Consider the following 72,089-nt stretch of genomic DNA (forward strand, 5'->3'; position numbering starts at 1 on the left):
GTTATACACATCTGCATGCACAAACACCCTATCCCATACAGCTGTTTTCATGTTCTCAATGGGTGAAATTTCAAAGGCGAAAATAAAATTGTACCTAGTTTATTTATTTATTTAATGACATTGCCTAATACTGACATGCTGTTTAAAGGCACATGCTTCCACTCCTTCAGTGTGGGACTGAAGAACAAGAAGAGAGGGGAAGAAAAAGATGAAACAAACAAACAATAAAATGCATGTGAGTGTTAGCACTTCCTCCCTGACCCACCTGACCCTGCTAACCTGCAAATGAGGCAAAGAAGGCTTTGGTTTTAACCTGAACAGCAAGCTGTGCTGCTGAAAATAAGATACTGTAAGTGCAGGCACTGAGCTCTGGAAAGCATCTCTGTTTACCCATGGGCTCTTTGCAATGACCTTCTGAGCTAACAACAGTGATGGGAGTAGAAACAATAATTGTGATTTTTATAGCACAGGCTTTGATAATTTCTTTCAGTTCATTCCTAAAAACTCCTAGACCACAGAAGAGAAAAACAAAATCACGAAAACAAAGCTGAATAGGTTAATGAAATGACAATAGAAGAGTGTCCTTAATGGGGATACAATTGCTGCCTGAAATATTTATTACTTACATTTATTTAGATCCCTCACAAAAAAATGTGTCTGTTTTCCTATACTTTGATTTTTGCTCTGAAGTTTTGAGGAGTTTTTGTGCTTTTTCATCTAATATTCCTCCTCTAACTCTCCTAACATGATTCATTTCTTTAAGATCTTGTTTTATTTTTAAGTCATCAATTACTCAAACTTTGTTGGCCTATCTATTCTCTGCCATCTGGACCCCATACCTTATTTTAAAGCATGTTCAAATAATGACAACCTTCTTTTCTCAATTAATTTATGGGCTGTGGGGACCATTTTTCATTTGTTATCATGCACTTCCATTTGATCTCTCATATCTTTCTTCTGCATCTGCAACTATAGTGTATAAATCTTCCTCTCAAGCATTGTCATGGTGCCCAAGATATATAGGTGTAACTCCCTATTAGTTCCACAAAACTGACCTTAATTTCTAAAAATGGTATCAGATGCGAATAAAGTTTGGTAAGATGATTTGTTTTGATTTACTTTGTACTACTTATCTTGGAGTTTTCTTCCTACTTTTCTTTTATCTAATTTAGACAGTATAGTCTTGCAAGCCCAGTTACATGTTTATCCATTACCTTGCTGCCAATGCTGCTCCTTAGAGAGATGGTGCTGTAAGATTTTGGATGCTAAGAATAATAAAATGGCATTTTTCAGTAACCTGTAGTAAGTACACAATTTCTTTTTGCATTTAAAAATGGTAATTTTCCTTCCAGTAAAATACAGGGATTTTGTAGGTCTGATTGAGGTGACATTAGTCTGGTAAAATGAACAGAAACAGACAAATCCAAATAGCTTTCATTTTATTCTGCCGTGTTGACAAATTATAAGACTTAAAAATCCAATTCTTCCACAGAGTGCTTAAAAGGAGCTGGTTTGGACTGCTGAAGGGCTGTGGCTCAGAAAACAATCCCCCCCCCCCTCTTTTTAGTATTGTTACGAAGAGGAAGAGCATGCATGCGTGTGTGTGTGTGTGTATACGTGTGTTTTGTTTTACACAAAAAACCTTCAGACCAAACTAAGGATTGCTAATTAAGCAAAAACCATGACCAGATGTTTATTAACACCTCTCAGGTTCATGGGATTTGGATTGTGTGCAGTTTTCATGGACTAATTTGAGAAGGGAAAAACCTTTATTGGAATAATGGCCAATTATAATTGCCTACTTTGCCTATTTTTCTTTTATCTGGTGTACAGGGGGGAAAAAATAAGCCCAGCTGATCATCCTAGCACTGTTGATATTAATTCTGCACAGTATTAGGTACTTATTATTAATAATAAATACATAATAATGTACAGATGAAAAATTCCTAAGCCGTTTACTTTATGACAAGTTTTTGTGTGTGGTGTTATTAGTTTATCACATGCCACCATTGTTAACCTATTTATATGCAGCCTACCACGAGGTTTGCCTCTGCCAAAACAGCAATGCGTCACTTGGATGTCAAAAAGCACTGAAACAGGAAGAGTTGCTGTTGGGTCCCAGCATGGTGACTTCATCACAGGCCTCCGCTTCAAACTGTGGAGCAATAAAACTGAATAGCACAATATAAAACTCCATGTTTCATAAGACAAATATTGCTTTACGCATTCATGTCCCTTGCACTATGTTAACTGTAGGAAGAAATGGAATACAGTTTTAGTGACCCCCTGGGACCTATAAAGGCTATTTCTGAGTCTGAATCTTGCTGTTTAATTTAATCATTTATTATATTAATATTCAAATGGGCTGCATCTTATTAGCTACTGCAAAGATGTTAGTATGTCTGAAATAAATACCTAATTATGCTTTTGAAGAGAGAGATTCTAAAGACTTTTGTACATTTGTGCTAATAGAACAGTTCATTTGCAGGTTTTTTTTTTTTTTTTTTTTTTTTTTTCTGCAGAAATCAGCAGTCTGAGCATTTTGTTTTTTTTCCCCTCCTTACTTTGAATAAAATATGAACACAGATCAAATATACCATTGTGATGCCTAAACAGCACATATGAGTTCTCCCCTTTGTACTGTTAGACTTCATTCTCTGAGCGAGTGAGTTATACAGTAACAAACTGACCAGTGCCCTCAGATTCTAGCTCAATAACACATTAATAAAAATAACTGCTTTAACCAAATGACCATGAAATTAAGTATGTTCTTATTCAAATTAAACAAATGGATATGCTTTTGAAAAACATTTTTGAGCCTGACATGGTCGTGTTTAAAACACATTGACATTTTATTGTTTTAAAAGCCCATTACTATTTTTTCCATTGAGTACAAACCAGAAAAGATGAGGACTTTGAAATTCACATTTTCAAACAATGGACAGCAGTTTTTTGCAAAACACATATCACGATAGTGCAGCAAACAGGCAGCAGGATACAGGGACATGAAAGACACACTGTCAGTGGATGTCTTGTGCCAGCTTCTCTGCAGGATCTCTAGGAAAAAAATGTTTTACTAGGTCTGCAAGAGGATGAATTGAACTGCAAATACTATGCATGTAAATGGCACTAAAATTTTAAAATAAACGCACACAGTGTGTTTAGAGCAGTGCAGAAAATTAGCAATAAATGCAAAAGTTACAGTCTAAAAAACTAGGAATTACAAGTTACTATCTTTCAAAAGATCACCACAACCAAACTTGGAATACTCTTCTTTTTAAGTCTCTAAATCCGCAGTTCCTCCTAATACAAAATTACTTCTTTCATAACTGTTTGCTGAATAAATTATGGTGTTAATAATAGGTTAACGGACAGAGACTGCTGGAAGCTGAAGTCCTCATCTTATCTGCCAGCAGCCATGTTAGCAAGCTGCAGGATGAGGTCCTTTGGCCAACCTGCAAAGGGGCTTGCCCTCTCTCAGTGGCAGTGGTGTGGAAACCTCGCCAGAACCTCTTCCACTGGAGAGGAAGACAGGGATCACAGCTGTTATCATTGTGCAGATTATCATCCCTCGTGCACCCAAGGAACAAGTTCCTCCTGCTGCTGTCAAAGGGAGCATTGCCCGTGGGTGCTGAGACAGGTGAACCCCACAGAACTGTAAAGTTGTACCTTGTCTCATCCAGCCCCACAGCTCTTCCCCTGTCTCAAAGGTACCCTTAGATTTGGAAGAACAACAGTCAGTCACACCCCACCATTTGCAGGAGACCCTCATGACAATTATTTGTTTACCCAAAATAACTGCAGGACTGTAAGGAGGATCGCCGTATGTTATGCTATGCAATGCATGATGTTTTAGAACCACTGCTATTCTTAATGACCAACTGACATAATTAACAAAGGTCACCTGAACTATCCTATATAGAAAACAATAGCCTGGACAGTTTTCTAATTAATGGAAACAACATATGAGTAGGTGATGCATTTCCCTGTTGGAAGATACTTAAAAATATACATTGTCACTCGGCTTTGCCATCATTTTTCCTGCAGAGTACTTAAAGATTAGATTTTCACCATTGGTTTAATGAGTGAAAGAAAAGCAAGGGCATAAATAGTTAACCTTATATTACCTCTGCTGCACAGACACAGTATCATTGTAGGGGTTTAACTACCATACCACTAAAAACACATATTCCTGCAGTTTCAGACCAGCTGTAAGAATGCTGTGTATATGTTTTCCTCATTATTTGGATGTGCTGTTTGAATGTTGTGATCAGTGATTCAGAGCACATGATTCATCAGGAAGACATTTGCTAGGCAGACATGTGAGGAGCTGTCTGCCTCTTCAATCTCACTGACAGGGCAAAAATGCTGATTTATAGTAAATCATTAAAATCTGCTTATTATTGCACTGCTTGTTCCTCTTCTCCACTTCAAGCCAGCATCTTGATCTGCATCATGTCTCTTACAATTTTATACTACAGCAAGCAGTTATTTAAACAAGAGAGAAATGATCCTTAGTCTTTATTAGTGCATATGAAAGGATATTTTGTTTAAAGAAGACTAATTAAGAAAGCAGACTCTATTTTCTTGCTCAGTTTAGGGAAAAATAAAGATTTAAAACATCTAAGTGCAAAGAATTGTTGCAAAAAAAAAATATCAACAGTGTTTTAAAATGATTATTGAATAGTTTGTTGTTGTTGTTAAAATCATAAAGAATCAGCTCAAATTCTACCAAATATATTTGGAAGAGAAGAGAGGTTGGATGGTTATTCAGCTTGTAATAGACTTCAGAGAAGACACAGCTAAATATTATGTGATTTTTGGTGAATCCCCCCACCTCTGAAACCAGCACTTGGTGCCACCTGGGTACAGTAACTATGGGAATAGTCTTTTAAAATAATTTTCAAGAAGGAGGGGAAAAAGTTTTGTTTACTTTGAAAGAGATGGTTTTGTGAAATCATACAGTATGTAAATATGCTGTCTGATAGAAAAACAAAGAAACAATACAAAGAGGTCCATATTGTGTATGTGTTACTTACAGTAAAAATTTTAATTTGATGCCTGGGGACAGAAATCCTTGCCACTGAATTACAAAGTGAATAAACTGACTCAGAATTAATCCATACAGATCTGTCCCCTTAATAATACTAATTCCAGAGAACAAAGCAGTGCATAATGCATTTTAAATTAACTTGGAAAATGCATAATTTATATTTGTTTTATTTCTTAATATTTGAACACAGGTACATTTTAGAATGCTAAGGACAAGAAAGGAGAGGACAGATTTTGTCCATATGTTGCTGAATTAAAAAAAAATAAAACCAGACAAAATTTTCTAAGCGCTCTTAGAAAAGGACTTCAGCTGTGAAATATTACAGAGAAAGGGTAAACACTGTTAGGGGAGGGAAAATGATTTTTAACATGCTGTGAAATGAATATGTTTGGTTAAAATATAAAAAGGGTCCTAATTCCTAATAAAACATTCTGAAATAGATAATTACATATTAGTTTGGATCAAAAATAATGTCCTTACTCATGATAAGCAATTGAGGGATACCCCATAGGGTGCCCTGTCGGGCATGGCAGGCAGAGAATAATGGATGTGAAGGGCAGGGTAAGCAGAGCCAGGCAGTGCTCTGCTCCACGAGGAACACACCGTGCATACGGCAAACGTCGGGGTTCCCTTCTGCTTCATTATGAACGCTCTACAACTACAGACATGATGTTGTCACCTGCCTTTTATAGATCGTATCATTTCATGTGTGGATGGGCAAGGAGAAAAACAGATGTCCTGTGAGTAATCCAGAAAAGCCATGCCTGTGATGCTCAGATGCATTTATCCACAGCCTACAGGGTAGCTCAGCAAGTTAGTGTTCTCCTTTCCAATCCAAAGAGCAAACCTTCAGTTACGCATTCTCCACATCACCACACATAAGAGGCAAATAGTGTCATGTAGTGGTATGGCAGTATTCTTCCAAGCTGTTGCCTGGGGTATAGACTTGTAGGTGCCACACTGCACTGTGTCTGTTCTGCTGGGTTTGGAAGGTTATTATAGGTTATTATTATGGCTGGATAGCCGGGCCCAAAGAGTCGTGGTAAATGGAGTCAAGTCCAGTTGGAGGCCAGTCACTAGTGGCGTTCCCCAGGGCTCGGTGCTGGGGCCGGTCCTCTTTAATGAGGCCAGGTGAGCGCCTTTAGCACGGCCATATATGCAGGGATGGGGAGTGCCTATGTCAGATGGGGGCTGTCGCATTCCCCCTCCAGGGCACCATTCTGGGGAGCTCCTAAGAAGAAAGCCAAGCTTTCTTAAAGTCAAGAAATCCTACAAGCATTTCCTTTCTTGTGTCAAAGTTATGGTGCTGAGTGAGGATAGTAACCAGAGTGAAAATTGAGTAATTGGTCTTGGTTGACTATGTTTACTTGGGGGAATATCAACTCACCCAGTATTTAAATCAGTGGCGGTACATTTGTAACTGCTAATCAGCAACAATTTAGAATAATTTGCTTGGTGTAGATTTCAGTTAATACAACCAACTGTTAACACTCTTGGAGTAGCTGTCATAGGAGCACACGAAGGGTAAAGAGTATACATGTATTTCATGGAGATTTTTCTAAATAAACTTTATGATGTTCAAAAGAGGTTAAATTTGCCTGAGAACAGACTTGCTTACAACACAGAAATTTAGCCCCCAGTTGCTAAGTTATAAATCTTTCTGCCAGATTGGGTAGAACATCACATTACCTTGAACTAAATTTGTAAAGAATGACCACTGTCCTCACAGCTGTAAGAGAAGAATATAGAACTTGTCCCAAACCATGGGCTTTAATAGGCTGTTCACATGAAACTAGAAGGTGAGGAGATAAAATGCAGCCAGCTCAAATTTATCCAGACTGATTACTTCCACCATGACAAAATATAATATAAATAAGGACTTTACTAGAAAACTAAATTGATTACATTTTGCACACTTTTAGTATTTTAACTACCTGGAAAAAAATATCAGCTTATGTGTATAGGAAAACATTCCTAGTTAATTCCTTCCTTGGTGCTATGGTTGCGAGTTATTTTCAATAACTTAATTTACAAGCTAGCCTTATCGTGGGCTAATGCAAATTAATGCTGTGAGTCATAAGTGTTTCCCTTGGAAACAGTAATTTCAAGTTAATGTCTCTTGATGTGAAATGGAGTGCAGTGTCACAAGCTCTCTCTCACCAACCTACAAATTAACTTTGGTTCCCTCTGTACAAGAAATATGGATGGCATCCTGCTTCACTTCCCTTAAAAAGTTATATACATGGGCATGTGTGTGTGTCTCTCTCTCAGCTCACTCTCTAATGACGTGGTTATCTTGGATTTTCACTAGTGCAAACAAAACTAAGTGAAACCACTGTATGCTGCCAATGGAAATAAAAGAGAAACACTGAGATTTACTGAACATTTACACAATGATGATTCATGAAGGCTCACTGTTGTTCCCCAAACAGGGTCTGCTAGGGCAGGTTGGTTTGGTTTGTTCCTAGGACTGTAATACAGAATTCGCAGCTAGTAACTGTGAGAAGCAAGTAACAGAACTGAAGTAAGAAAGAAAACAAGGAAAGAAAATAGTGTGTTGAGGAAGAAAACGTGTTTGTTCATTGTATTAATGACTCTTTAAATTATATTAAAATTAAAATTAAATTGTATTAAAATGTGTGACATATTTTAAATGAATCAACAGTTGATAAAGTCTCCAGTATACTGCATATATAATCAATTTTGTATTTTCAGTCCAGTATTTTTAATGCAGCCAGCAGAACTCCAGCAATTGGGTATTACACAGACAGAAACCAGAGCATTTCTTCCCATCCTTGCAGCACTGTGTGCATGGATGCCTTTCTTGTAGTTGGGTGAGACTAAGACCAGAGTTGTCTGAACTGTGAATGTAAAATTTGGTTACTGTTGAGTCAAAGTAGACTTGTTCTCCTGGCTGTGCTCTTGACAGTGCTTTTCCTGAGAGCTGTTGTGTTCTGGAAGGCACCTGTAGTTTGGGCTGTTGGCTGTTTCTTCTTCTTGCCAAAATTCCAAATTCCTTTTCTCTTTTCCTTCTTATTAGTCCTGAATTCAGACCTCTGGTTTTATTTGCACCTATCTTCTGGAATTTATTTAAAGCATAAAAAATAATAAAAATCCCTTTTCCACTTGCCCTTGCATAAGATAGTGCTAAGCTACACCAAACAAACTTTGAAAACAGAGAAACAGCAGAATCCCATTGTACAATATAGAACATTTTCTACTTTTGCATATTCCTAAACACCTTTTGGAGATGCTCAGAGCCCTGTCCCATCATGGACACTATTTGTGGTCTGCTACTCTTTGACCTTCACAAAATCCCACAGCATTCAGCAGACTTGGATGTAATACTATTTAGTTTATCTTAGGAAAAGGAACTATTCTCCAGACTCTTAGGGAATAAAAACAAGTCATGTAAAGCCAAAAAGAAGAAGAAAAAAAAAGGTAAATAGCTGTTAATATAGCTCAGTGTCCACTGAGCATCAGACAGGACAGTCCCAACACTCCTCTGAGAGCACACAGCTCAGCAAGCTTCAGGACAGCTACTGGAAATTATGTGGTGCTGCCTGACAGCATCTTGCTCCTGAGAGAAGCATCTCTGCATCCTTGGGAAATACCTTCCCTCATCCTGAATACAGGTGAGAGGAATGGAAGTAGCAGTGCCCATCAGCAGCCAACAGCAGATGTGGCATTTCAGCAAATGGCGAATCCAGGGCAATAATAAGATCTGAGGGAGAGAACAAGGGAGATTCCTGGAAAATGAAATGGAAGAAAGAAGAAGCAAGACTGCAATAAAAGGAATGGAGGACAGTGCATTCTTAAACCAAGATGAACAAATAAGATGGTAAAAACTACGGAAAAAAAGGAGGAGCATGACTGCTCTTTAAAAACAAAAGTGCTAATGTCTGTAAGAGGAAGAAAGCAATAAAAAGACTGGTGGAAAAAGAGGAAATAAAGACAACTGAGTCTGGTAGAAATAGCAGAGACAAAGAAAATGAGGAAACAACAGTAAGAATGAAGAGCACAAATTCCTTTGGGAGGAGGCAAAAGAGAGTATGGTGATGTGGTCTGGACAGAAAGGGATTGCTTTGTATGGAGAAAGCACTGGCAAAAGACAACAGTTGCTATCTTTTCACATGGATTGTTAAATCGTTCCTTTTATATAAGGTTTGGAGCCACTTATGGGACTCAGGATGCTAAACAAGGATGAAGAAGAGAGAAAATATTTAGTTTAGGTTATTCAGGTGAGCACAATGTATAGTTTTCTGACTGTCCTGAAATAGTACATATTGAATAAAATTGCAGAATGTATAATAGCCTGTTTACAAGATCAAGGCACAGAAGCAAATCGAATGAAAGGTTAATAAGATCAGAGTTCATAAATTAGGGTTTAAATTCTCTTTTTCTTAAAGAGAAAGATTTAGATGAAAAATCATGCAATATATTTTAATTGTAAGAATAATTAGACGTATAGAAGAACAGAAGGGCTAATACAGTAATCAGTGAAAGGACCTGGTCTTCTTGACCAAGGAAATGCCCTTCCAGGCAAAGTCAAAAACATCACATATTCAGGAATCAGTACATCTCTCTCTAGTTGAAAAAGTTGCTTATTGTTCACTTTGATTCATGTCATCCAACTTTAAATGGTTTTACTTCATCTAAACAAGTAAAATTCTATTATTATTATCATTATTGCTATTATTATTGCACAGATAATTCTTTCTGACTAAGAAGCTAAGAGTCAGATCCATGCAACCAGACCAGACAGACTACTGGGGAAGACTCCATTAGTACTTTGATTTAAGAGACGTGAAAACATCTGAAAAAATATTTTAAAATATATTTCCAACACAAATAGCTTCATGTTTACAATTTTATTTGCAATCAAATTCTTAAGTCCAGAGATATCACTTTAATGTAGAAGCATAACTTTTCTCTTCTGGAGATTTGTCTAGCGGTACATTACTGAAAAAAGTGCAGAAAAATGTACTGCAGATTCAGCACTTAAGAGAAATGATAATCGCGTTTAAGTTATAATATTGCATTACATTGCAACACCTTGGTTTTCTTACAGCTCATGGTAATTCCCTGAGGACCATCACTCTTTAGAGAAAATAAGAGATTTCATCAGTAACAATGCCAAGAGAATTCTTGCACTTTGGAAGGGTTTTTATAAGATATTTTACACACAAGAATATGGCTGCAGATGTGATAATTGGGGCTCACTGCACAAAAATGCTTTTTATTTTCACAGTTGCTCCTTTTAGACCTCATTCTGTGGAAGGGCGAAACATAAGTCCTGCCAACAGCCGCATAGTAGAAGAAGGCAGGCTGCCATATGGAGGGCTGTGCTGGGCAGAGGCATCAGAGGGTCCTGCCTTAGGTCACCTTGCCTGTGCCAGAAGAATCATAGAATCGTAGAATATCTCCAGTTGGAAGGGACCCATAAGAATCATCAAGACCAACTCCTGGCACCGCACAGGTCTACCCAAAATTTTAGACCATGTGACTACATGTAAGTGCATAGTCCAATCACTTTTTTAAATTCAGACAGGCTTGGTGCAGTGACTACATCCCTGGGGAGCCTGTTCCAGTGTGCAACCGCCCACTCGGTGAAGAACCTCTTCCTGATGTCCAGCCTAAACTTCCCCTGCCTCAGCTTAACACTGTTCCCGTGGGTCCTATCACTGGTGTTTACAGAGAATAGGTCACCTGCCTCTCCACTCCCCCTTGTGAGGAAGTTGTAGACCGCAATGAGGTCCCCCCTCAGCCTCCTCGTCTCCAGGCTGAACAGGCCCAGTGCCCTCAGCCACTCCTCATACATGTATGTCTTCCCCTCTAGGCCCTTCACCATCTTCGTCACCGTCCTCTGAACACTCTCCAACAGTTTAATGTCCTTCTTGTACTGTGGTGCCCAGAACTGCACACAGTACTCAAGGTGAGGCCACACCAGCACAGAGTAGAGTGGGACAATCACATCCCTCGACTGACTAGTGATGCTGTGCTTGATGCACCCCAGGATACAGTTGGCCCTCCTGGCTGCCAGGGCACCCTGCTGGCTCATATTCTACTTGCTGTCAACCACAACCCGCAGATCCCTCTCTGAGGACCTGCTCTCCAGCGTCTCGTCGCCCAGTCTGTACATATAGCCACGGTTGCCCCGTCCCAGGTGCAGCACTTGCTCTTGTTAAACTTCATGTGGTTGGTGATTGCCCAGCTCTCCAATCTGTCCAGGTACCCTCATCAGAGTCTACAACTCCTCCAAGTTTGGTGTCATTGGCAAATTTGCTCAGAACACCTTCTAGTCCTAAATCCAAATCATTTATAAAGACATTGAAGAGGACTGGCCCTAAAATGGAGCCTTGAGGGACCCCACTAGTGACCATATGCCAGCCAGATGTGGCCCCATTTACCACAATCCTTTGAGCCCTGCCCATCAGCCAATTGCTCACCCATAATATGATGTTTTTGTTAAGTTGTATGCTGGACACTTTGTCCAGTAGGATCCTATGGGAAACCATGGCAAAAGCCTTGCTGAAGTCCAAAAAGATCACATCAGCTGGTTTCCCTTGACTGACTAGAGGGGTGATCTTATCATAAAAGGAAATCAAATTTGTTAGGCAGGACCTACCCCTCATGAACCCATGTTGGCTGGGACCAATGACAGCATTGTCCCCCAGGTGTGCCTCAATAACTTCAAGAATCATCTTCTCCATAATTCTACCAGGCACTGACATGAGACTGACAGGCCTGTAATTGCTAGGGTCTTCTTTCTTACCCTGCTTGAAAGTTAGCACAACGTTTGCCAGCTTCTAGTCTACTGGGACCTCTCCAGATTCCCAAGATCGTTGAAAAATAATTGCGAGAGGTCCCGCGATGACATCAGCCAGCTCTTTAAGCACCCTGGGATGAATCCCGTCCGGACCCATGGACTTATATGGATCCAGGTGGAGCAGCAAATCCTGCACATGTTCAGGGTCGGTTGGAAGTTTGTCATTCCCACTGTCATGGTCCTCCTGCTCAGGGCACCCTGGGTCCCAAAGCCCATCATCAGCGTTGAACGCAGAGGTGAAGAAGGCATTAAACATCTCTGCCTTGCTTATGTCATCGTCTATTGAGGAGACCTTCCCCATCAAGTAGTGGACCTATGTTTTCTTTGGTCCTCCTTTTTCCATTCATATATCTAAAAAACATTTTTTATTGTCTCCCACAGACATGGTCAGCTTCAACTCTAGTTGGGTTTTGGCCACATGAATTTTCTCCCTACAAACACGAACAGCATCCCTGTATTCCTTCCTCGTCGCCTGACCCTCCTTCCATCACCTGTACACTTTCTTTTTTCACTTAAGCTCCAGTAGAAGATCCCTGGTCAGCCAGGCCTGCCTTCTGCCCCACCTGCCTGACTTCCAATATTTTGGAATTGCCTGATCTTGTGCTTTTAGGTGTGCTTTTAGTGCTTAAAGATTGACCATCACTGATGGACACCAATGCCTTCAAAAGCAGTTTCCCAGGGGACCTTGCTGACTCGTTCCCTGAGCAACCTGAAGTCTGCTTTCCCCATATCCAGGGCTGAAGTTTTGGTGGCTGTTTTCCTTCCATCATCATAAATTCTAAACTCAACCACTTCATGGTCACTATGACCAAGATGGCTGCCAATTGACATGTCTCCCACAAGACCCTTTCTGTTCTCCAGCAACAGATCTAGGAGGCACCTTTCCTAGTTAGCTCCCTTAGCACCTGCACCAAGAAGTTATCATCTAGGTGCTTTATGAACCTCCTGGACTTGCTCGTGTCAGCCGTGTGGTGATCCCATTTGACATCTGGCAAGTTGAAATCCCCCATAAGGACAATGGGAGTTGATCTCGAGGCATCTCTTAGTTCTGCAAAGAATAATTCATCAGCATTGTTATCCTTGCTGGGTGGTCTGTAATAAACTCCCACTACGGCATCCCCTTTATTTGTTCATCCATTAATCCTTACCCAGAGGCTCTCAACTTTGCCATCGCCAACTTGAAGTTCCACGCAGTCCAGCCCATGCTTCACATACATCAGCACCCTGCCACCTTGCCTACCCTGCCTGTCCCTCCTGAAGAGCCTGTAACCATCTATTGCAGCACACAAGCCACAGTACTCATCCCACCAGGTTTTGCGTATGCCGATGATGTTGTAGCTGTGGGACTGGGCCAAGACTTCTAGCTCGTCCATTTTATTCCTCATACTGCGTGTGGTTGTGTAAAAGCACTTCAAACGCGCCTCCCTACATGCAGCACCTTGTGGAGCTGACCGAAGGACCACACTGGCACATAGTCCCTCTGATTCTGGGGCACCATCCCTTAGCTCATCATTGGCATGCCTGGTTTTATCCTCTTCCCCCTTCAACTCTAGTTTAAAGACCTATCTATCGGCCCTGCCAACTCCTGAGCAAAAATCCTTACCCCACTCTGAGAGAGGCGCATCCCATCTGGTGACAGCAGGCCCAGTGTTATGTAGACCTTCCTGTGATCAAAGAACCCAAAGTTCTGCCGGCTGCACCAGTCCCAAAGCCACTCTCACAAGCATCTTCTCCTCCTTGAGCTGCTTTCCCCATAGCTTGCGTGGCTCCTGAGCATCCAGCAAAGCCTTTCAGGTCCGAATGATTCAGACATCCATCTGCATAGCCTCCAAAAAGAATGAAAAGCAGAAATGTAAGCAAAAATGAGCCTGAAAGACTAATCTGTGTTGCAGCAGGTGGTGGACTGCTGAAGAGGCCAGCAGCACTCACTATTGCAGGTGGGACAGATCAGGCACCTGCACATCCTCTGCCATGGACTAACACATCACCTCAAGGGGCCAGGAGCAACATCAGTAGGGACCGTTGCCTCCTTCCTTGTTAATGAAACAGCTCGTTTCAGGGATTTTGTTTTGGAAGAGAACAAACAGAAATGATCATCAAATGTTACTTTGCATGTGTGTATATCACTGGAGTGCTCGAGCTGCTCTAATGTGATCTCATACATCAGAGTCAAGAGGGATTAACAGCTCTGTCAAATGCCATCAGTGAGAACTGTGTATGTACAGTCAGCTCCTTTGGAAACACTTCTGAGCAGACCAAGTTTAATTCAAATAGTTTTAAAAAACATCCCCAATTGTTATAAATAGGAGAGTCCCTGGAGAAGCAGATGTTAGTCCTACCAAATGCAGTAAAACATATTAAGAAAAAAATCATAAATACGGGTAAAGTTTACTTAGAATATTTAGAATAGAATATTTGCTAGAGAAAGACTGAAAAATTAACTGTGGATGTCATTTGGTGCTTTAAAATACTATCATGTGTGTCATTAAAAAAGAAATATTCTCCTAAATGTCTGTTATTTAGTTTTGAAATGAAAAATATCAAATAGTTAAACTTTATTATGTGTAAAATTGTTTTTAGATTATGATGTAAACGTTACATACAAAAAAGCAAACTTTAAAAGCAAGGATAAGCAGCTTGCTTCAGAAATATTAAGAACACCAAAACCAAACATGTTTTTAAGCTGATCTGAATGCAGCAAGGACCATATGCCATTGCCCTTGAGGAGGGACGCCAAGATCACTGGGGCTACAAGCCCTGCTTCTACTGTGAAGAACCATGTGGATCTTTGAAATTCCCTGGGTATAATGCAAAGGGGCCTTCTGCCTGGTGCGGCTCCCACGTAGCAAGAAGTCCTGGTTTAACCTGCTGAAGAACAGTTAAGGGGACACAGCTCTGCTTCGCTCCCAAGCAGCAACTCGTGCTCAAGGAGCTTAAAGAAATACAGCAGAGTATATGGCAGTGGAAAGTCCACTACCTTTTCCTGCCATGCAGATTCCAGCAAAGGCTTGCACCCCATATATAATAAAATAAAATTTCCTGAAAAGGGAAAGAGTTTTGTTTAAAATGCTGGTCATGCCTCTTCATGTCTCAAAGGAGTCTAGCACCAAGCTTACTCTAGTTAAAGTTGTGTTAAAAGTAGTACATTTGCTTGCTAAATGTAATCCTTCAAAATAAACCAAGTTCTAGAGATACAATGGTAAAAGAGCAATATCCCATGACAAATTTTGTATCTTCCTGGGCTGATTTTTTATGCTATCCTTCTGGAAATGACTGAGATGAGCTATGTTCGTGTAACAGTATGTGCACACTGACCTCCAAATGCTGATTATGGTGTCATTAAACCAAAAGAACAGTTCATCAGGTAATCAGGTCTTGATTACTTGCAGCAACATCACTGTAGAGGTGACTGGTCCCTTGCTGACCAGCTAAATCCCTTGCTTTCTTTATGTTTTCTGTAGGCCTTGGTAGCTGATCTATTGCTTTTATAGACTCATACTTACAATCTGTCATTCACATAGCTATCACAAAAGAGCACTACAGCACCCGTAACTTTTTGGCAAGTAGGCCACCAAAGACAACATTAACTAACCAGAAAGCAGAGGTATTAATGGCATGTAAGCAGTGTCAAAACAGTTGAGGTTACATGGCATATTATCAAAGCATGAATAAATCTTTAGTGTTCTTTAATTTTGCTAAGATTTTTTTTACTTCAGAACTCTTATGTGCCAAATGGAACATACAATTACTCTATCTAAATAGTGACAACCTAGACCAGTAAACTGCACTGTTACATGAATGAGGGATTAACTGTTGCAAATGTGTGGTGGCATGAAGGTAGCCATGAGGAGTCAGCGATCCTAAAGAAGAATATTATTCCAAATTGACCTTGCTTGTTCCTTTGCAGGTAGCCAGTACTGTTCACATCACATTACAACAGGATGCTTATGAGCTCATCAAGAGAAGACTGCAGTAGGTCATGTGCCTTGTAAAACAGATGCTTCAGTGCAAACATACAAAGGATATGCCTGGTCTGAAGAGTTGCTGAGAACGTCACAGAGTCCTGCTGTGGCTTGTGGCCCGTTTACTGTCCATGGATTCATGCACCCACTCATCCCTCCAGCCACCTGTCTTGCAACATTTTGATGTATGTACCCAGAAACTGCTGGTAGGATGGCAGCCATCAGCTTCCAAAGCCAGGTATTATTATTATTATTATTATTATTATTATTATTATTATTATTATTATTATTATTATCATCATCATCATCATCATCATCATCATCATCATCATCATTATTATCATTATCATTATTATTATTATCATTATTATTTCCTTTTAACAGGAAAATTGTATGTTCTATCCACTCTACAGTCTAAATCAAACTGCAGGATGCTAATAAAAGAAGTCATGACTAACAGATTAAATTTCTTCTGTATTAGCCTTAAACTTGGTGGTGAGATTTATCAGAGCCTCAGATTCTTAGCTTTAAACAGAAAAAGTATTCCAGATCAAATTTTGATAACAGATCTACTGTTGTTCAACAGCATAAGAAAAGCCCCGAAGTGCAAGAAACTTGAATCACCTGGCCCTGAACTTTGCTTATACCATGCCAAAATATTGTTATCTATCATATTTGGCACCTTTCTTTATCTGACAGTTCACAATTAATTCAGCTGCAAGGCTTTTTCTAATATCCTGTATTCTACTGGAGTTTAAAAAGTCAATGTCTATGCTTTTATTAAGGTTCAAAGACTTTAATTACTATTTATGACCTTAAAATAGTATTGAAATTTTAGCTTTCCGAACATTAATTATACAATGCATAATTAAACCCCAGGAGTGCTTTTAAGTGACATTTGTTGGGTGTTATGAATCAGACCTTGTGGCTGCAGGGATCTGAGGACAGCAGCAGGCTTCAGCAGGACAAACAGGGAGAGCCACCGGTCCCATGGCACGTAGCTGGATGGCAGCAGGAAGACTGCACAGATCCACCATGGAGGGGATGCATGCGAGTCAATTTCCATTTATATTCAACTACATTGTGGAAAAGACTTTGTGTGTGAATGTCTCCATGATACCACTCACTAAGGCAGACATAAACATAATTATTTTCCTTAGAACCCAGATATATACGGTCAGAACGGTGCTAAAGGGTTTCCTTAGCCAGGGGAGACAGGCTCTCTAAATCATCTTTGTTTTACAGCATCATGTGTTATTTCAACTATTAATGAAAATACACTGGTTAATGTTATTTAAAATGCATTTAGTATAAAGGCTGCATATGAAACAATGTCAAAAGGAAAACAAAAATCAAAATAATCATAAAAGCCAGCTTTCTTGGAGAAATATTGCATTGGATTTATGAAAGAAAGGCAGGCTTGATATGTTTAGAGGATTTTAATGAATAAATGCTATTCCTATTTATTATTTACTACTTTCAAAATTTAATGAATAGTCCTGGTGATAATTTCTTTATTTCTGTATTTATAGAAATACAGCAGTTCATACATACTGAACTGTGTTATTATCTACACATGTTCCACCTTTCTGTAAATACAGAAATTTGGTGTTTGCCAGCAGAACTATTCATTACAATTTGAAAGTGGATAAATAATGAATAGCAATGCCATTTCTTCATTAAAATTCTACAAAAGGAAAATATATATTCGTTATTCCTTTCATGAATTTGGCCCATTGAAGGTTCATAAATAATTGTGCTTCACAATTGTGTCTAATTAGCAGAGAACTTAATCCACGGCATCCAAAAGCCTGAAGCAAAGAGAGGGATTTTTTGTTGTTGTTTTATTTCTCATTCTCGGTGGCAACTGTCTAATTTTCTGAATGCACCTTTGCTGATAACACAAAATGACTCATCTTCAAAGATCAGTTACGTGTATACTTTTTTGCCCCAGATCCGCTCTTTTAAGTACCGCGTTCATAACCACTGTCCTCATCACATTTAAGACAAGCTCAACAGGAAATCAGCAGTACAGTAGTGAATAAAAAATCTTAAAAATACTTCTCAAAATACTCAGAGAGGCTTGTTCTCAAATGTGAGCTTTCCTGAGTGCCATGTCACTGTAGGAATGTCTCTCCAACAAATAGCACGTATGTCCTGGAGTAAGCTCAAGCAGCAGCAGCAGCTGTGGTGAAAACCTTGTGCCCAAGGTAGGCTCTTCCCAGGCAGCCTGGTAGAGTACCATCACACAGGCAGTACCGCAGCCCATGTTCTTTCCCTGCACTGGCTTCAACATCAATATACAAAATAAACTGACCATATTGTTAATGAGCATTTCCCCAACAATGCACCCTGAAGAGCCGTTAGAGAATGATTTATATTTAGCTGTCCCCCTTTGCTGTATAGTCTATTTTACTAGAGACTGGATGATGTAAAATAGAGACAGACATATTAAATGTTGCATATTGTTCGGCTTTTGGTATCCCTAGTTTCTGTGGTGCTTATCACATGCCTATATAGCTGCTCCCACTGAGATTCCTAGGCAGGTTTGATAAAAATCCTAAATGCATTGGTTGTTTTTGTCTCTTTTCAAACTAGTTAGTTGCCAGTAATGCTGTTAGCTTTGTTCTTTGTACATTTTCAGCAGTGCTTAAGCCCATACTTTAACTGATTTGATGTTATCTGATTCCTAAACCATTGCCAGCTATGAAACATCTAAGTCTGTTATGAATAGTCGTTTAAACAACCAGTACTTCTTTATGAGACGCCAGCAGGTTATTTGATTATATTACAATCACATGCCTTGCAGTTGAACTTTACTGTTGCCAATGAAAAGCAGAGGAGGGGGAGAAGGAAAGGGAAATGAATCTTTGCTTTTCTTGGTGTCCTTTGTAACTCATACAACTCATACAGTAAGGACACTAGACAATGTCCTCATTGAATTTATGCCATCAAACTATTTAACACAAAGCATGATATATTTTTAACTGGCCTTGTCTTAGAAAACAAAGACAGACTCCAACAGATTTCTTAAGTGAAAGCCTCTTGTATCACAGCTTCAATAAAATAAACATCTCTCTTGTTTTTCCTCTTTATCCTTTACAAAGACCAAAGGAAAGACTAAAGACAGGCTCCCTGATGGAACAAATTTAACTAAAATAACCATAGCCTGGTTTTAGAAATATATCAACTCCTTCCAAATGTAGAAAATAGCAAAATAAATGCTGTTTTGTCATCATAATTCAACCCTGAGAAATTCATGTCCTCATACAAAAAAAAAAACACAACAACCCTATGAATTAAAATGATCAGATCTTTCAACATAAGTGCTAGAGAAAGTTATGTAGGGAAAGGTCAGGTATTAAATACAGAGGCAGGTTTCCATTCCCAGTGCTGCCACAGACATCCAGAACGACACCAGGCAAGTCGGGGATTTTTTAGTTACCTGCTCCCCCCTAACAAAATCTATAGCCATGAGTTAAATCCTGATGGCTTATAAAATGCATCCAGAGAGTCAGGCACAGAGAATAATAAGTGAAAAGCTGCCTAATATAACATAAATCTAAAAAATGCAGTCACCCTTGGGCATAATAAAATGGGCATAATAGTATTCTCCTACCTCACAGAGTTCTATCAGCATATATTTACAAATGCATAGGTTCATAAAGACTACAGAAACAGTTTTGGAGACCCTTGTGTTATGTCACTGTCACTGAACAAATCCTGGCATTGCCTGTCCCTGGCACGAGTAGTGAGCTTAGGATGTGCCAGGAAAAGTGCTTATAATTTACTGCTCTCCCAACTTACTGTTTAAACGTTGTTTTTTTTTTTTGTTTTGTTTTGTTTTGTTTTTTTTTTTTTTTTGTTTTGTTTTGTTTTGTTTTTGCCTTTTTTTTTTTTTTTTTTTTAACTCAGCACTATTAGTCCATCCATAAGAGTGCAAGAATCATATCTTGGGATCTGGTTGGCAAGAAAACCATAGTGTTTCCTCATGTTTTTTCCATGGTCCTCACACTGCAGCATTCTCTAAGTTTGGGAGTTATCTGTAGTACCTTAGAAACCTGAATTCAGCAACATGGATTTGGTGTTTTTCTTTCTGTCAGGCCTCTGAACAAAAAAAAACAACGTCTAAATGCTTGGCATTGTCTAAATTCTCAGAGCACAAATTCATATGTCTTCACTTATATGTCCTTTGTGTCCACAGACATTTGCAAAGTGGTAAAATATCTGCAAAAGTGATTTCCCATCTGAACACGCTGTGACCTGGATGCACATGTAGGTATATTGCTATAATTTTTGCAACCTAGGTGCAGAGAGTTGAAAATATGCCCCTGGTGACCAGTCATTAACGAAACTGAAATGAGGACAGCTTCATGTAAGAGGCTTTCTGAATGCCTTGAAATATACTCAGCATATTTTAAATGGCTTTAATTCTACAGTACTTTTAATATAACCCTTTAAACATGAGGGAACACAAAGGGAAGGTTAATTGGAATGGCTAATTAAACATAGTGAAGTTAAAGAACTGGAACACTGGGATTTTGTTTTGATATTTAGCAACATCTTATAACCCTAAGGACATTGATTTAGCCTAAGGTCTGGTATCTTTATAAATTGCAACATAGCCTGGAGCCCCAAAGGAGAGAGAAAAAGGGTCAAGTGCTTGTAACAACAGATTCCCAAAGGAGCCCTGATAACAATTATAACCAACATGATTATTTGTGTTACTTAAAAAATAAATCCATCTCTCAGGTTTTAGTCATTTTCTACTGATTAACTAGGACATGAAAACAGTGAGACAAAATCTGCAACAAAAGCACATCAGATCCCAGGATCCAAAGGACACAAATCCATATGTCAAGACTACCCTGCGTGGCTCTGCAGCCACGAACTACATTTTGCCCTGGATAATCCCAGTACAGTCTAAAACATTCCCCAGATGTGTCAACTACTAATAAAAAATAATGCTTCTCTGGACTTCCTCAGTGGTCTTAGAAGAACTTTCAGACAGTCCGGGAAGTGTAGTTACACTTTTTGTATAGCAGGGAAGATGAACAACACCATACCCAAGTCATAGCTGGCAGAGAGAAATATGAAAGAAGTGATGATGTCCAGATCTGTTCCTCACTGTTGAAGTGCCTGTGCCTTGTGTTCTGCTGTGGTTTTTATGTCAGCATCACAGACAGCAGAGCAGAAACTACCAGAGAGCACTACCAGGTTAGAAATGGTGGCGCCATACCAGTGGGATCATCTGCCTTACAGTTTTTCTGGCTTTGGGACCAGCTTCACTTCCATACAAAGCACAGTGCAGGAATCTGTGCTGGACAACAGCCTGGTTGCCATGTCTCCTGTTATTAAACCAGGAGCACAAATCAAAGTTGCTGAAGCTCTGTTAGCTTTGTTCAGTGAGCTCCACTGCTGTGAGAGTTGTCCTTACTACACAAAATAAAAGTTTGCTTTAACAAAGTTGTCTTGATGGCCTGCCTAGACATAGCTATAGGCTGCTGAATGCTAAAAACAAATGGAAGGAGTTGTTTCTATATGTTTTCTTTCATTTTAGCTCACTGAGAATTTCCTACAACAGAGCACAGTTCACTCAGTTCACATTTACCTTACCCGTTTCTGTATCACCAAAAGTGAGATCCTAACCATACTTACACTACCCTGTGTACCCAGTGTGAAAAAGAGTTAGTATCTGTTACCATTATTCACGTGGCTGATGCAAAAGTGTATAATCTTTTTAGGAATGCTGACTTCTATTAATTTACAGATACAGTGATCAGATTACTGGATTATTAATGGCATGAGCATGGAAGAGTAATGAGCTATATGAGCATGTTGTTTTAGTTTAGTAGTCGGACGGGAAAAAACAGGAATGTGAAGGATACATATAAAACCTCCTGTACCCAAGCATCAGTGATTACCTTCCTCATGCTACATCCAGGCCCCACCAACGTGATGCATATATTTTGCCCAGACTGGGAAAAGACTAGTAGGTTTGAGCCAATGATCTGGACAGGACAAAAAGAAACCTGACAAAATGAAGCCCTTCCTGGACTACTATGGCAAGATAAGTGGTGGTGCTCTGTGCTCTGCACGTATAAGAGAATTTTATGATGTTAATCAACCTTAAAACCAGCATCATTCTGCTGAGTTCCTGTTCTGATGGTCTGTTTCTACCTTTGTGAAGTCATTAAGCCATGCCAGGGTGGATTGGACCATGTGTGCTCTTCTGTTGGGAAGAATTAGGTTAAGTATTTGCCTCAGATATCTCCAAATCTTGCAAGTGTCAGATTATGGCTCTTACCCTGCTTTTATCCTGAAACTGTTTTAGGAGATCTTGGCCAACAAGTTCCTTTCCCACTCCTACATGAGTCGCACCTAGTACACCCTGCTTATGAAAGATCAGCACCAAAACAAAGAATGGCAAAGCATGGCCTGGCATTCTCACACATCTAATCCTCAGCAGCATCCTCTGGTTTCATTGGAAGACTGCTGGAGTCAGCCTCACAGTGAAAGCAGAAAAGCAGGTCTTTGTGCTTCCTTGAACTCTGAACATTTGGATTTGGGTCAGCTCTGTGAGGCCCGCCACCATCTCTGCAAGGAAGATTTGCTGACAATCTACCTACATTTAGATCCATAATTCCAGTTTCATGAATATAGAGGCAACATTAAATGATTGTATGAAGTTGCAATCCAGTGCTAAAATAGTTTGCAACAAAAGGTATTCAGGCACCAGATACATCTATGAATTCACTGCTTTCATTAATACTTGCAGAATGCTTGAGAGTAGAGAAGGCCTTTATGCACTATATGAAATATTTAAATGGAAACATATTGCCAATAATCAAATATTATGCTCCGAGAAACCTAAATGTAGTCTAAAAATTGAGAACTTACTGCTGAGATGGCAAATAGCTTGTTCTTTATTTCTTGCAAAGTTTTGTCATAGCTTTGCAAAAATACCTGTGAGAAATGTGAAACCTGCCTGCAAAATTCAGCAGGAAAGGGCCACTTCCCAGCTGTCTTTGTTGTCCATTTAGGGGGAAAAAAAATGGTTTTGCAATGATTACTTTCACTTTTTTCCTTTTTTAATTTCAGAGGAGAAGATTCTGCCCTTAAAAGGGTGGTGCAAGTCCAGAACTGCTCTGCTGACTTCACAGAGGTGTAAATGAGAACAAAACAAAGACAATTACTTTTAAATGTATTAATCAGAGCAAGTTAAAAAATAAGAAGAAAATTCTGTTCCCATTTTATACTCAGGTCAGAAATTGGGGGTTTGTTCTCCTTGTTTGCCAGTGCTTCAGAAATAGGAAATAATATCTGAGAATTCTTTTTTCTTTCTTGACAAAGAGCGCTAGTCAAAAATTGGGAACCAGATGGCTGCTTATATATTTCTTTTTTTTTTTTTTTTTATTTACTGCAATACTAAAGCCACCATAAAAAAAGCAAAGTTGAACAGACAGAGCTAATAATATAATCATTCAAAACACCTGCAAACAGTGCAGATGGGCAATTTCTGTCTGCAAAATCATCAGTGAAAGACCGCCTTCCCATATGGGCAAATCTAGCTGCCTTAGAGCTTCCTAAGCTCTGTCCCTTACCTTAAGAAAACCTGCATTGAGCATATGCAGTTTTTTTATAGCAGAGCAGAAGTGTCTGTATCTGCCTGTTTATTTTAGTTAAACACAACTTACCACACTGATAGCCTTCTATCAGTGTATTTGATTTGCCCATCATATGTCCCAAAAGTGCAGAGACCCTGAAGCAGTAAGGCAAACAGCTTTTATTCAGGCAGAACATTTGCAATTGTTAATGTATATTAACAAACCACCAGCACACAAGTTTTATTCCTTTATGTAAGCAAACAGCTACAGGATCAGGGCTGCTGTTGCTGGGGTGTGTGACCACGTGTCTATCTTACATGTGCGTGAGTTTAATATTGGGCGACAAAATTATTTTCCCCCTTATTAAAAGAAATAAATCCTCCTTCTGCCATCTGTTTGGCATGTCACCCCCAATGCTAACACGGACTGAGAGGTGAGAAAGAACCAGGCCCAGGGTGTCCTGGAGACGATGCCACCCATCCCCGGTGAGGCTGGGCTGGTCGTGTAATGCAAGATCCATTTCACTCATGATCAGGCGTCACAGCAACTCCAGTCCTCAGCCAGCAGGAGCCCCCAGCCACAGAACTGAGTTGGAGCGGCGGCAGGAATGTGGATGGCTTTGCACTGAGCGTATTCCACCATCAGCCCCTGGGACCCCCACCTCCCCACGCCATCCCTGCCCATGTAGGTGAAATGTTCAACTCTGATACCGGTATTACATTTGAGTCTGCATTGTTAAGAAGCCTTCACACTTAAACTTCAGTGTTTTACATGAAAGTCTTATACATAAATTTGATTTTCCTCCAGGATATATGATGTTTAAAAAAAGATAAAAAAGTGTAATTAAACACTGCAAAAATGAAATTAGCAAGGATGTTCCAAGCCAAGCAGATCATCTGTAGTACTACTTTATTCAATGAATTCACCCTCTGTTGTGTCTTTGCTCTCTACGCAATATAAAGAAAGCACAGATCTAACACTTTTTTATTTTAATACTAGCTGTGTACAAAAATAGAAGGCTTAACTACATTTTTACATTGCTGTTCTTGTTAGGTGTGGGTTCCCACACAAACTGCTAAATAAAAAAAAATGATTCTTGTTCCAGAATATCTATGAGATTACTTTGAAATGCCTGTTGTTGGTTATAAGTATTGGTTTTTTTTGTTTGTTTGTTTTTTTTTTAATCCAGAATGGTCACAAAAGCAAGCTCTACTGAAGCACAACTGGTGGGGGAATCCTAACATTTTTATTTTATTTTATTTTATTTTTTTTCCCCTCCTCTTTAAAAAAACAACCAAAAACTTAAAATAACTGTATCGGCACAAGTCTTCAGCCAGGACATCACAGCGGGCTGTAAGCTTGGATCTGGCTGAGGCAGGGACCTTCTGCCCCTCTGTGCGCAAGGTCTTTCTGGCAGGAGCTCATTGCCATGGCAGGGCCTTAGATTTCATTTTCTTCAAATATGTGCACTACTTGGAAATTTGCTTTGTGTAAATACTTTATGGCAGTGAAATGCAACTTCTTAAATAGCCAGTGACAGAAAGTGAAGGGAACAGAAACCATGCTACAAGGAATGCAACCATTCACAGAAAACACTGCACATTATGTACCTAGTTCTGGGGAACATCATCATTAGGACACCTCACCGGGATGTATGGCATTAGTAGCTCACGTCAATGGTTTAAAATAACTATTTAAAAGATAATAATATGTCATAGGAAGGGAAGGAGTGGGGAGTCCAGGTACAGAAGGACCCAATATCTGCATTATATATCAATACCATCCTGCAGATAAGCCAAGTCTGCTCTCTTAGCAAGAGCTTGGGAGACTGCAGCATTTACTATGCCAGCTCATGTAGGAGGAAAAAGAGATGTAAAGCCTTTGCCAGGGCTTCCTATAGAGCAGTAGGTCCATTATTATCATTAAGCATCTTCCTTTCAAAGTTTCCTGGATTTCCTAAATGTAACATTAATTTTAATAATTGCAAAACCAAGAATACTGCTTCCATGATCGACTGTGTTCCCTGTTTTCCTCCAAGCTAAAACTCTGCTTTCATGTAATACATAAAAGAGCAATATTGCTCTGATGAACTGAGACACATGAAGTATCTAATTAACATTAAAATATTGTCTCTTGTCATTAGCTTCATTTGCACTTTAAGTGTCAGTTCTTGAGAGAGAGGTTCAGAAGCAATGACCTGGCCCTTGCATAAAAAAACACAAGACAGAAAAAAGGAAAAATTCCACTGCAACGTACCATGTTACAGATAAACAGAGCTGTGTTCATTTGTACCAACACTCAAAACAGGGCTCTGTAAAGAGGAAAAGTCCTTCCTTTCGTTCTCTTGGACCCCCAGCTACTCTCCCTGCCCTGGGCCAACAGACAACAATTCAGCCACCAGAGGGGCAGGGTTGCTGGGTGAGGCAAGGCCCAGCTCCTTGCCCTCACCATGCCCTGGTGGATAGTGCCCTTGGGGACAAGACCAACCCAAGAAGCTGCTGCCAGTTGACAAAAACCTGTGCCCTCGACCGCAGGTCCCCCTGCTCCAGCGCCAGGGCTCCCTGAAAACCTGGGGACAGCTGAGCTGGGGGAGAGGTGCAGGCTGGGAGCCACACACAGGAGCTGTGTGTGAAAGGCAAAAATCAGCCCAGAAGGTTAAGAGCAGCGTGGTTGGCTTCTACTTGCTTGGCAAATAAGCCAGCTTGTTGGATCTAATTGATTTATGAAAACAGATAACCTTTTGCAATCATCCTGATGGGAGCAGGAAGGCAAAGGAAGATCATTATTTTCATTTTAAACTGACCAGTTTGTTAATCAGGTTTTGATTATTTATGTTGCTAGGAGGTTTGTGCCAAATGAGAACAGAATTTATTTGTTTATTTGCCTGTTTGTTTGTTTTGTACCACGCACTGAAGTACTCCAGACCCGTCCCCAACTTCTCTTCAGCACATGGGGGTGTGGGCCTCAAAAAGCTGTGTGGAGGGGAGGTGGCCATTTTCCAGCACAACAAGGCGAGGTGGGCTGCATTGGCGTGCTGGGACCTGGGCTTCTGGGCTCTCAGGGTGCTGGGAAGTTGGTCACATTGGAGGGGGGAGCTGAGCCAAGATGCTGAGAGCAGGCGCTCACCGCCAGCCTCCAGCAACCCACACGTGTTCACGCCAGGCTGTGTGTTTCTGGCCTGTCTCTGGTAACACCCTTTAACGTTCAAATATCAGGGCTCTAGGCAAAGAGAGAAATTTTATGGTGAAAAGAAGGGTGCATATTAATTATACAATAAACACCTACCCCATAAACAAAATAAACTTTCATCCCACCATCCCTTTAAAAACACCTGCAAGTTAATTTGGGGTGTTGCTGCCTTCTCTTTATGCTCGGCCTGTTTTACAGGATATTTTTGCAGTTGCTTCTATTTTTGGTGATCCCTGATATCGGAAGGTGGGAGTTTCAAGATGAGACACTGCTCTGTCCCTGTTCCCTTGGCCAGGGAAGGTCTCATCTGCTGCTTGTCCCCAGGGCTGGAGCGAGTCACATTTTGGGGTAGGCAGCCCCATGCTTCTCACCCATGGCTGGAGTGAAGGTACTGGTGCTGCAACAGGCAGGGGAGAGCAGGAGACAATCTGCACATCGTCAGAACCTCATTGCCTGCTGTTACCTGTGATTTCCATGTGCTGAGGCCTCTTTTGCCTAGACATCAGGATTAAATGCCGAAACATGTAAAACTAATTGTATCACCACAATTCCCTTAGTCAGCACACCTCTTGGTTGCATTGCTGTTACTCCTTGCCATTTGTAGGTCAGGATCTAATGGATGAGCTTTACAGGCCTGCATATTTCTTTTTGGAGTTCATTAAAGCCTGAAGCAATTGCACCTTAACATTTCCATGCAATTGCAAATTTGACCTCTGGCAACGGGCCTTGCAAATCGATTCATTTCAAAACCCGTTATGATTTGTTGTCATTGAAAACTTTTGGCGGGGGGAGCGCCCATCTGGGCACCCTGCACAAATCAGCCAGCGGCCGTGAGAGCCTGGAGCAGGGCACAAGGACCAGTAGAAATCTGAAGACGGTTTTGACATTGCTTAAAAGTAGTTAATTATTTAAGAGTCATCAAGTGGTTTTTTATGTGTTAAAAATTGATGGCAAAACAACCAAATGTATCCTATGTTTGGTTAACACCTAAAACTTGACTTTGACCCTCTGGTACTGAGGCAAAGAAATTCACAGTTAAAAAAAATAACATGTCTTTGCAATGCTCTGTGCTTAACTCACACTGTTTTTAAGAGGTCTGTGCACAGTTTTAAGTGCCATATGTCCAGGGTAAGAAAGAAAAACAACAACGAAAATATCTGCTTTTTTTTTTTTTTTTTTTTTTTTAAATACTGAAATTTAAATCTTGTAGAATAAATGTAGAATAATGTAATTCTATCTGTAATTCTATCTGGTTATTGGTTTTCATTTTTTATTTTTTATTTTTTATTTTTTTTAAATCTGTTAAAATGTTTAAAGTTTGTGCAGTGCAGACTCCTAAAGCAATGCTGATGGCACAGCGAAGGTGCAACTTGCACATTAAGGAATTTCATTGGTTACAAATAATAATATATTTAACTGCAAAAGTTTATAAGTGCAAACGTAAACCAAACAGGAAATTACATTTATTTTTGGGTGTAGCAGATCTGAAAATCTGCCTTAACCACAGAGCAGACTGGGAACAACTACAAAGTTTGGAAAGAGTCTTGATCTTAAAAGTTTTATTACTTCTCTGAATTTGTGAAGTTTCAGCTTTTAGCCACAGGGATTTATAACACTTTTGTCAGCTGGACCTACAGGGACCTTTAACACAAGTTTATATTCCCTGCATTGGCACTTACAAAGGTGGTCATCTCAGGTAACTTCAGCTAGCGCTGTATCGGAGAGACTTTCCAACATGCATACGTAATTTCATTAAGATTTTATTATTTAAAATGAACGCTGTAGCACCATCCAGAAGGCAGTCAGCTGCACACACATCATTCACTTTACTGCCAAAGCCCTTGGAGAAGTTCTCTGCCCCTCACTGTTCACAGTAATCAATGACTGTACATCATTGCCTTCCTTGGCACATATTACACAGAGCCCTGTGTTCAGTTTCTCAGCTCTGAAAGTATAATAGCACAAGCAGCTTCCAAAGACTTTGAGATGAATAACAGATAACAACTTAATAAACTTATATACATATTTCTAAAACATTTGCTATGTCTGCATTTTGCCTACCAAAGAAGCTTCCCAAATGAAGTTTTTGCACTTTTTATGTTTGGTCCAGGAGAATAAATTGAGATTCATATGACTGAGTAAAATAGTTTATCAAGAGAAACTTTCTTTAATGTGCAGCTATGACAGCATTACAATTTAGTTGAAAATGATAAAGGCAAGCCTTGGTCCATGTCAGTGAAACCAGAGAGATCTGTCCTCCCTGATCCACGGGAAATTTATCAGCACTGTGGCTTTTGTTAAGTCTTTTCAAGCAAGATGTCATGTTTCAGGAATGTAACAGTACTTATCTTGTAGTGAATGCAAACAGAGTTATGAAGTCTACAAATTAAAGTAAAGATGAATATCCTGTTCTTTGGCTAATGTAATGTACAACTTTCTTACTTCCATATCAAAATTTCATGTATTTTAATATACAATAATTATACCAGATAGGATTTCCATCTCAGACTGTGACAAATGTCTGATTACTGTACAATACGGCACCTCCTTGGTCCCCATTGCTGCTCAACAAGGAGGAGGAAATGAACCTTTCTGGCTTCTGGGACCTGGCGGTTCAAAGGTCATCTCTCTGTGGCTTTTAAATGATTGTAAGGCAACTCAGAAGTGTAAAATTGCTGCACAGGAGAGGCTTCCAGCTTGACTGTAAAGCATTGCCAACTCTCAACAGTTCCAGCCTGGTTTGCGTTTGATTTTCCTGCTGTCCCAATGATTTTTTTCTGATTGTGCTGAATGGGGAGCTCGTGAGGAGAGCTGCAGAAATGTAGGACCGGATCATTCAGAGTGTGCACCCTTCCCGTGCACACATTGTGCTGGTGCTGTTGGTAGCTCCTGGCTGCAGATCAGCGGAGATTTGGGTGCATCCGCAGAGCACAATACACTGCTGCAAAGTCCTGGCACTGATGTCCCTGAAGCCCTGGAAGCAGCACAGCCATCTCAGCATGGCAATCCACTTTGGCTAGCTTCCTGGATGCTGCACTGATGCTGCAGATGCTGCTCTAACTTACTAGAAGAACCTGCTTGTTCAGAGCTATCCTGTGATCCTTGCACAATGTTGTCAGGGACTTCTACTGGGTGTATTTTGCAAAAACAAAATCGCCGTATTTTGCAAACTCTCATCTGTGGACATTTTGTAGAGAGAAAACTCAATTATTTGATAATGGCAGTGAGTGGGAAAAAAAAAAAAAAAAAAAAAAAATAGAGAGAGAGACCACCATTCAAATTCCTGCAGTCCTTTTTCAACCTTTTTTGACTTAACGTGTATCCTTTGGTCAGTGGCTTAACTTCAGTGCCTCACTCATTTATCATTTGTAAAATGGATATATTTGTTTCAACTCCATTGGAGGCAACATGAGGGGCAGCACAGGGATTTAGAGTCACTTAATAACTGCAAAATGGTGAATATAGAGGCAAGGTGCTTGGAAAGAGAAAAATATCTCTTTGGCAGGTGAATAATTTGTTACCTGAAGCCAATGAAAGCTGGAACTGACCTCTTGTGTCAGCTTAGCTATCTGTGTCCATTTGGCTCTAACTAATGTGTGAATATATAAAGATGTGACAGCTAGAGTCCTTTTGAATTTCAGAAAATTCTCTTTCCTGTGGAAGTGAGTTCCACAGTTCAATCACAACATGAGGGAAAGGAACACCTTTTTTACCAGTTTGATACCTGATTAGCATGACTAATGACTAATGACATTTAGAGACCACACGCAGAACCAGCAACCACTTAAATCATATTTTAAGTACGTCCAGTGCATTTTCTCATTCTCTTCCTCTGAAGTACGAACCCTTCAATGGTCTGCATTGGAAGTGCTCAGTCTGAAGGCACCGTGAAGGCTATCCACAATGCAGAACGTGGCTGTGACATTGGTCCCCTAGGAGAAGCGAAGCCACATTGCTTCTCCTGCCTCTGACAGGAATAGCTAACTCGCTCTCATGTCACTAGCTAGAACTGCAGGGACTCTGATTTGAGGGGTGAATTTCTGAGCACTTTCCCTCACCAGAATTCAGTATTTCTGTCTTTCTTTTTTATTAACAGCAACTAAATGAACCTCAAAAATTATCTGAACTGAACGATAACAAAACAAACTAAAATTAGTAACAGCAAACTCATTGCCTAGGGCAACGCTGAACTGATGGCTGACATGATGGTGACAGACAAATCCTTATTCTCATTCTAAATTCTGTCTACTAAATAAATAAACAATGCCATCAATAGCATTTCCAACATTTCATTCACCTCCTGCAACTTTTACACCATTATTGTATTGCCTTTGACTACCTCTATGGCACTGTTCAGTACCAGGGCTGACTCAGAAGTTGTACAGTAGCCAGTGAACTGATGATGGGAGATTGGCTCAGATGGTGTGAAGTACTTGATGGCCAATACCTTATACCAGTTCTTAGCAGAGACCCAGTGCTTGCCCTGTCTTTTATTCTATACCAACCTTTTGCAGTGTCAAAACATTTTTTGTGTAGGTGTTTCCTTGCTCCTCTCCTGTTTTTATTACATCTGCTCTGATTAAAAAAAAAAAAAAAAAAAAAAAAAAAAAGTGTTGGAATAGTGACCTATCTCTATAGAAAGACACACAACAAGAAAATTGAAATAGATCACATCAGAAATAGCTAAAAGACCTCAAAAAAGGATGTCTAAATCTAGACAAAGTTACCTGAACCTTTCCAGCTTTTTAGACTGATAAAATGAGCTCTCTTATTTGGATATCTTTGTTCAAGTTCCCAGTGACTGGAGCCTTATTTTCTTCTCATGCTCACTAGAAATCCCAGGGCACTTTTTGTAAGAACAGGGGTTGAATGTGAAGTGTTTGAACACAATACGTTTCTTCCATTAACATGAAAAATGCTGTTTGCCACCTGACAAGCACCTGTACTGCAGACTGATTTCAATATCATTTGTGAATCATCCCCTCTTGTCCCAGGATGAGAAGTGCCATATATTATATGACTCGCTCTTAATACTCTGTATTTTAAGCAACTTTTTCAGCATTCATTGGTTTAACTTCCCTTCCAGCACTTCTGCTTTCCTCTGGTCTCATACTTGTTGATGCCAGCACTGTTCATCTAGGGGACTGGTCACTGAGGAGCAGGGGAGAGAGCTGAGAGCAGGTCTCATAGCTTGATCTTTGTCCCTCTGCTCAAAATCCATCAGGATGCAGTGTCGGGATCCCAGCCCCAGATGTATACACCTCTAAGATTCCTCTGGTATAATTAGGTTGCAGTACAGTCCCATTGGAGCACTTCCTTGATATAGACTCCTCCTCTGAGCCCCTTCCTGCAGCTGGTACTTCCCAGTGACATTTCCTGCAATCCCCAAACTGGCTTTTGAGGCTCTAAGGGATTGCAGAACCTCTTCTCCCAGAAGTTGCACTTAGCATACTATCTCATGGTTGAAAAGAGACAGTTAAAATATAGAACCAAATCTTCCAGGCAGTCATTTAAATCCAACACATGCTTTGTAGGACACTTGAAAAGACTGATTTCCATGCAGCTATGCAAACTCACCTTCCTTAGGATATTCATCATATGGTCTTCCTGTGTCTACATAGGAGAGGGTCCTCTAAAGTGGAAATGCAGAGAGCTCTTATCTTCTAGTTTGACTTGCCTGGTGAGTGTCAACAAGTGATCACTGCATTGCCTGGATAGCAGCTTGGCACTAAGGGTCTTTTTTCCCTTTTCCTGGTCTGTCTCCAGTGCAGTCATCAGTTGAGTAGGTTATCAATGAGGTTTGATGGGAGATACATCCATGATGTATATTCATAACATTCATAATGCCAGAAAGAACTCGTCAGCTTTACATAGACTTATTTCCCAAGCTATGAAGATTTTTTCAGAAAAGGCTAACAAGTTCCAGGGTCCTCAGCTGGTGGTGCCTCAGCCGGGATTATTGAAAGGAATCTGTCTAGTGTCCAGCAATTTTTGAGTGCACAAGGTTTTACATCTTTGCAAAATCAGTTTACAACACAACAAAGCACTCTCTGGGAGATCACAAGAGGCTGGAAGTAGGCTGCATAGTATTAGAAAATATACTGGCAATATTAACTTCACTGTAAAAATGTGAAGATTTTTATCTAGATAAAGTCTTCAACAGAATTATAAAGTCATGAGTCCCTTTCACAGTAGATAGGAATGTTGGGTTTGGGTCACAGAAGTCCTCAGGTAGAGTCCACGGTGGTGTTAAAGGACTAATATATACATATACACACACATTTCTGCATCACTTTGCATAGGTGTTCTGGGTCATTTGTTATGTAATGATCCAGAAGGAAATCCATAAAGGCCAAAGAACAGATGATGATAGAATACTAAAACCCTCAAGAGTACGTACCTTCTAAGAGGCAATAGGTGGGGGAATAGCCAATAGGTATATCACTGGATGCACGTATTGTGGAAATACATGAAAACACTTAAAAATTATGCTGAAGAAGACATCTCAATTTCAATCATTTACACCTTGCACTTTGAGTTAAGGGACTACATCCAGAATTTTGTCTTTTACTAATATCTTCCTTACATCCTTGTGCAGCACAAGCTTGTCTATACCTGTACAGATACAGATACCCCCAAACAATTGGGGGTGGATGGGGGGGTGGGAGGGGTGGTGGTTGGTTGTTTAATTTAAAGGAAAATTAAAGGGTTCTAAAAGTAGCAAAAGTGACAAAAATGAGATTAATGTGGAGACTAGCCAGAAATTACTATGCCAAAACACACACAAAGATGTCCATATGTTTCAGTTAAGAATATTATTTTCTCTAGGCAACAATATATTAAATAAAATAGATTTTGTAAACCTTCATGTTACTAAACTGCTTAATGCTTGAAAGCCAAACAGATAAAGCAATTTTACAGTGCTTTCACTCCATTCTACAAATGTAGTGAGATGGGTAAAGCTGATGGAATAAAAACATGTTGGGAGGATGTCATCACTGTGAATCATGCATGGGACTCCCCAGAAATTAGGGGTTTGGAGGGGACAGTTGTCCTTGAAAGAGTCTTGACATTTCCCCAGGAATGGCTCAGGTTAAAGGAAGTGTCCTGGTTTCAGTTAGAACAGAATTAATTTTCTTCCTAGTAGCTGGTGGAATGCTGTGTTTTGGCTTAGGATGAGAAGAGTGCTGATAACACCCCGATGTTTTAATTGTTGCAGAGCAGTGCTTATACCAAGCCAAGGACATCTCAGCCTTTTGCTCTGTCCTGCCAACAGGCAGGCTGGGGGTGCAGTAAGAGCTGGGAGGGGACAGACCCAGGACAGGTGACCCAAACTAGCCAAAGGGGTATTCCATACCATCTGACATCATGCTAAACAATATATAGGGGTGGCTAGCCGGGGGAAGGGGGCCGGACTGCTCGGGGTTAGGCTGGGCATCGGTCAGCGGGTGGTGAGCAATTGCATTGTGCATCACTTGTTTGTACTTTTCCTATTATCACCATTGTATTATTATTATTATTATTGTTATTATTATTTTGTTATTATTATTTTCCTGTCTTATTAAACTGTCTTTATCTCAACTCACGGGCTTCACTTTCCATTTCTCTCCCCCGTCCCAGAGAGGGAGGGGGGAGGGTGAGCGAATGGCTGCGTGGTATTTAGCTGCCAGCCGGGTTAAACCACGACAGGAAGCCATAAGTGAGATGTACCAAAAGTTCAAGTGATGCTGGGATGACAAGTGGACTCTTACTTCGCCATGCCCTTGCTCGTTGATCCCAGGGATCACAGAGGTGTTTGCAATCACATCCAGATTTCCATCTCTGTTCAAACAGAAATCTGGATAAAATTCACAGGGTTTTACTTATGTTTTATTTATTTATTTATTTATTTTTTCTTATAGAAGAAATTGGTTGAGTCTATCTACTCCTCATTCTCTGAGAGGAAAGTAAACATGTAAATTTTCTAGCTATTATGCCACTACTGACAAGTGGTGACACAAACGGGCACCTTAATGCGTGGTAAATACAGGGATGATGAGTCCTTTACAAGTACTTATACGTATCAATAGTTTTGAGCTAGACTAAACAATGTTTATTTGCCTTGGTCCTCTCCAGCAGAGAGCACAGGTTGTACAGGCAGGCCAATGTAACATTTCAATAAGGATTTAGGGATAGAAGTTCAAAGAATTGTGAATTTATGTTGTCCAGTAACAAGAATGATCTGCAATTGTTTTGATATTTAGGATGGTTGTATTAGTACCACGGACATTTAAAGTAAACTTCAAAAGATGTCTTCTTTGCTGAAATAAAAGGGTATTGGTGTTATATTTTATTACAATGTATGGTTACCTCTCTGTAACAGATCTCTTAGAAGGGAGTGAGAGCTATTGCCAGATTAACTTGGGCCATATGTCTGTAGCATAAATCCATGTAATGAAGGGAGTCACACACATGGGAGGGTGAACGGATGTCTTGAAGAAGAAACAGTGACAGAACAGCTGCTGAGCTGGAAATCCAGGAATTTCTTTACCAGCTGAAGTATTGCACCATGTCCTAATGGAGAACTTGACTTTACGTTTGGGCAGAGGCAGGCTTGGTTTCCTGCTTTTGGGTCTGGATCAGGCAGAGTGATGCCACAGTCCAGAGCAACAGCCTATGTCATGGCAATTTTAATCTGTAGGTTTTCACATGCTGTCAGGAGAGCTGGTGCATTGTGCAGATTGTGTGTCAGGTCTGCACATCTCAGAGGGCTCTGATGGGAAATTGAGCATGACCAGCATGCCCAGGAGAACCCCTGAACAAAAATGGTGCCTGGGAGTGATGCAGCACATCCCTCCAAGCCATCCATTCAAGGCAGAGAACCGCTCAGCCTCCAAAGTAAGCTTGGAGGGCAGGCACTACTCCTTGCCGAGGATCTGGCCCTGTCTAAACCAGGCTAATTATTAAGTCATCTTCTTCCCATTAACTTGTGAGGAAGATTACCCTGCTGAGTTTGAATGGCAGAACAGCATTAAGAGTATGCACCTAATGTTTTTCTTAAATCAACCAAACAGAAAATCCACAATAAGGATGATCTTGTAATTACACACGTCAGAACAGAAAGCGTAATAGTTTGCTCAGTTTTCCTTGAATGCTCTTTTAGAAGAATTTGGAAGAAGAAAGGGAGGGAAAAGTTTATTGTAAATCAACTTTGGCACGAAACTTTTGTAAAAATGTGCCCAACACGCATTACATTCTTTGTTCCGTGTTTTTCCTACATATAAAACCTTGACAACCTGCTATTCTATGATTGATGCACTTATTTCTTCTAAAGTATCACTAACCAAGCATATCATTTTTATACAGTAAGTGTATATTCAATTTCCTACAGTTTGACTGCTAAACAGGCTCAGTAGTAAAACAAATATACACTGTCACAGTGTACTGTTAAGAGGGACCAACTGAAAATCTTGGAATACTTTTTATTTGTGTTTTCTTTGCTTTTAGTGGCAATGAAATCACAGGAGGGGCAAATGCTAAATATCTATATTTTTATAAAAGTTGTATTGGCATTGGGTTCAGCCTGCAACTACTGCAGACTTTATGCAATGTTAATAGAATATTACGATTCATATATTCTTGCACAATAAGACAGAATGACATATCAGGTTTGCAGGCTCTCCTGACAAGGTATGAGGTATTTATCTGTGGTTTTATACCACACTCTTATCAGCGTAGTATCTGAATGACTATTGACATCATTATCATTCATGTATTTATAAAACATGTAGGGGTCTTCCAGTTACATAGCTATATTCTACAGACTATGAAGTTGCTCCTTCACAGTGTGAAAGGAAACACAAACTGAAGAAAAGGAATTCAAACTCCTGTTGGCTTAGCATTGGATCCCTGGCACTCCTGGACCAGGCGGGAGGATAATGGATCTGTGAGAATTCATGTATGTTTATGATGTACGAGGCATTTCAGCTGACATTGAATCAGGTCAGTGGGTCCATTGGACAGGATGCAATGTCAATGGAACTGTTATGTATTATTGATGTCAGTCACAGAATAGATAAAAACATTAGCAAAATAGCTTCCATTGCCATTTCATTTTTTTTTCCTTAAATGACAAAAGGCAACAGTCCATATTAAACACAAGAAGCCTCCAATATTTCTTATTCTCAAACAGTTTTGACTTGGAGCAAATCTATGAAATGACAAACTGCTGCCAAAATATTTTTACAAAGAATAAAAGGGCTTAAGTTGTTTCACTTGCATTTTTAGTTGTGGAATGTGTTTTGCCTACAAAAGGGAAACATGCTTGTTCAAGGTCCTCTTCTGCAAATTGTTAGGTATACAAATACTTTTACTGACTATACATTTTTGCTTCTTTCTCTGTTATATACCAGTGAGTTTGGAAATATAAAATTTTATTTACATTTATAGCAACTTTATAATACCGTGCGTATGACATTAAAGCCTATATTAGCACTTCTTCACATTGCCTAAGGTGTAAAAAGACCGTCATGCAAATCACACCCAATGGACTATGTATATACATAAAGAAGGGGACATGTTCAAATTACCTTAAAAGCTTTCAATTCAGGTTATGCCTGTATTACCTAGCATTAAGCATCTCATATGGGTATTGCTCTCCATATACGTGTGCCACTTGGGCTTTTACCACACCTGAACCACTCCTAAGTTAGAAGCCATAAGCTCACAAAAAGGTGGTAAAAAACTGAGATGCATTTGAAAGGCCACGTAAAAGTTATCTATATGTATAGAAATACTTACAGGATTTAACACCTTTAGAGGAAGTAAATAAATGCTGTAGGGCAGACTGTGCAAGAACTCCATACAGTTTTTGACTCGCTTTGCATCATATGTTCTGCAGATCATTTTAGTGATGGTCTAAAAATTTAAGCAAGTAACATAATTAATTTGAATAGGGTTGTGCATGCCTAAATATAAGCACTTACATTCTGTACAGCTTCAAAGTACAAATCATATATTTGCATTTGCCAATTATCTCCATAAAGGGATACGGAAACCTGTATTTACCCAATCTGCATACTCAAAGCTGTTTTGCTTGTGTACCTTTGGCAGGCTCATTTGAGACTTGCATCATTGCACCTGCATCCATGGAAGACAGTTTTGTTCAGAATAAAATTTAGTAAAATACAAAGTATAATATTAGTAAAGAGTGTTTTCTCAAATAAATATGATAAGGCCAGAGGAAATGCACTCAAAAATGTTGTGACTCTTAGTTTGTTCTTTTCTGATGTAGGGTTTGCCTGATCCTTTGCTATTTTATAAATTTGTCCCATTGCTTGATCTTGCTGTGACATTCCATGTCAATTTGTAAATTGTAACCCCAACAAAAAAAGGGAGTTCAGTATTAAACATCTGCATCCTTGCTGGTAAGGCCATTGGAATCACATATGAGCCTTTAGGAACTGACAAAATGAGGAGTCTTGTCAATGAACTGATACACAATTTGATTGATGCTTTCTTAACTTTCACAGTAATCTTTTTTTTTTTTTTTTTTCTCCTATTCCTTGCGATTTATCTTCACTTAGTGCTTTGTTTTGAACTAGGAATGCTTATAAGGTCATTAAACTTTAATTTGTATACTGAAAATAAGTGTTGGCAAAGATAGGCTACCACTACACATAGATGTTATCTTCAGAAGTGAAAGCATAGTAATAATCTCTCCCTCTTTCTCCCCGAAGAGATACCACTAATTAGTGATTCTTTGATCCCACCATCCCTGAGCAGAGAACACTACAAGGAAGGTCATCAGCCCCCTAGCATAAGTATTCAACCTCTTACATGTAAACCAAGGATCACAAAGTGGACTAGGTTTTACAAAAGTTTGTGAACAGTGATTTCTTTGAACGATTCCTCTACCCATCTTGGTGATACTACTTATTACATTCGTGTCAAGTCTGCAAATTTCTGCTAGCTCAGAAACAGAAATGAAAATCAATTAATAAACCTCTTTTGATGCAGTGGACATGTGGTAGTGGTGCAATGTGCTTGCTCAGCTCACAGCATCCAAAGCAGCACTTCAGGACACACTTGCACCATTCAAAGGATGGAACAGTCCCAAGGAAGCTCAAGGTGAGATTTTCATTTTTGCCTTAATTGCTGAATGAACCTACAATGGATGATTCATCTATTTGTGTTCAAGATTGAGTCCCTTGTGGGGAAGAAAATGACATTTTCCTCTGTCCCCATTCCACAGAGGTTTTTGCAGCCCAGTGCTTTGCCACAGCAGCTGGAATGAGCTCAGCCACCAGGCATTGCATTCATCCTCCCTGCCCCTCAAAAGCTGCACTTTCTCCCTGATTATACACCTCTAATGAATAAAGACCACAAACTAGGGCCCTTTCCCAGGTTCTTCCTTCTCTGGTAACAAGTGGCTGTTACAATTAATCTAAAGAAATTCCTCTTGGACTCTCTGTTCAGTGTTTCCCCCTTGTCACAAACCAAGCCACACTGTGCTGTAAAACAGATAACTGAACATTTTTATGATCAGATTTTTAAAACATTTTTAAACTTCCCCTCCATCCCCCTCCCAAGCCTTTTGATGTAAGGAGAAAATCTCATGCAGTGCCTACCCTTATCTCCCCAAGAGAAAACAAAGAGAGGTAAAGGAAAACGTGTTCTGCAGAGACAGCCTTTTCTGTGCTTCTCTCCCTACTGTGTGCCAAATAATGGCATCTGTTCCTGCTGTTCTTTAGTTCCCCCATCCAGTGTATTTTCAACTTCCTGTGAAAATTTGTGGTTCTTAAATCCAAAGGTCATGTTTAACACAAGTTCAGTTTGGCAGGATTTGGATTTGTTTCTCGTCATTTTTTTTCCCTCTTGCTCTCCTTTGAAAAGTTACAAAGGGCTTTCACTCACTCTTCGCATTGTGCGCACATTACACACTTCAGCATACATCTCTGCAGTGCTGGTTAATACTCTGGGAAATATCCATTCATGTATTGATAAGCATTAAAGCATTGCTGTTTCCATGCCTTCTGGCAAGGTTCAGCACGCCGTTAGTAGCACAAGCTCCTCTCGCACTGCTGCACTGCTATGATCAGCCTGTAGCATATAGGAATCTCCTTCATCAGGTCCCTAGGAATATCCAAGCTGCATGTGAACTAAAGTGCCCCCCCTTCAAAGCAGAGAGTAAATAGTCAAACCTCTACTGAAATATGCATAATGGCTTTGTGCAAGAGCAGCTGAAATCAGACCACCAAATTCATTTTGCTTACTGCTTCAGGTTGGACTCAAACTGTGAACCCAGAGCCGAAATGCCAGTGCTCCATCCAGCGAACTGGTCAGCCCATCTGTTTGCTGGCTTTGTGCATTTTCTAGTAGGCAGCCTGAGATGATCTGGCCATTGATGTATGGTGGGTCTTCACTCAGTATTTCTCCCAAAATACAATTTGAAAATGAATGTTTGTCAGCTGAAAGGGTGCACTAAGAGAATGCAAGGAGTAATTTGAGAGAGACAGACAGGAACTAAAGGCAAGTACATAACTTTTTACAAGAATTAAAAAATAAAGGCAAAGGCATGTTGCCGAACATTTCTCTCTCTCTCTTTTTTTTTTTTTTTTTTTTTTTTTCAATGGAACTGGGCTGCTCCCCAGCGCATAGGTCCAGAGAACAGGATTTGAAGCCTCTCAGAGTCCCTGAAGCCTCTGCCTCCTGAAACTCCATTTTCGCTATCTGAAAAAACATCCTGCAAAAACTAGTTTATCTCTAAAGGGGAAAACATCCTGAGAGGGGCAGGGCTTTAATGACAGAATTTTCAAAACATTTCGTATATTTCATTTCTGCTAACTTCAGAAAGGGAACAAACCCTACTGACCTGGTGCCTGCTCTGCTCCCAAGGCTTCCTCTGCCCTTGTTCACAGCAGTAGGCAGAAGCCTTCATGTCCTGACCACTCTGCACACTCCATGGTTCTGGTGCGGTCTCTCGGTTTGGTCTGAGAATCAGATGCTATTTCTGGTCTGAAGACATTTGTTCTCAATTGCCTACACAGTTCAATAGGGTTTTAAGGTACATTTGTTGGGGATTATAAAGCACCTAAAGATGTATCAGGTGGAAGGGTCAATACAAGATTAGTGTGTATTGTGTTACGGTGGGTTGCATTATCTGGTATGTCTCAATTTACTCTTGGAAACCAGATGTGGCAGACCAGCCAAGCCTTTTTTTTCTGAACATTTTTAGATAGCTTTGAATTATGTCATCAATGTTTAAAGATTTTCACAAAGGTTTCAAGAACTAGATTTTATCAAGTCTTCTAATAATATCAGAAACTTAAATTCTGTTGGATAATTGAAACACTCTATCCCAATCCAACAAAATAGTAAGTGTAAAAAGAACATTTACATCTTTCTTTAGTAATATATACAGAGGATAGCATGAATTTGCTACCTGTAAGGTGTATTGAATTTTTAATAATCTATATATTTATGGTAAAGAGTAACACATTACTTATAGCACACAAAAGCTTATGGCATACGATTATCCTTAATTAATGGGTAAGTACAAAGCTTTATTATTCAATGAAACGGATTTATTATCTCAATTCTCCGATGTTCTGCTTCATGTTTCCATTGAAACCATTGTTTGCACCATGGTAACCAGCAACCACCATATGTATGTGATCTTTTTTATGACCTATACGTAATTAGATGTTATTGTTTTCTTAAAGCTGAAGTGTAGCCTGTGCAAGCAGTCCAGCTGTAGCTTCCAATACCTACAAATGAGGGATAGGTCACTTGCTGCTTTGTTTCTGTAATAATCAGGTCATATTTTTGTATATTATTATAACCCAGTGTCTATTTTTTCCCCCAGCAGTCTTGCATGCATCCCTTCTCTTCCTTCCTGAATGTGACGGCACACTTGCCTACCTGTCCCTTGTCTCTTCTGCTTGGCACAGCTAGTTAACTGAAAGGAAGTGAAAAGAGCTAAAAGCTAGTGGGTGTCGGAGCTGCCTGGTAGAGAGATCCCCAGCTAATTGCTAGTCCTAACAGGCACAATTAGCCGCTACAAGCCCTTTGAGATGGCCCTGGGCTTCTCTCAGGTAACAGCCATCACTAGATAAAGGCTGAAATATGCTCCATTTAGAGAGACGCTTGCAGACAGGGTTGTCACAGGCTGCCAATTATGCTCTGCCTGTACACAGTCACTTCCAAGAACCAGACAAGACACATACACCTGAAGTTAAAGGGACAAGATGTGTACTATTTTGAACTACACAAGTGTGGGGCATGTGAAGATACAATCCTTATCAAATTAGGTCATGTCATCTTTTCAATTATCAGTTCTTGATCAAATTTATTTATTTTTTTTATAACGTTTATTCCAAACAGTAAGTCACATAAGCTCCATGTGAGAGTGCTACATATTTCATTTGCTGTATGTGATGTTACAGTAAGCAAAGTTCAGCCATTGCCATGTAGACAAACATGGCTTAACAGGTCTTTTCTACCTAAAAAATGGTTATCTACCCTGTTGGAAGTACAATCCTTCAGCGATCAATTCCTAGCAGAGGAGGATGGCCAGACTGCAATATCTAAGGGTTCCTTGTGAAATTAATAAATACCCCCAGTCTTTCTTATCCATAAATAAACAAATTACTTTCTTTGAGCATCTCTGGCAGTACCTCCCTTCCCTCAAGCAATAAACTTCTGTACAGAATAAAGTGACACCGTAAGACAGCCTTAAATATGGGTTTTTCTCATCACCCTTCTGTATGTTGCACTCACAGATCATTATCAGCACTTTCATGGAGTCCACGGCCTGGGATGTGCTGAAGCAGATTTAACTCTACTTCTTCATATGAGATTATCTTCCCTCTAGCCCTCCTGCCTCCATCACTGCGCTGTATCTATTCACAGCACCCCTCTTTGCAATGGTACATCTAAGCCTTGCTGCCAATCCTGGATCTACATCTTCAAAATATGTGAGTGGTTATGGTCTGTTAATAAGAGACCCATAACAAGCGTGACTGTCCCTGCAGCAGCAGACCCCAGGCCCAGCAGCTCTGGTCAAAGAGGGAACCACACCACTGCCTGCCTTTTTCTATCTGCCATGAAGATGGAACTTCTCCTCTCTGCCCCACAGGCAAAACCAAGCCCTGGCTTACAGCTACACTATCAGCATCTTGCTCTCCTGTACAACAAACTTCAGTAACCATTCTTCAAACTAGTAGGAAATCTTAACCAAAGTAAAGCAAAAATTTTGGGCCACTGATAGTAAAATTGGGTAATTGCAAAGAGTACCTTCCATAGCATCTCCACCCCATGGGCACACATTTGGAAGGAGGTAGCAGGAACATTTTCCTCCTTAATTTAAGGAGGAAAACCTTAAATTAAACCAAATATTTTTCAGCCCCAAAAGCCCACATCAGGTTTTCACAACAATTTAGAAAGAAATGAGCAATTTCAAGTGGCTACCACAACATGGGCCCCCAGCGATAGTATCTTACAGACAATTATTATAGTTCACTGTGTAAATATGCAAATACTTCAGAGATGGAGACCATCAGAATTTTAATAACTAGATCCAAGCAATGGTAATTGGTATTAACATACTATTTTCAAAGGCATGTAAGAAGCACAAATTCCAGCCCAGATTTTCATATATTAATAACTTAATTTAGTCACCCACCTCCATACTTGTGTACCCATTTAAAGAGATTCAGAAACAACTCAGTACTCACAGCTTCCTCTGAAGAAAACTTCTTATTTGGTTGCTTTAAGAATTAAAATGATTCCATTGCTTACCTTCAGAAACATGTATTAGAATATCCTGCGTCCCCTACCATTCTCCATTAGAACATCAGGTCTCCACGATGGCTATGTTAGGAGCACATTCCCATTCATCAAAGCCAGTTAGACTATGTGTAACAAATCAAGCTATAGATAATTATCAAGAGAAAAAGATACGGAGAACACTGTGCTCATTTCCACCTTGCTCTGCAGAGACACAACAGGACTGGAAAAAGCAATAGCATAGCATAGCAGTGAAAAGCATCAGAACATCTGGGACATCATAGGGGGGAGTCTAAAATGATGGAAAACCTTCAGGAATCTAAATTAGATTTCATAACCAGTTCTGTTTTATCAGAAACACACACTGAAGAACGTGCATACCTATGTACTACCAACAGCACTAAGACATACGGAGAAAGCAGAAATCAATATTCATATTCAGGAAGCCAAAATAGTCACTTAATTCTCATCAGTATCCAGCACTAACTTCTTCATTAAACTAAGATGCTTCAGGACTAACTTTTGATCAGTTTATACCATCTGTCCATTCCATCAAGGAAGATTTCTATTTCATTTCTTCAGTGCTATCCTATGAAGGCAAGAAGGACATCATTCTGTTTGAAAAGATCATGTTCCTTACATTTTAGTATACTTAAGAAAAAGAGAGAAAGGAAGCATTTGGAAATTACTATCATGTTCTACTCCCCCCGTCCTTCCCAGTAATATAGTGAAGATGTCTTCCAAATCATATAATGTACAGTGAAGCAGGTTAATATTCAGAAGTCAGCTTCCCCAGTTCAAAACGATATCACACAGGAATGGCTGCTTAGGAAGCTAAACAAAAATTCCAGATATTAAATATAAATTATTTGTTTTAGGGCTCAGTTTACATTTTCTGAAGAGCTTTGAGATCTTGATATCAAAAGTATGTGAAGAACATAATTGCTAGTTACAGAAGAGTTACATTCTGTTAAAGAATAAAAATTACTTGGCACACTTGGTTTCACCCCTCCAGAATTATCAAGGAAGCTCCAACCGAAGACTTGTAGGTTTTGTTGAGACCTATGGCTATTTACGTACAATCATGGAAGGAAAGGAAGGCCACTGAATAGTAAACAATGTGTATTACTTATATTTATGTTTTCCTCATAATGACATACTATTAGTCATTCCTTTGATAAATTTGTGAACCAGATTCCAGGTAAAGGAATGCAGGGAACTTGTGCTCACCCAGTTGCTTCCAGTGTTCATCTTAGATTTCAGATGTTTTTTTTAATTTGTTGTTGTTGTTGTTTGCTTGTAACAAGCATATTTGTTTTCCTTATTAAAGAATAGATGTCTTTGAAATATATGCAAAAACAGCATGCTAATATTTGATTGCAAACCAAGTAATGATCAAAAAACTAAAAGGAAAGAATGAGTGCTCTATTATTAAACTAGCAAAATAAATAGATATACATTTTTTTTCCTTTTTACAGATACATTTGCAACCAAATTAGTAACAGGATTTTCTCTAGTATAAATAAAAAAGGCTTGCACTTACCTATTAATTAAGAATAATGGAATGCCATAAGCTTTTGTGTGCTAGTGGTACTGTAATTTGTTACTCTTCACTACAATAAATATATACCTGATTAAAAATGCAGTGCAGCTTACATATATTAAATTCATTGTGCATTGCGTATTGATTTACTTTGCTCATCCAGGTAGTCCACTGAATTCAAGGGGAGTAAGATTTGGCCCTCCCAAGTAAGGAAGGACAGCCTCCAGTAAGGCAGAGAAGGGAAACTGAGAGGTTCAACAGATGGTTTTACAATGCACAGTTTCACAGAGTTTAGGGGCCACAGCTCTCCCAGGCTGACCTCCTCGTACATCCCAAGCCAGTTCACCTGGGTACTCCTCTGTTACTTGATAGGCACTCCCGGACTTCGTCAGACAAAGCATGGTAATTCCCAAGGGCAAAGTCTGAACAATGGGGTGCACAGGGCTCCCGCAACTGTTAGACAAGAACTACTCTCTGGTGACATCAGCCTTTCTGCACCATGAAGAGGCAAGAACCAAAAGCCTGCTGAACCAAATGGCCTCCCCTGGGACAAAAATTCCTACCTCATTCCTGAGCTGTCCCTTTGAGGGTTTGAAGGGCCAAACAGGGATCCTGGAAAGCAAATTCTCCTTCCCAGCTCAGAGGCTCAGTCCATTGCTCTGGTATCCCATCTCCAGCTATGAGTCACCTGAGCAGATTTCTCTCTCCAGATCCCCCTGCTTCCCATCCTCAAAAGTCAGCAGAAAAAAAAAAAACAAACAACTGAATACATTTGGAGAATTGCACAGTAGAGGGAAGGCTAATGTAGTAAGAAAAATGTCCTAGTGAAAACCACTTAATTTTGCCAAGCAAATTAATAGACACTGAACTTGTAGGCTCCTCTGAGAAAAAAATAAAATAAAAAATAAATAAAATAAAATAAAATAAAATAAAATAAAATAAAATAAAATAAAATAAAATAAAATAAAATAAAATAAAATAAAATAAAATAAAATAAAATAAAATAAAATAAAATAAAATAAAATAAAATAAAATAAAATAAAATAAAATAAAATAAAATAAAATAAAATAAAATAAAATAAAATAAAATAAAATAAAATAAAATAAAATAAAATAAAATGATGAGAGTCACAGAGCTTATGCAGTATGAGAAACAGAGGAAAAGGCTTATTGTGTGTGTGCCTCAAGCATGCTACTACAGCATCACAAACTTTGGGATCATTCCCAAATTGAAGAATTAGGCACCATTATGGCACCACTGAAAGGGTTACTGCATCAGAGTAAACAGTCCAATTGCGCTTTTCATGGTGGCCATTCCTGAGGTCAGAAATAATTATTTACATCCGTAATTTAAAATAGATGCACCCTGATCTATACAGAGCAGCAATCTGAAGCACTACGGCATCGGGCCAAATTACGGCCATCCAATATATTAACATGATTCAGACTCTTCAGAAATTGAATTATTATTTTGAAAAGTCAAAGTTCTCACCCGTGGAGCAATCTCTATACATCACCTTGCTCTAAATGGTTGTTGGGCTTTTGTGCCTTGAAAAGCAAATTCTTACAACACCTGTGGGAAACTGAATTCTTCACCCTTGTTGTAGCCTCTTTCATCTAATTAGGGTCAATTATCACTCTCTACGTGTAAATAGGCATTGCCTACTTAATTCCTAATAATCTTAGCAGATAAAAAGGAGAAGTGAAGAGCTGGTTCACCCAAGAGGAATCAGAATTTGCTTCCTGAGGGAAATCTAGAATGAAAAAAAGGGAAAGGAAATAAGGCACCAGAAACAGAGAAAACATGGTTAAGGAAGAAAATAAAGGCAAACAATATGCAGTATTATTCCACTGAGTGATACCAAATGTAACAATCGCACACTTCAGGAATAAATAATGTTAATGACCAGAAGCTTATTCACTGCCTAAAACCATATGCTTCTAGCTTTGATCTTTTTGAAAACTTCTCACTATCATCTGTGGGAGTACTGCTGTGGATCAAGCGTAATGCATAGTCCTAAAACATACCACAGACAGTCACAGAATCTGGCTCTCTATACATGATAAATGACTCGCCTGACACTCAGAGAGTCCACTACCATGGACCACAGAGGACCATGATGTTGAGCCAAGTAACTTTCAGCACAACACTACATTGTGGTGTTTATCACAGAAAATTAAGCCTAATACCATATGCAACTGCAATTAATGTAGAAATATTAGTTAGATAAAAACAAAAAACAAACAAAAAAACCCACTGAAATTCAGATGATGCTAAGGTTGCAGATTAACTTTCTCCCTTTAGAAAAATGGTCAAGCATCTTTAAGAGTCAAAATGTCAGTTTTATGTATTAACCATAACCAAAGTACCTACAACACGTAGTGCCTGATAACAGCGTGATGGAGCATTTGCCCATTACAAACCCTGAAAGAAGAGTGATACCTACCTATTCTCTAAAAATATTTCCCAGTCTTAGACTTAAAGGGTTTAAGTATCAGCCATTCTGGATACAGTTTAGTTTGCGACATCTGATAGGATCTTAAACTAAAATGGTATGGCTGTAGGCCATAAAATATCAGAAAATGGAGAGCCAAGGAGATAAATTCTGAGTCCACCTGACCAATCCAGCTGAGCAGAGTGCTGTTTTCCTGAATCCCATGGAATAGGCATGTGAAATATCTGTTTCTTGATGGGCCTGGCAGATGTGATGCCAGAAACAATTCTACTTTGATTTATTTTTCTAGCTTTATATAGTTCCCTATATTAAACTTACAATCCTAAAATAATTTTAGGGCCATTTATTTTTATGTCTACAAACAGTAGAGTTACCCGAATGTTAAAAGCCTATGCTCATAAGTCCATAAAAGCACTGTTGATTAGATTGTAGTATTTCAGTTTTTAGTTATCAACAGTGACACTTTTGGAAAAAATTGAGCACAATATACTTCTGTACACATTGCAGTGTTTTTAACCGTTTAGTCAGTACTGCGTACATCAAATAGACACCATAATAAAATAGAAATACATTAAACATACATCTGAAAACACTTCATAACTGACTTCTGCTTATGAAAATGGCTGTATATAATTTCATCATTCACTTTAATTCAGTCACATGCTTCAGTCAATGGAGTCAGATAACATGCGGCAATAAGATTCAAGCATACATTTCTCCTCTGTGTTAAATTCCATGCTTTACCTGTCAGCCCACCCTTGTCATCACTTTGAGTCCATAACATGGCACCAGATTCTGTGGTAGTAGTACTGGACACAGTAGAGACCCGGTGGGATATCATAACTGCCTTTTCCATGTCATTGCTCTACATAGCCAATATCACATTTTGTGGGTATGTGCTATCTGTTCTTTGCTTTTTACGTTTTCTTGCTTGGACCAAACCATTACCTAATGCACACTCTAGGATGAAAAGCTCCAAGGTATATGCAGGTATTTACATATTGCATGCTTTCACTTTCAGCCACGAATGTACCTTACCTTATCTACTGGTATCCCTTCAGTAACATCAACTCAATCCCATGCATAGACCATAGAAGAGATGAGCTGGCATTAATAACGGACAGCTGACCTGCTTTCTGCTTTTAAAGAACCAAGTTCATCTTCTTTTAAAGCGTGGTTGAAGTGATCAGCACAACAGATGTTTTATAGCTTAAAAATAAAGAATAAAAAAATAAATAGAACATTTATTCTACAGCTATCTATGTTATTATAATTGAGAACAAAAACACAGCAAAATGAGTGATGAGTCTCCATTACAGTGATACTTTCAGGGACACCACTGGTTACCCTATTTTATGGTGTCGCGTTAAGGGGTGTAGCTGATTAACCGTTACGGGCCCGGTCAGATTCAGGTTACTGAACCAGTCGGACATTCACCAAAAACACATTAACCGTCTGGGGGTCCGTTCAGACATTCACCAAAAACGCATTAACCATCTGGGGGTCCGTTCGGACATTCACCAAAAATGCATTAACCGCCTGGGGGTCTGGTTAGATTCAGAACACTGAACTATCACGGATAACCACCCTCACCCTCGTTGCACTCAATGAGAGTTATCACAATGCAATCAAGTATGGTTTATTACAGCAACAGATAATCAGGTTCTTTTGGATTGCCGGCGATAGTGACTGTCTGCAAAAGCAAGCTAGTATGCATAAAATACACAGGTGTTATAGGTGTTATAGATGTTATAGATGTTACAGGTGTTTATAGGTGTTACAGATGTTACAGGTGTTACAGATGTTATAGATGTTACAGGTGTTACAGGTGCGCAGCCTAGAAATAAACGCGTTAAAAAGGATCAGAGACTCTATAGAGATTTATAAGCAAGTATTTAGATCTCACCCAAAGGCGTCCCAATGGGGGGGGAAGAGAGGCTCAGCCCGTCGACTGATCCCAGGAGTCAGGAGGTCCTAAGGATGTTGTCCTCGGGATGGTATCTCCCCTGACGGTGGTATCTTCCCTAACATCCCCTTTCTCTTGGGCCAATTTATATTATTTTCTATCTTTTAGGTGGAGCTTGAGTGGCTCTAGTCAAGCATATCTTAGTTATGATTGGTGTAAAGTTTTCCCGTCTCCGTTTAAAGTAATAGGCTCCGAGGAATTCAGAGCGCATGCTCAGTGAGGGGTGGTCGCACCTTGGAGGCGGGTAGCTTTTGGGATGGAGGTGTGTTTTGGTATTATAATGATATTATAATGAGCAAAAAGTACACTAGGGTACAGCATTTGTCAAAACATGACAGGTCTTTGGCTTAGGGTGGCAAAAAGTGCAGCTTTGTGCACAAGAACAATCGAGGTCCCATCTGATTACAGAGCCTAGCCGTGGTGTCTCCACTCCACTCTATGCTCCGTGCTGTTCCTTAGAGCTAGCACACCAAGTTTCCCCAGCGCGATAGCATCTAAGGCTGGGAGCCTAGGGAACGCTCTGATAAAGCAGTTATGCCCTACCCTGAAAGCCTCTTCAATGCTGTACCTTTTCCTTAAAAATGTGAATGTTAGTTTTATTTTCCTAGTTACTTCAGGCATTTACACCACATATGGTTGGTGGCTCTGCCTCAGTAACAACATTTTCAGTCTTTTCTTTAACTTGTCCAATTATAAAACAATCTAATACAGACTGATTCATGAACACAAAACACAAACTGCTTCCCTGTTTAAAAGATGAAGAGACATCCTTTGACAGAAACTAGAAATTTAGTTAAGATTCAGTACTAGAGAAGTTTCAAAATTGTCTTCTACTCAATGATCTGAAAATATTTTATAAATATTACATTACCTTAGTTTCAGCGCAACAATCCAGGCAACTAAATAGAGATATCCCTTTTACAAGTTGAGAAAGCCAAAGCACAGAAAGACTAAATAAGCATTACAAGAAATTGCAAGATTTCTGTTCTAACACCAGGAACAAACATAGATTTCTGGAGTTCAAGTCTATGCTTTAAATTTCAGCTGTACTGAGTTATTGCTTTCCTTTGTTTCCTTTCTTTCCACAGAGACCTTCATCTAAAAAAAGGCACCACATTAAAAGTAGTCAGTCTGGTGAGCTCTTGAACAGGAGAGCATTGTCCCTTGCAGACCAGCTAGCTGGCCAGGATGAAATTTCTTTATTATCATTTTGTTTATAGGAGATATTTTGTTTTGGAACTTTCTGCTACCTACTCTTGTTTTCCATTATTCTGTGGCAGTGTAGGCACTTGTATTCTTCAGTTTCCACTTACACTGAGAGATCAAAGATATTCTTTTCTCATAAAATCAACTTTGAATAGTTCTTTCATTAGTAAAACATACCACTTCGTATTATATGGTTCTTTACAATGAGGACAGATGGACCCCAGAGAATTTATGTAGTGGGATGGGAGTCATATAATACTAACTGGGACAAAAGTGTGCACATTACTTATGCTAGTGACAGGAGAGAAACGGGACAGCTTCATTCACCTTTTCACCCAAGGCTCTGGGCCACGTGTCACCAAAGGAAGATTACAGCAGAAAGACTCAATGCAAATCAGCTGAGGGAGCCACTGCCTGCTCCACAGCTGCAGCAGAACTGCAGCAGCGAGACACTGCTTCAGTAAAACCACAGATTAAGAATTATCTTCTACTTGGGTTTGCAGTGATCAGCAAGGTTGGAGCCAACATACTTTCACCATCCTGTGGTTCCCAGGGTGGAACCAGACAGACTGCCACTCTGGATGCCAATGCAGCAAATTTACCTGTTCATTTTCAACGTTGCTTTGAGGTTTCCTCTGTGACACTGGTCAAAGCCTTCTTATTCTTCACCATTGGAAGAAAAAAATAAAAATCTTTCCCCCTCTTTAAATGCAGCTCTATTTTACTGCAAAGGAGAGGGAACTGAAAATAATTTTCTGCATCAGTATTATCAATTATCCAAAGCCCATTTGCACCATTATGACTGTTATGTTCTCCCGATAGAAATATAATTCTCATTATTTTTATTGGGTTTTATTTTTATATTGCTATTAAAAGCATATCGGCAGATTCTCTGTTTTCTTAAACTACATGGGCCAAAAATCCAACCTGGTATGAAAACCTGAATTTGAAACTGTGCCCCTGGGCTTAGGCATATATGAAACATGCACAATGGTGATGACGAAAGAGCTTAGGCATGGGATCATTTATATAAATAAAGGTATGCAAAGAAACATTCTGCTCTTGTAGAACTATGGTCTTGAATTTTACCATAAACACCAAAACGTAACTGATAATACTCAGATTTCCAAAGAATCCTCTTTCTTGACCAAAAAGACTAGTATTAGGGAGCAGGTAATGATGCCTTTCAGCACAATTCATTAAAACATTCTAAGCTGTTAGAAGCAAGAGTCTAAAAGAACAAGAACTGTGCGAATATGCATTATTTGAAATATTTCTATAGTTGTTATAGAATCAAGGGATATTTAATCCCCATTCTATCTTCTTCAAGGGTACCAAGGGAGGTGCCAAAAGGGGTATATTCCAGCGAGGGACAAATTACTGTTGTGATTCTGGCGTAAGAGGTAGCATTTGTATTACAGGATTCTACACTGTCCTTTCATGCAGGTTTGCTAATTCAGTAGGTGGGGACCCTGTCTCTTTCACAATCAAGATTTTATCTGTTAATGTTAAAATGGCATTCTTTTTACATACTAAATCAAACGAGCAGAGTACAGAAATAAAACACTTTCTTTTGAAGACAATTAACTGCCTTAAATGACAAATCCAAAGCAGGCACTGGATGAGTATGAAAAGAAGTTTTCAATGCACTTGTCTTGCTCTTTAAGTACACTTGCTAAAGAAATCCAGAGACAATGTGTTTGAATACAAATTTTCTCCTGCTCCAATCCTCCAGAATCAGTTGACTGTTGTAGTATTTCTCAAAATATCATCTACCAGGTAAATTCTTCTCCTGCTCCTCCCTCAACTGTGCCCTCTGGCTCAGTTTGTATGCCTCCACCAAAGCCCTGGAACCCCATCCACCAGCTGCTGCCAAGCCTGCAGCCTGTTCTCTAGTACAACACACCGACCTGGGGACCACAGCATTGCCCCATGACCAAGCAAGCTTTCTTCATGAACTGCTTTGGTCAACATGAGTAATGAGGCACCGGGGCTGAGGCAGGTCTGAAGAGCCTGGATAAGCCCTCTGCCTGGACCTAAATGACAGTCCTTAAACATGCTCCCAATGTGATTTTAAACTTCACTTCATCATCATGATAGGCTACTAATGATACTTCTATAAACATAATAAGCAAGGTGAAGAAGATAAAGTACTTTAAGAAATGCTATGGCAAATACAAGCTGGAAATGGGATGTAAACCAGTAAGGCCACATTGTCAGCTGACCCCAGGGTTGCCCTCCCCCATGCATGTGTAGTTGGCAAAGAAACACTTACAGAGATGTGCATAAAAGAGTGGGCAGAAGACCCCTCTTCTTTTTACTTCATACCTCATTTTCAGTTTTACTTACAATCGAGTGAGTGCTCCTCCAACGTTTGGATATATAAGACTTTATTGTTCCATACAGTGGTAGCTGATGTATCAAACCTATTCTTTTTTTTGCCTTGTAATTCCAGTTTGGAGACTTCTGTTTACGTTAATGAATTTTGTTTGCATAGTTGACTGGCATCAGGTTAAGCAGGTATTGAAAAGTGATATAACAACCTAATCAACTGTTAACAGGTATAGAAGCTCTGACAAGGAACAGTCTGGTACCCCTTCATGATGAGATTCTTTCTGATAAAGGGAAAAAGAGAAGTGTAGGACTAATTTATGGATAAATTGGTCACATTTTCACACCTAGCTCCAGTTACTTAAAAAGGTTTTAACATTATATTTATATTGATAAGCTTAACAATGTTGAACCATGACTCTGGGATGATCTGTTACAATTCAAATCCAAAGCGACCAGAAGGAATAATTGGAAACCCTCCAGCATTTCAAGAAATAGAAGCAGCTTTGAAAAAGATGAAAACTGCTGTACAAGGTCTGGCTTCTGCTGAAATTACAACATAAATTCTGAATGAAGGATGGCCAAGAATAATTCAACAATTACAAATTCCCCTCTAAAGACAGAGGGAATTCCACAAGATTAGAGAAACTGAGTCATCCCAAGCGCCTCCAAAGGAAAAAAGAGATTTTAATGACTACAGGATGACTGGGACATTTGATAGACTGTATCACTGATTGATTGGATGCAGGTTTTAGCTGAATAATATGGTGTATGCTACGAATATTAATAGTTGGCCATATAAATAAAGAAGATACATGCCAAACAATTATAGAAATCCTTATACTCATCAGCAATGTGTAAGTTAACCTTAAGGTATATTAGGCTGTCTCTAATGGGCTACAATCATTTTGACATCTTCTCCAAGGCAAGAGCAACCAGCCTAATTGATTTCCTATACAGGCCAAGACACCACAGACTACCTGTCATATGCAAGTATGTCAAACAATCAGAAACTAAATATCAGTCCTTACCCCACACACACTTTAGCCAATGCGATTGTGATCCCTTCTATGAACTATTTCTGTTTTCAAGAAACAATTCAGACAGTGAGGAGGAAGCTCTCCCCTGAGTACTGCCTACTGACTGCAGAAAGACCGAGGTGAAGCCACATACAGGCTTTAAAAATATATTATAAAGGGAAGTAGGTATCAACACCACCTACAAAACAAGGCTGTATCTGAGGAGAGGCATGGTAAACGTATCCCCTTCTCCAAAACTCAACACAGAAGTACAGGTGCCAGCAGACTGGGTGGTATTACCCTAGGTCTTATGGCAACAGTATACACTGCAAAGAGTACATGATGTCACCATCGCCTTCTCTTTTCCATCTCCAGCCACTGTGAGGACAGCCCATGCTGCTGTCCTCATTCTTCACACATCTCCATTCCATCTTCAGTTCCTCCCCATCCCCAGCCTCCTACAGGAGTGCTATTACCAAGGTTAACTCTGGACTGACATCCTTACGCTGAAATATTTAACTTTGCATGTGTTGCTGAGGAGCCTTGAGTTTTCACAAGTCAGGTCTTTGTTTGTAAATGAGAGGTTTTTTGGTCCATGACAGATCTAGAACAATAAAATGAACTGCAACCAAGTGAAGACAATATTTTCTCCTAAAACTATTGGTAAACTTGAAGACTAGAAAAGATATCCTTTGAGGATGAAGACATTTTCTTGTTTCAAGCCATATTTTCATTTAGATCAAAAGTAAATGATAAAATCAAGACTAAAAATGAAACTGAATGAAAATTCAGAACAAAGACAAGTGAAATAAAACTATGTTTCTGTTTCAAAAACATCAAGATGAAACACTATGAATAAAAACAGTGAAATGTCAAATTTTTAAAACACTGGGGTGAAACACTCAAGGTTTTCTGGATGTTTTTATTACCTTTCTTCCTCTCTGTGAGCAACTTTGTTCAGCCAAGAAGAATTTAAAAATATTTAAACTGATTCTTTGTTCTTCACACACACAAAGATAACAAAGGATTAAAATTAAAAGTTTTGCTCTGCTCTTCTTGTAAACCAGCACATAGGCACTTCACAGCTGATCTAGAGAGGTGTTAGACACTTGCATCAGCTGTTGATAACAAATATGAAATTAGATCTCATCTTTGGAGACATGCTGATTACAATGCTAAGTCCCATCCTGAAGCAAACTGCAGGGGTGTCTGCTATGCTTCCCCACACTAGAAAACAGTATGTCCTAATCAAATTCATGTAGTCTCTTGCGTGCACGTAGCAATAGTGCCATAGCCCTTTCCAGCACGCACTTGTTGACATGAGCAACACCAGTCATCTCTGATGGCTCTTCCCCAGCTCTCTGGGTGGTGAGGTGTATGGAGTATTTTGCTACCATGGCCCTTGCCTAGTCTTAGAAACCTCTCAGACTTCTAAAGGAGCATTGTACAGCATCCATAGCTGATACTCCAGCCTCATTTCAGCTCTTTTGGGGGGCAGATTCCCACTTCTGCCAGTCTGTAAAGTTGGGTTTGTAATTGCAAAAATCTGCCTGCTAAGTACAAGCCAAGCCCAATTTCTCATGAAAACCAGATATATATAGAAGGGATGACCTATATATACACATGTATATACACTGAGATATACAGAAACACCTGAGTGCCCAAGTGCTAATATGTTCATGAACAATGCCATTGCACTTCAAAACTACAGTGCCAGCACCTTGTTTCTAAGGGATTTTCAGGGGTGTGCACATGTGCTACAGAGTGGGACGGGAAGAGAGTCAATAATTCATCATGGCCTTCAACAGGGTACTCCTTAGAGGACCTCTACAGTGCATCACTGACGTTTATTAACAGATTCTTAGAAGAATCTCCTTGAAAAGTACAATGACAGTAGTATTACTGTCCCATTTTAAAGAGGTGAAACCTGAGGTGGGTATTTAACGATACATGCTACTGCACTCTGCACTGAGGCATTACACAAACTAGCAGAGACAGACTCCAAGTGATTTTTCACTCCCATGATAGAACTGTACTGGAATGCATTTCTACAAGAATTTTTACTCACGGCTGGCAGGAAGGAACAACAAAGGTGTAGCCCACGTAGCCTATGTGAAATTAGTCAATTTTCATTTTGTAGACTTTGGCAGCAGGTGGGTGCAATATCCCTTCAGAAAAGCAAAACCAACCAACCAAACCAAACCAAACCAAACAAACAAAAATTAAGAAACTCCACCATCATCACAAAAACAGACTATTTTAAAAGCCACCTGGTCAGACATAGAAAGAAATCTGAAAAAAGTAACTGAGCACAATACTGCAAACTTTTTAGGGTTGTTGCTCTTTGCTTTGGAGGTGGTGCTGCCCCTCTCCTGTCTTGGATAATGCTAAATCCCAGATGCAATGTGTCATCTCTGAGAAATACCACTGCATTACTTTTCCTTTTAATTATTCTTTTTTCCCATGGACCTACAGAGGTAACTATGCCACTTCAGTCAGAGCTGCATAGATTTTAGAATATTAACAATCCTTGCAATCAGGAAACAGAGACCTGCGCAGTGCAATGGGAAGGACAGTGATCAGTATTCATACATACCTCTCACAGGAGCATTAGTACGTAACTCTACAGCATCTAAAATTTCCACATCTCTTAGTCACTGATGTCCTAAATATTCACATCTGTCCAACACACCCAAAGCTGCACAGGCTTTCTTCAGGCCAGCCAAGGGCAAGGTGTCAGCCAGGACCATTGTGGTCCTCTCAGATACAGTGCAGGTCCTCCCCTATGTCCCCAGTGAGAAAAAATTAAAACATATTTAAACATTTGTCAGCCTTTGAAAAACAAAAACATGGCACTGCACTGTCTGGATCTCATCAGGAATAAATCCAGTAGAGATGCAGTACCAAAAATTCACTCATTTGCAGTACCAAAAAGCTTTCAATAGAAAAAGGGACTTGGATCTTATCTGTTTTTCCCTTTATTATGTCATTATTAAATAAAGCATATAATAATTTTAAGTGAAGACAAACTTTGTCCTGGTAGTCTCTATATGGCAATGCTGTACATTATTATTTCCTATACTTGCAAAAGACTTGTTGGATCTCCGAATAATCCAAAAATGTGAAGTAGGGCAAGACATTCCTCAGTTCATCTTCACAAAACATGATGTCACTTATGTACAGACTCTTAATCCTATTCCTCCTCCAATGTTCCTTTCAAATGTGTGTTTTGTATGGAGTTATCCATCAGACAGCACATTGTCAGTGAGATGTTTCTTTGCTGTGTGTGTATTCTGATAAAATGAACCTAATGCATATGTAAATCTGCCTTCTCAGAAAACGTGTGAGGAAACACATTTGACTTGAAATCTCTCACAGCAGAAAGATTTAAGAAAGGTAGAGATGAAAATTTCCCCTATCTTGAGAGTGAAGTGGGAGCCATTGAGATCTGAAGAAACCCAGTCCCTGGGAAGAAACCCCGATAGTTGGGGTACCCTTTTGGCCCAGAAGCTGCGTTGTCCCTGGCTCTCCCACCACCCCCTTGCACCCACTACAGAGCCCGTAGCTGGCAAGGTAAGGGCCTTCAACCAGCACGCCAGTACTGATGGCCCTGTCTGGAAGAGCAGCGAAGCCGAGGCTGCAAGCAGGGGGAGAGCAGTGCCCTGGGGCAACGGCCCCATATCCTTGTCAGAGCACTGGGCAGCTTCACTAATAAAGTGGCCGACACAGATGGCCACTGCACACCGCTCACCAAGCGTTGTGCTGCTAGGTACTGGCAAAGTGTGGTCATAGAGACCTCACTGAAAAAAGCACGAACAGATCCTGATCACAGGAACATGGATTTAGCTCTTTAATTGAATTTATTCCCGCCCCCCCCCCCAAAGGTAAAACCCATCAGCTCTTTTGAATGGACTCTTAAATATAATCATTTACAATAATTTGTATGAAAAACAATTTGAGGAAAGGATTTAAAGATATCATCTAGCAAATTGCTTTGTTGACAACAGATAGATATTAAGTGCAGTTTATCCTGGCCGTAATTAGGCACCACTTTCCCAGCTTTGTGATCATAATGGTTTTTTTTAATCATTTTCAAAGAGTTTACAAAAACATGTAACACAAGCAGGCACCTTTTGAAAAGATGAAAAACAAGCATATAAGGACATTAATGAAAAGTTCATTTTAAATTAAAAAAAAAAAAAAAAAAGAAAAGCATCTCTATCATAAATGACTAATGCTTACTCAAAATAAAATGTGAAATACCAATGTGAGAGCAAGCCAGTAAAGTTATTACTGATGGACAAATACATTTGTGTATGAACTTTTCATTTGTATGAACAAAATTTGCAGGTATAAGGATACATAATATGGGAACAAATTTCCTTTTTATACAATTACTTACCTGCTGTTCTTTTTTTAAAAAAGTAAAGTATTTCTTAATCCTTAGCCCAAAATTTCAGGAGTCACACTTGATGATCTTTGTGGGTCCCTTCCAACTTTGGATATCTTGTGATTCTGTGATTGAAAATCCAAGTTTACATTATATGTCTTAAATGTTACAGACTACACGTAAAAAGAAAGGCTTTCTGTTCTGTAACACTGTTTTTAGGATCAGCTGATGGCTTTGTATAAATCTACAGGCTTTGAAAGGATGGAGGCTATCTTAACAAAAGAAAAGTGAAAACCAAAGCTGTCTGTTTATAAAGTATTTTTATGAGAGCACAAATGTCTCTTTGGTTGGAAAGTGGAAAATATAAATATGAGACCTTTGTGATCTGAAAATATGGTAGATTTTAAGCTGCACCTTTTAAAAGAATATTTCAAAACATGAAAACCTGATGTGTTTTGCTGTTTAAAGTAACAACGTACATCCTTCTTTACAGCAAGTAATATGCTAAATCACTTGTACCACATCTCTCTTGGGGTATGCTGTACCTAAGGTCAGTGAAAGGCTTTGTTTTAGTTTCTAAGTATTTTCTTGTTTATTTGAAATGGCAGTATTTACATCACATAGCTTATTAGCTCTAATCACCCAGTTCAGTAATTAAAAAAAGACAGAGTTGTCTACTGACATTGATCACAATGCAAAAAGCCATAGTAAAAAGAGTCTAATGAAATATTTTTGTAAACTGTAAAAAAAAAAAAAAAAAAAAAAAAAAAAAAAGTAGTTAAGCAAAGCTGGGAGATCAGAGACTTTGCTAGAACATTGGAAAATGTATTAATGCTTTTGCAGCTTTTGTATTATTTCATGGGAGGGTACATGAGACTTAAAAATATATTTAAAAAATTGACTATAAAAACCACTCACCATTTTATATAAGGAGTTGAAAAAGAAAAGGCAATACGATCCACTTGCTGAAAACTCAGTGAGTGACAGTCTAAAATTTATCTGCAGGAAAAGGTGATTTTCCATCATTCAAGGGAACTTCTTTTCCTTTTAGTCGTAACCATCTGTTGATCATTTCATGAGATTATTTTTGAAAAAGAAACACTATACATTATGACTTTTTCTCCACATATAGTATTGTTCAAATTTCAAAAGACACTACATTTGATAACTAACACTTAATACTTACTGCTCTTTACAAAATATTCTTGGCAGAAGGTTAGAAACTGACATTTCTGATTGAAAATAATGCACTGTCAAGTAAGAAAACTGCAGGTTGTGATTTTTAACACATGTATCTATAATTTTTAACATGAAACATTGCATCAATTTGACATTAATTTATATAATAGGGACAGAAAAGGATAATGCAATTTTCAGGGGCTATCTACATTTAATTAACTAACAGCAGTTGCCTGTAACGAAAAAAAAAACTGCTACAAAAAATAAAGCCTGTTTGTACACCTTCTATCATGTATTATTGAAACACACAATGTCATTATATGAAATAATAAGTGCTTAAATAGAGGCAGCAACTAATAAATGCAGACACAAAACTTATATAAAAGTTTGTAAATACAGTATCGTATGGAAATTCTGATGCACATTAGCTCTCATATGCACTGTAAAATGTTTTATTATGAAAAAAGTGGGTAAGATACTTATCTTTTAAATTGGAGTTTAATATTTTATTAGTGCCAGGCACATAATTCTCATCATATGGCAGGAAACTTTTTTTTTTTGTGTATGGATAAAAATGTCTAGAGTTTAATATTTCAAAGATAAGTACCTACTACTGCATCTATCACAATGCAACTTAATGGCATTTACTTTTTCTTAAATATTTATACTGTATGTGTGTTTGGTTGTCAAATGATTGTATAGCTACTGAGGCAGAACTGATAAGCTTGGCAACAACCTTGTGAATTATTATTTTGTAAATTTCAAATGTTTTAAATCTTGAACAAGGTAAGTAAATACAAGCTTTAGAGAATTTTCAAACATGAAATTTTATTGGAAAAACAGTATTCTATAATTGACAAACAAACAAAAAGTTCTGCTAAGTGAGTACTAGATTGCAGAAATCATCTGACTTTCTCAAAACAAATTACATTTAAAGAAAAATAGAATGGCATTAGTGAGAAATATTTCTTGAGAATCCAAAATACACAGTAGTGAACAAATTAAACTGAGACCAGTCTCTGATATTTCCAGTGTAATGTACAGAGAGCATCATTCAGGCTCTGCAATACTGCAAACTATTTCATCAGTTCTGAGAAATGCTTTTTGATCCATGCTGATACAATTACCTAGCCTTTATTGGCAATTTAGACCTGCTTTTAGGGACATTTTAGAGCAAATGATGTTTTCTTGATATTTTAAAAAAGGAGCACTATTTGCTATACCTTTGGGATAAGGTAGAAATGGAGTTAGAGGCTCATTAAATATCTGATTGGTACAATGTGGTTTTTGTTACTGTGGACTAAACTACCAAAAATGAAGATATGTTCCTGGAGGTTCTGCTCCCCCTTGCAATCAAATGATATTTTTATTTGGAATATTTCTGTAAAATATCAGCTGGCCTTTACTACTACTACTACATATGAAAGTGCTAAAATCTGCCTATTAATTGAAGGATGTTGAAACTTACCTAGTAAATTTTTAATATGAGCATATGTGAAGGGCATACCACATCTTCCTTTGTTCTTATAAAAATGTGATGTCCAGACTATGACCAAGTAAGCTTGAATTCCTTTTGATGCTTCTGCAAGAAAAAAGTAAAGCAGTTACAGTTTAGCTAGAAAAACTAAAACAAGATGCTTGCTTTTAAATATATATTTTTGTTTGTTTGTTTGTTTTTGCGTAGGGATTTAACTGAAGTGACGTCTGAAACTAGAGAACAATCTACTGAATAACACAAAGCTCAAAAACTCCTACCAGCTTGTCTTGAAACTGGAATAGCTTTAACCTAGAGAATTAAAGACAGCTATGTTAGACTTGAATTTTAGGATTTCATTAAAAACCTGCTTTCTGAAGCACTGGCAAAGCACTTAAATTAGGTCCTCTTGTCCTGATTACTTACAATAGCATATACAGTCAAAAGTAGACTCAAAACATCAAAAAAAAAAAAAAAAAAAAAAGTCAACCAATCTATTCAACTGGTTTCAATTTTTCCTCTGCTTCTGGAAAACACACGAGTGCTTCTGAACACACTATATTACACAGCTATTTTTATGCCGTACTGGTCTGAGTAAATAACATACAAGCAAGTGCGGTAATTCAGGAACATACCGTTGTGATAAATAAAAGCTGATAATTTAAAACTTCTGTAGATAGAAGTGAGATGCCTTGTGAGAATACTAGTGAGGTAAATAAAATCTGCTAATTTAAATCTTTTAAAATAATGCTTCCTGCTGTTAGTATCCAACACACAATGTAGCATGACAATTATTCAGCAGCCCTATGGAGGGAATGATAACATCACTGTCACTGTTACAGGAGGAAACTTTTGTACTACAAGTTTCTCAAATGAGGTGGATCAAACCTAGCAAATGCTTACATAACTAACAAGTATAAGCAATTTGGTATAAACAAAGATATAAACTTAGTTTTAAAGCACAGATGTTTTAACTCTTTCAGTTTGAATGGTTAATAGATGGGCAGGGAAATTTTCTGAAATTCATGTATTCTGAAATCAAGTACTTGTCAACCAGATGAAGAAAGATTTTGAAGACCCAGTTTTGGAAAATTGTAGCCATCAGATATTACCCTTCCACTCTGAGTTTCAGAGTTAGCAAATTTCTGTTCTCCTTTAAAGAAATAAAGAAAAACAAGCAAACAAACAAAAAAAGCAGGAACAAGCAAACTCGTAGATACAAGTGTACTGTGTATTTCATGTTCAATGTATGTTACCCATGAATGTATGCCAGGAGTGAAATCAGAGGCACAGTCTTACAAAATAATAGCAGATATCTGGGCAAAATAGCAGTAGCTGAACATACCAGTTATGTTGTAGAGCTCAGAACTTGGTAGTAGAGGGTCTGCGGGACACCATTTGGGCAAATGACAAAAATCTCCATTGTCTTGAGAGGAAGGAGGTGGAGAACAAAGTCCATACCCAGTGCAGCAGGTCCTGGCACTGCCAGAGGGGATGGGAGTGGCTCTCAGTTAGAGAGGTCACAACTAAGTCAGAGGGAGGAAATTTCGCACAGGCTGTACTGGGAAGGCGAAATAAGCTGCAAAGCATGGTACAGATGCACAATGCTTCTATGACCAGACACAAAAGAGATCTATTTGTTTCCCTATGCATTTAAGTAAAGGACATTCAGAGGAACAATTCCACAGTGACATCACAGGCATTAACAGTGCCCCTGAAAAGCACAGAAATTCTCCTGCACTGAGCTACCGAAGAGGATGGGAGGACCTGTGAGCATTAAAGTGCTCCTTCCTTTGAAGAGCGGACAAATATTGCAGCCATATCTGAGGGACTCACAGTTCCCAGCACCATCCTGGTAGATGACTTCAGCAAGGCTTTTGACACCATCTCCCACAGCATTCTCCTCAAGAAACTGGCTGTTCTTGACTTGGACTGGCACATGCTTTGTTGCGTTAGAAACTGGCTGGATAGCCGGGCCCAAAGAGTCGTGGTAAATGGGGTCAAGTCCAGTTGGAGGCCAGTCACTAGTGGCGTTCCCCAGGGCTTGGTGCTGGGGCTGGTCCTCTTTAATATCTTCATCGATGATCTGGATGAGGGGATCGAGTGCACCCTCAGCAAGTTTGCAGATGACACCAAGCTATGTGCGTGTGTCGATCTGCTTGAGGGTAGGAAAGCTCTGCAGGAGGATCTGGATAGGCTGCACCGATGGGCTGAGGTCAACTGCATGAAGTTCAACAAGGCCAAGTGCCGGGTCCTGCACCTGGGGCGCAATAACCCCAAGCAGAGCTACAGGCTGGGAGAGGAATGGTTGGAGAGCTGCCAGGCAGAGAAGGACCTGGGAGTGATGGTGGATAGTCAGCTGAATATGAGCCAGCAGTGTGCTCAGGTGGCCCAGAAGGCCAACAGCATCCTGGCTTGCATAAGAAACAGTGTGACCAGCAGGGCTAGGGAAGTGATTGTCCCCCTGTACTCAGCTCTGGTGAGGCCGCACCTCGAGTACTGTGTTCAGTTTGGGGCCCCTCGCTACAAGAAGGACATGGAGGTGCTTGAGCGGGTGCAGAGAAGGGCGACGAAGCTGGTGAGGGGCCTGGAGAACAAGTCCTACGAGGAGCGGCTGAGGGAGCTGGGCTTGTTCAGCCTGGAGAAGAGGAGGCTCAGGGGCGACCTTATCGCTCTCTATAGGTACCTCAAGGGAGGCTGTAGCGAGGTGGGGGTTGGTCTGTTCTCCCACGTGCCTGGTGACAGGATGAGGGGGAATGGGCTTAAGTTGCACCAGGGGAGTTTTAGGTTAGATGTTAGGAAGAACTTCTTTACTGAAAGTGTTGTTAGGCATTGGAACAGGCTGCCCAGGGAAGTGGTGGAGTCACCATCCCTGGAAGTCTTCAAAAGACGTTTAGATGTAGAGCTTAGGGATATGGTGTAGTGGGGATTGTTAGCGTTAGGTCAGAGGTTGGACTCGATGATCTTGAGGTCTCTTCCAACCTAGAAATTCTGTGATTCTGTGATCAGAAACACCAGTGCCATGGTCTGCATAGATATTAGACCACTGCCACGGCAAAGTTTGACACAGTTTGGAGAAAACAAAAAACAAAACAAAATAAACAAACAGACAAACAAACAAACACCGCAGAATAGTTGTTACAACAATGCCATACGGCATCTGTATTAACATGAGCAAATTATTTTGGTAGGGATTCAATTTCATAAATGTGGCTTCAAAGGCTGTTCCATGAGCACTATAATGTTTTTCTCCTTCTCACCAAAATGAATAAAAACTTTACAATATGTTCAGCACAGTACTTAAGTATTTGTTTTGTTAATTTCTTAAAACAAATTGGATTCCCAGTAAATACAAAACTTGGACAGCTGCATTAAGTAAGCAGTGGGGAAGCAATCTCATAACGATTATCATGCAGAAGTGCACTACAGAATTCCCAGAATTTCATCCAAACTGTTACTTGTTCTACTATAAACCTTCTATAAAACCCAATATAAAAATTCCTGAAGGAAGAGAGAGCATTTCTAAATATTTGCAAATACTCTCCAATGATTAAAGAAGTGTGTGAAGGATGAGATGTTACCAAACAGCAGAATTAGGAGATATGGTCTCTCTCCTTATTTTATCACTTTCCGGGTGAATCAGAGCAGTTGTAACCATTTTCCTTCCAGCTGGTAGTTGGGGGTTGGACAGGCCAGCTTGTGACAAACAAACCCCATACAACAGACCACTCACTCATCACAGGTACTTGTGTGAGCTTACTCCATGCATGACATTATCTCTGTGGTGCTTGCCCCCATGGTATGCTTTATCTACACAGTGAGGCTCTGGTACTCCAGACAGCAGCATGCACTGGGTGAAAATACCAGAAGTGGTAGTCTGGTGGTTTCAAAGAGTTACAACACATTAAAAAAGTGAAATTCAATACCAGCCCTTTGTGCCTAGGATTTTGCATAAGGATTTTTGTGAACGTCTTTATCAAAATTTGTTTATCCATGGCCTGAGGACAGGAGAAAACAGGGGTGGCTACAGTGTCTAATGTTCTCACCAGACATACAGATACCAACGTACAGCCCCTGTGTTGTCCCAGCTGCCATGCGTCTGTACAGGGAACTCCTCACCTGTTGTCTCTCACCTTTTGTATGGACTGTGTCTTTCAGAAATAAAATAGCTTTGCACAGCAATTTTTATAACACTTCAAGGGGACTCAGCAAGCTTTCTGCAGTGATATATGAACTCACTCCCCTTGGTACTGCCATAAGGGAGGTCAGCGAGGAAATATCCCATACAACTGATTGCATTAGAACAACCACGACTCTAATTTATTTATTTAACCTTGAAAAAAACAAAAAACAAACAAAAAAAAACAAAAAACAAACACAAAAAAAAACACTGTAAAGCAGAATAGTAATAAAAAAAAAAAAAAGCCTTAAAAATAAAATCTGCCATCCCATGGAGCAGCCCTTTGCGGATTTAACAGCTAAGGCAGACTCCCAAGAAGCAGGGGTTTGGGATCCTTCCAAACGAAAAGATTCAGCCAAAAAATTGAAATCTCTCTTCTGTGAGTAACTAATTAGACTTTGACAAGTCTTATAGCCATTAACATTCCTCCACAGGCCTCCTCAGGACATGTTTGTACATGCAACACTATTATGGAGAGCTCCGCAGCCCCTGGGAAGGTAGGGCTGCATCCAGGCATGGCCTGGTCAGACCTTGGGCTGCATGAAGCTAGTGCTCAGGAAGCAGCCTCCCTGCATTGCTGCTTGGCTTGGACACAACACTGCTGACACTTCTCCATGGACAGGGATAGCTCAGTGATTTTTGCACCTTGTTCCTTTAGATTTTTGCTCTCACTGCTCGGCCTTAAACAGTCCTATTCAGCCCAGGTAGGGCTTGATCTGAAGCGGATCCATTTCTCCTTGTTGCTTGTGCTCTCTGCAGTGGTCACTGCCAAACGGACTCCTTAGGAACCGAACAGTGTCCAGTGCTGACAGACCCTTACCTCCTTGCAGGCCGAAAGGGCTGCACAATCCACCATCCAAGAGCCTCACAAACCTATCAGACTTTTAGCACCCAGCTGACACAGGAAGATGCAACTGTCACCCCACTCACCGTTTGATGGTAGTTCATCTTCTGTAGAGGCTGGTTGTGGACCTCATACTCTTCCCTTGAGGACTGAAGAACATGAACCACCAGATTGGTATATCTGATCACAGTCAGTAGCAGAGGTAACTGTCAGGAGGACATAGTGACATCCTGCAAGCCCCACACTATGCTCATGAGTAGACCCTATAAAACATAATCCCATATGTATGTAAAGTTACACAGAGAACAGAAGAAATTCTCATTTCTTGCAATGTAGTAAAACATGCCCTTTTTTATGCAGCTGCAGAAACTAATGACTTTCCACACTTCTTGGCCTAGGAGAGCAAAGCTGAAACGATGCAACTTTCTTCATTTCAGTAACAACAAAAGTTACACTGCAGTAAAATGGAAATACTAGGCAGGTTAATCCAAACCATAACTCAGTACTTTTTCAAAAGTAGTAGAATCTACCTATTCACTATCTTATTTTTCATTTTTATTTTTTAACTATATAACCACCTTAAAAAAAAAAGAAAAAAAATGTACTTTTCACTGCTGGATCCCTAAGTGTCACCTGTCTTCTGTATATCTATTTTTAAGACAGTAAATGCTGCAAACTGAAACTGTCCATAATGTTTGTAACCCACAGCACTGAGTCATTTGCCAAGACTGACCAAATAAATGAATAAACAATAATGATTTTAGTGATACTAGTTCATATTTACTCTGAACTATTATTTCAAAAGATGTTTGATGTTTTCTACTATACCACTATGGATTTATATACATTATAACATGCAATAAAAGCTAATGTCAAAGAATAAAGGGAAACACTGTATAGATGATACATTTTTCCACCTGAGTAAAATGTTTCCAGACTTGCTATTGGTAAAGTGAAAACTGTGCAAAATAATACAATAAATGAAAATGAAATGGGAAAATCTCTTTCATTTGTGCCTTCCCTCTATCAATGAAGTTTTCCTGCTGTTTGACTATATATTTACCATGAGGGAAAACTGATCTTTTGTTTGAAATAGAAAGGAGGGAAAAATAACCATTAACACAAAACGACAACAGTTTTAATCTCCAAAATATACTGAAAATACAAACAAATATTTTGCATGATTTATAAGAAATACATATCTGGTAGAAGAAGGTATAAAATAGATGAATACTCCACAAGGCACTGCTTTTCTGTGGAAGTGCAGTGCCAGATGACTGTGAACGCTTTCTTCATCTAGAATGCTTTCTTTCCATGGAGTCATAGCCACCTAGTATTTTACATTCCTTGCACTGAATCAGGGTTATGGTACTATGTTACAAAGTTATTCAGAAACCTGATTGGCCATGTTCCTGCAATACATTTTCCTAACCCCAAGATAAAGATCCATGCATCTCTTTACCCTTTAAACAAAAAAGCTATTGTAATAGCATGTAGTGTGATGCATGGCATGAATACCAAAACATGTACATGCACTGTTAAACTGTTTAAGTATGGAAGAAGTAGTGTCTAATAGCATCAGGAAATTGAAATTTAAAAATTTTTCTCACCCACTTATTTGATGAGAACTAGGCTGCTGACAGGTGAAGCAGAAAGTCATTTTTCAAGTTAAATGCCAAGTGGTTATATAGCATAATATTCAGTCAAAATTAACCACCTCACTGCTGCATTGACATACAGCATATTTAATGGCAACTGTTTCTGCAAAGAAAACTATAGACCTTGTGGAGTTCTAAGAAAATGGAAAAAAATTCTTGCTAATACTTCAGTTAGTTGCTTGAAACAAAGAATGATAATGTACTCATGGCAGACAGAACAAAACAACAATGTCAAAATTATAAATATATTTTAGAATATTTAACACGCAGATTTCATTTTTAAGTAATCAAATATGCCAAACTAGCGTATAAACCAGGTTGGATCCTCAGCACAGTTTAGGCAGAGAAGAAAGGCTTTTTGATGCATTTCCAGAAGTTCTTCCTAGCACCTCAAGTGCAATCTCAGGGCCCTGGTCCTGCAAAAACAACATCCATGAGGTTTTTGGACTCATTATCACCTCTGAGGACTTTACAAAGCTCAGCTTCAAGGCTACAGATTGAAAGTGAAAATCTCTCTCTGCTGGGAGCTTTGCTTCGATCTTCTGGATTTAATCTGAACTTAATCTTTAAAGCACAAAGCAGTAAGATATATTTTGCTTTCTGAATGCCTTTTGGAGTTATGGTGAGTTTAATGCATAATGTAGCTGGCCCTTAGCACTGAAGCAGATGCTTCCATTTTGGGATTGCTTTTTAACTGTTTTGTTCATTTGTTTTCCTTCTTCTTCTTCAAAATATAGTACTAATTTAATGCAAAAACTTCTTACTGGGATAGGCTACAAGGAAGTACATTTCTTCTCATTATGCTGGAAAAAAAAATAAATCCTGACCCATGCAAGGAAAGCTTTATTGCTCAAATAATCAGAATACATAAAACGTAATTCAGAGATAAAGGGTGCACACTCTTTGAAAGAGAGGGACTGTAAATAGAATCTTAAAATGAGAATAAACTCCTAAGTGTAATAGCAAAATGGAGGGAATGACAGGCAGTAGCACACTAAAAAATGCATTTACTTTTTCTAGCCTTTCCTCATAAAAATTTACACTACATGTGGTAAAATTAGAAAAGAGGAGAGCAAAGAAGAAACCAAGAAAATTATCTTTGGTGATATTTCTGTCTTTTCAGGAACATTTAGGCTGAATTTGGAAGGATTTTTATCCCCTGTGCCACAAAGGGGCGAGCAGGGACCCCAGCCCACCCTTCCACCACAGCCACTATGAACAGGGACTGGGGCAAGCCCCCAAGGGGGGAAGTGGTCAGTGGGGGAAGAGGTGGATATAGCATGTGGGTTTGGGGTATTGCTTGTCTTCGAACAGAAGGACTGACATGACACGTAGGCTCATGACAGGTAGGTTGCTGGGAGACTGAGGGAAATTGGAATTTTCTTGAGAATAAGCAGAGCAGAGGAAAAAATCTAAATCAGCAATCTAACCCAAAGAAAGTCCTCTGAAAGAAATGCAGAGAAACTCTTAAGGCCAAAGATCTGCCTGTCCTTTCTCATCAGTAAAGTCAGGCTTCATAAATGAGTATATTGTGAAAGGAGATCATTAACGAGAAAAGCATAGATGGCTTTTTGTATATATCAAAATTCTTTCTTCTGCCTTGATAGGATCAAGCAAATAATTCTTCAGAAAGTCACAAAGCTATTCAACAGGTGAACAGCTGCCAAGATAATTTCAGAACTCTACATTATGGTCCATCATGTAACTCATGTTTGCTCAGTAAATATTATTCTCATGGGACATCTCATGCAGAGAAACAGATGCCAGTTGATGACCCAACCTTTTCCTGGTCTTTCACTCTTGTTTATGTACAAGAAATACAGGTAGATATTTATAAATAGAAATTACTCAAATCTCACCAAAGTGATGATTCCTTATGTTCTGTTCCTCTTCTGTGCAATATATCTGAGGTTTTGCTGGTTGAACTCCAGGGCAGGCGGGGGAGAAAAATTGTAGTTAACGTGTATGAAACTATCTTGAGGATTTATTGAGTATGGGAAGAGTAAAAACCATAGATTTGTATAACTTTTACTAGAAAAAAAAAAAAAAAAAAAAAAAAAAAGATGTATTGAGCTGGCAGCAGCAGTAAGATGAAAGGAAATCATGAAATTCTTCATAGTATTATATGAAAATTGTCAAAGTGTTGGGATGCCCTAATCATCCATGAGCCAGCTGAAAATAAAGTGTATTTATACTGAAATTTTTCAGCATCTTTGGACAGTAGCTTAGCTTTGTTATAAACTGTAATGTTCCACAAAATACTGTTTATTTTATCTTGTCACAGAATATAGTAATAAAAGAATTGTAAATGTATCTCATTTATCAACGTGTCTGCATATCTGTGTTATCACAGGAGACATGGGTTGTTTTTCCTTGAAGTAACTGAAATGTCTGGTGGTTACTTTAGATGAAGACAGAAGCAGCAAAAAGCACTACAGAGAGATTCCTCCTGGTCATTGAACGTGAAGCTTCTTACCAATTATATCTTATACACAGTTATTAGAATATGGTTTAAGGGGGTTTGTGACAAAACACGAATACATCTGAAATACACATCGTTATTAGCAGTACCCAGTAATGCTGTATTACATGCTGGAATTTATGTAATAAAAATGTTAAACAGCTGGAGATTGAATTTGTTTACAGGATTTAGAGAGGGGAACTGGGATGAACCCATGAGTAACTTGCCTTGGAGGAGTCTGCTCTAACTGGATATGGATGGATTGGAGCTGGAAGAAGAGACTGATTCAAAGTGACTGTAAAACATTACTCACTTATATTATTAGAGTATATTGACTATCACAAGTAAGTTTCTTTATGGTCAATCAATATCACACTAGTGTTAAAATATTTTTAATGTGAATCATGGAATCTGCTCTTGCAGAAAAGGTGGGAGAAAAGGAAAGAAAACACAGGGGAAAAACAAAAACAAAAACAAAACAAAACAAAGCAAAAACAACAACAACAAAAAACACAATCATCTCTTTCTCCACAGAGCAGAAGTGGAGACAGCAAAACCATCAGTCATACTGATCACAGGACCCACCCAAACAGGGCCAGCACCATGCAGAAGTGGTCCCCACACTCTGTCATGTCCCAGAGTTTGCTCTGGTGCACCAAGGGGCAACTTCACAGGTTGGAGGCACCGTCATTGCAAAGAGACTACAGACACCCACAGCTCTGATTCTTCAGCCTTGTTGCTCACTGCCTGTTCTTCCCTCATGTCTTACCCACCACAGATGCACAACTGTGGTCCTAACACTTTAGAATTCCACTCCATTAGTGCCCCTGACTTACACACATTATTTCCACTGCTGTATTTGTAAGCGAAAACTCTCAAGATTTCCATATCATTGCTATTTCAGTTAAGCAGCTTAAAGTTATTTCACAGGAGTTTGTATTAAATTCTGCGGCATGAATGCCTGTGTGTGTGGATATATGGATGCATGATCATATGAAGAATTTCTGCAGAACATTTAGCACTCATTAAAATCAAGTATCCCTTAAGATTGAAAAATATAACTCTAGAGATTAAAAACAGGAAAAGACTCTAAAATGACAAAATCTGAAAACTAGACAGAGATACGCACAATGGCAACACAGACGCATTTTTCCTCCTAGAAAGCAGGGGTCAAACTTTTGGATGCATGGCAGCACTTAGTAGTAAGGTCTGAAAAACATATTCATTCAGCAATAGCTAATGCCTTAATTTACTTTCAACATACTTTAAGACGGTGAAATCTGTATTTTAAGGTGTGATAAAAAGCTAAAATGAGCAGAATTTCTGTTAAAATTGGCAAGATGCATTAGTGTGACCGCTATGTCCAGTGAATGGCACTTCTCAAAATAAGTTTGCAATTCTATTAATTCAGTAAATCATTATTAATAAAAAAACGTTTTTTTTTTGCTACCTGACTACAGACATAAAGGTAAATGTTAATGCCTGACCTTTTATTTAGTCTTTGAAACGCTCTTGTTGGGTAAGATTTCCTTGTGATAATTATATCATGATCTATAAATAATTTAAATCAATACAAGACTAATAGTACATAAAAAGTTGTACTACTGGGCCTTCAATATCACTTTTTTTTTCCTGTCATGAAAGTCTATAGATACAGAAGCAGTAAGTTACTCTCAAGAATTTGTAAATGTAAATGCCGAAGTTGAATTTACAACCATAGCTGTGTCCCTCATGCTGTCATATATCACTGATGCACAAGTCTATCAATATATATGATTATTGCTTCTATTTCAGTGGGTTGCTTTAAAGATATAGAGAGCCTTTATATCAATCACTTCTTCAAAAATAAGACTTTCTGTGCTGTAGGTCTTGTGCTGACCTTTCAAAAGAGTGACTATTACCCATAAAGATCTTGATCGAGAAAACTCCATTACTAATGCTTTTTTTCTTTTTTCTTTTTTTTTTTTTTTTAAAC

Source organism: Aythya marila, assembly GCF_965140915.1.
Source record: "Aythya marila genome assembly, chromosome: 12".
Taxonomy (NCBI): Eukaryota; Metazoa; Chordata; class Aves; order Anseriformes; family Anatidae; genus Aythya; species Aythya marila.